A 72,089-nucleotide genomic window follows, 5' to 3' on the forward strand; every position below is an offset into this window, starting at 1 on the left:
TCCAAAAGCTAATGGACAAACGTCAACACTTTTAAAAAACAAATGAGCCTGCTGACAAAACTTTACCTAAATGTAGTTTTAGCTGCACCTGCCACTCCTCGTGTGTTGACCAGCATTAGCAGCGTAACATACCTCAAGAAACACAGGAAAAGTTCTGTGCTAGGGCAAATTAACCTCCTTAACCACACACTCAAACTTTTCTTCTGTGGAAGTGTCCCTGCTCAGAGCCGTGCTGCAAGAGAGCAGACACAAGCCACACTTTATGTTCTGCCATCTCAGGTCAGCCCATCATACATTCTGAGAGCAGTCACACTGTCAAGACAGGAACCCCCTCTAATGCCACCTGTGCCAGACTCCCTGCTGAGGGCAGTCACACTGTCGAGACCGGACCCCCTTCTAATGCCACCTCTGCTAGACTCCCTGCTGACAGCACAAATTATCTTGAGTTTAGGGGCGCAATATCATTTCTTTAAAATCAGCAGTAAAATACCAAAATCCAAATCATTTTTTTATTCTAGTACATATCTTAAAAACATGCCTTTCTTTTTAATATGTAAAGCTTAGTCATTATTGTGTACATTTTATAGCATCGTGATTGGTTCTACCTTTATATTATTTTTGTGCAATCAATCTTTTTTTTCATTTCTTTTGTGGAACCATCATGTCAATATTCGGCTCTATTAGCCATCAAAAAATCATCGTCCAAGAATGTAAAATGGTGATTTTGCTTAACTATCACACAACATTTGGCTCAGTGACTTTTATAAATGATTCCTCACTGTCCTGAAGAGAAGCCGCGTGCTTACCCTGTCCATCACACAGCATGCAGGTTGGAGACTTTCATTGATAATCCGTATCTGGTGAACAGACACTGTGTGCTCAGCCTGGCTATCTCACAGCTGCAGCTCTGAGACCTTCATTATAGATCCTGCACTCTTCTGAAGTGAAGCCTTGTGCTCACCCTGGCTATCTTACAGCTGCAGCTCTGCGACCTTCATTATTGATCCTGCACTCTTCTGAAGTGAAGTACTCGGCCTGGTTATCACACAGCTGCAGCTCTGCGACCTTCAGTGTTGATCCTGCACTCTTCTGGAGTGTGCTCGGCCTGACTATGACACAGCTGCGGCTCTGTGACCTTCAGTGTTGATCCTGCACTCTTCGGAAGTGTGCTCGGCCTGGCTGTCACACAGCTGCAGCTCTGTGACCTTCGTTACTGATCCTGCACTCTTCTGAAGTGTGCTTGGCATGGCAGTCACACAGTTGTAGCTCTGTGACCTTCATTATTGATCCTGCACTCTTCTGAAGAGAGGCTGACGTCTTTGAAGCTCTGAAAGTTGACAAAAGATCTTCACACATTTACTGCAATGACATGGCTTTTCCCGTGTGTGTTCGCTGATCAGTACTTAATATTGAATATTCATAAAACCTACTTCAACATTCACTGCACTTGAATGATTCCTGTGCATGTTTTCTGATGCCGTTTTAGACCAGATATATATATATATATATGTATATATATATGTATATATATCCATTGTCACATTCCTTGCACTTGAAAGGTTTTCCAGTGTGTATTCGCTGATATTTTCTTAATATTGATGATTCACTAAAACTACTTCTACATTCTCTGCAATGGTATGGTTTTTCCACTGTGTGTGTTCTCTGATGGTACTTTCGGTCTGATAATCGACTAAAGCTCTTCAGACATTCATTGCACTTGAATGTTTTTTCCCCGGTGTGCGTTTACTGATGAATCCTTAATGTTGAAGATTCACTAAAACTACTTCCAGATTCACTGAACTTGAATGATTTTCCCCTGTATGCGTTCTCTGATGCTGTTTTATGTCTGATAATCGAACAAACCTCTTCATACATTCACCGCACTGGTAGGGTTTTTCCCCGGTGTGTGTTTTCTGATGCTGTTTTAGGTATGATGATTGACAAAAGCTCTTCACACATTTACTGCACTTAAATGACTTTTCCCCTGTGTGTGTTCGCTGGGGAACACACAATCCTTAATGTTGAAGACTGACTAAAACTACTTTCACATTCACTGCATTTGAATGGTTTTTCCCCTGTGTGTGTTCGTTGATGAATCCTTAATGTTGATGATTCACTAAAACTACTTTCACATTAACTGCACTGGAATGGTTTTCCCCCTGTGTGTGTTCGCTGATGCCGTTTTAGGCTTGATAAATATATAAAGCTCTTCCCACATTCATTGCAATTGAATGGGTTTTCCCCTGTGTGTGTTCGCAGATGTTGCCTTAATGTTGATGAATCACTAAAACTTTTTCCACATTCACTGCACTGGAATGGTTTTTCTCCAGTGTGTGTTCTCTGATGACGTTTTAGGTTTGATAAATATATAAAGCTCTTCCCACATCCATTGCACTTGAATGGGTTTTCCCCAGTGTGTGATCTCTGATGCTCTTTTAGGTTTGATAATCGAATAAACCTCTTCTCACATTCACTGCACTGGTATGGTTTTTCCCCGGTGTGTGTTTTCTGATGCTGTTGTAGGTGTGATGATCGACAAAAACTCTTCCCACATTCACAGCACTTAAATGGTTTTTCCCCTGTGTGTGTTCGCTGATGATTCCTTAATGTTGCCGAATTCCTAAAACTACTTCCACATTCACTGCACTGGAATAGTTTTTCCCCTGTGTGTGTTCGCTGATGAATCCTTAATGTTGAAGATCGACTAAAGCTACTTTCACATTCACTGCACTTAAATGGTTTTTCCCCTGTGTGTGTTCGCTGATGAATCCTTAATGTTGAAGATGCACTAAAACTACTTTCACATTCACTGCACTGGAATGGTTTTCCCCCTGTGTGTGTTCTCTGATGCTGTTTTAGGCTTGATAAATATATAAATCTCTTCCCACATTCATTGCAATTGAATGGTTTTTCCCCTGTATGTGTTCGCAGATGTTTCCTTACTGTTGATGAATCACTAAACCTTCTTCCACATTCACCGCACTGGAATGGTTTTTCCCCAGTGTGAGTTCTCTGGTGACATTTTAGGCTTGATAAATATATAAAGCTCTTCCCACATCCATTGCACTTGAATGGTTTTTCCCCAGTGTGTGTTCTCTGATGCCTTTTTAGGTCTGATAATCGAATAAACCTCTTCTCACATTCACTGCACTGGTATGGTTTTTCCCCGGTGTGTGTTTTCTGATGCTGTTTTAGGTGTGATGATTGACAAAAGCTCTTCACACATTCACTGCACTTGAATGGTGTTTCCCCTGTGTGTGTTCGCTGATGATTTCTTAATGTTGACAAATCACTAAAACTACTTCCACATTCACTGCACTGGAATGGCTTTTCCCCTGTGTGTGTTCGCTGATGAATCCTTAAAGTTGAAGATTGACTAAAACTACTTCCACATTCACTGCACTGGAATGGCTTTTCCCCTGTGTGTGTTCGCTGATGATTCCTTAATGTTGAAGATTGACTAAAACTACTTTCACATTCACTGCACTGGAATGGTTTCCCCCCTGTGTGTGTTCTCTGATGCAGTTTTAGTCCTGATAAATATATAAAGCTCCTCCCACATTCATTGCAATTGAATGGTTTTTCCCCTGTGTGTGTTCGCAGATGTTTCCTTAATGTTGATGAATCACTGAAACTTCTTTCACATTCACTGCACTGGAATGGTTTTTCCCCAGTGTGTGTTCGCTGATGCTGTTTTAGGTGTGATAATCGATTAAACCTCTTCACACATTCAGTGCAATTATATGGTTTTTCTCCTGTGTGTGTTCTCCGATGGTATTTTAGGTCTGATAATCGACTAAAGCTCTTCAAACATTCACTGAACTTGAATGGTTTTTCTCCTGTGTGTGTTCTCTGATGATTCCGTAATGTTGACGAATCACTAAAACTACTTCCACATTCACTACAATGATATGGTTTTTCGCCAGTGTGTGTTCCCTGATGCCGTTTTAAGTTTTCTGGTTGACTAAAGCTCTTCCCACATTCATTGCACTTGAATGGTTTTTCCCCTGTGTGTGTTCGCTGATGATTCCTTAATGTTGAAGAGTAATTAAAACAACTTCCACATTCACTGCAATGGTATGGGTTTTCCCCTGTGTGTGTTTGCTGATGCTTCTGGAGACCTGATAGCTGGCTAAAGCTCTTCATACATTCAGTGCACTGATATGGGTTTTCCCCTGTGTGTGTTCGTTGATGTCGTTTTAGGCCTGATAACTGAATAAAGCTCTTTACACATCCAGTGCATTTGAATAGTTTTTTCCCTGTGTGTGTTTGCTGATGGGGTTTTAATATTGATGACAAACTAAAGCTCTCACTGCATGTGTCTGAGACTTCTCTCTTGGTTAGCGTCTCTGGCTCTGGTATATACTTGTTTACATCCATTGACTGTACTTCCTGAAGGGCCAACATGACTGATAAAGCACTTGTGTTATTCTTGCATTCCCTGTATGAGTCGTATTTTGCACGTTTGTTTTCCGATTAAAGATTACAGTGCAATGGTCACCAACTACTTCCCAATCTCATAACGTGTGTAAGGCTTCTTCGTGGGCGATTGTGTCTTTAGACTGGATAATGGTTCTGCAAGCTTGCGGGTAAAGATTCCTTGTCCTTCTGGTCGGTGCACACTGGGACAGTGCTCTGTATTTTAGACAGCAGAACCCCTATTTCTTTTAACCTTCAGTTGTCTGACTCCACTCCGTTGCGCTTTTCAATGGTTGCTGTGAATTGGTCTGAAACAGTTTGCAATACACCTCTAGCACTGAAAGGTGGCCTGGTATTATTTAAGAAAGCAGAGCACTGCTGTAACCACCTCATACCGACCTAATGATCAAAGCTGTTATTGGACATGTTTACACAAGAGGATGTTTATCAGTGTTGTCTTAATTTTCTAGAGGTTATTTCTTAGTTTTGAGGCATGGAGGTGCACAGCTGAGACTCGTGGAATCACTGAATTTCTCGTGTCCCTTCTCCCTTCTTTCAGGATGTCTCAGTTTATGTTCGGGTTTGGCTGGCTCTGACCGCACTTATATTTTCCTGAATACTGGAACTCAATATTTCGGACTTCGTCTTTGCAGATTTACAGTGTTATCTTCCTTATTTTGAAACATTTCGTACAATCAAAGATTTTTTTCTGTCAGATGTAAAAAGATTTCAAATTACTTAAAGGGAAACATAACGGAATGTGCACACACAATTTTTTATTGATTGTATAAATATCTCTTGATTACCATTTTTGAAACTTATGAAGGCATATTTAACCATACACAGAAATTTACATAAAAGTTGCTTTGAATATGTCACATCGTAATTATTCATGAGTAAGTTGGTAAAAAAAAAAGGGCCCTCGCATAGCACTCATACACTAGTTACAGCTTTAGGTAGTGGCAAATGGTCATGGTTTAGTAAAACAAGAACAGCTCATTGAGTAAGAGATGCGAGATGGATCAGGAAGACTCGAGACAGAAGAGTGGACATCAGGATGTTGCGCCATAAATCAAATATTGCTGCTCGCAGAGGTGCCTGGCTTCATCCACTACACCCACAATATGCAGTAGAGCAGCAGTTTAATGATTGTATTTACTTTGTGGTTTTACTTCTCTCACATATATTTTTAAGTTTGTCGGTATTATCCACTGGGGTGGGAGTTTCCCAGCTGGACAAGGAGATTGAGCTTGGCTGGTCTGTTGTTTAGTTGTCCCACCTCTAACTTTAGAGCTTGAGATAGCATGCCTGCTATGCCTTTGCCCTAAAGCAAAGGGGGGCAAACATTTACACTGCTTTCATAGACCTTGGATACGTACTTTACAAGTGACAAAAGCAATGTTTTGGAAAGTGGCCTCTGTGCCGGACACTAAGAGGTGGCTGCATACTCCCCTGCACTGTGCACGAGCAGAGACCAACACACTACACATGCTACTCTCTAGAGGAGTGGGGAGAATGGGTGGGGCGGTGGGAAGGTAGGATCTGCTTTCATGGTTTCCCCCACTCTTTACTAGTGTCATACTGTATTCCGACTAGTCAGCGTCAGATCCTGCTAATCAGGACCCCACTCACTGGGCTTCCTTCCTAAATTGGCTATGGTGAGTGCCTTGGTACATTCCTTATTGGCTGCTGATGTACTCTAGTAAGTCCCTAGTATATGGTACAAGGTACCTAGGGCCTAGGTACTCCAGGGGACCCTCCATGGGCTGCAGCATGTGTTATGCCACCCATGAGCTGCCACTCCATTAGCTGCCATCATTAGATCATATGGTTTTGAAACCGTGTCCTACACCGACGACACTCAGTTACTTGTCACCTGTGACTCCGATCTCGTCAGCACCCGGCTTCGCTTTAGGAGTTGTATGACCCGAATAAATGAATGGATGAGCGCCAGCAAGTTACAACTGAACAGCAACAAGTCCGAGATCATCTTGTTTGGAAGAGCTGAGGTGGTCTGGTCATCTGACTGGTGGCCTGCGGAATTAGGATTGGGCCCCCCTCCCAAACCATCTGTCAGAAACCTCAGCATTACCATAGACGCCCCCTTGCCCATGAAGCCCCACATAGATCAGGTTCTTGGGGTCTGCTACGGCATCATGTGCATTCTCCGTAAGATTTTTAAGTGGCTCCCTATTGAGGCTAGGAAACCACTGGTGCAGGGCCTTATCGTTAGCCTTTTGGACTACGGAAACGCCCTGTTCACTGCCCTAAATGCCAATCTGCTTTCCAAGCTTCAGATTCTTCAGAACCCGGCAGCTAGGCTTGTTCTCAATCGCCCCAGTAGATCCAGTAGATCCTCATCCATCTCGAACCTACCGACTCTTCCTTGTCTCCCAATCTGCCAGAGATGTCACTTTAAAATCCTAAGCCTGGTCCATAAGACAATGCATGACGCCGGCCCTAACTACCTAAAAAACAAGCTCCTTAGGTACATCCCTGGTAGATCTCTAAGGTCCAACTCCAAATTCCTCCTTGCTTAGCCCCGTTTTCGGACTCTGCACAACGGGGGCCGTTCCTTTTCCTATCTGGCCCCAATGTTGTGGAACAAACTACCGGTCCGTATCTCTTCCATAACCGATCATAAATGTTTCCGTAAAAATCTTAAAACCTGGCTTTTCCCCCCTCCCACCAACTAGCCGCAATGCACCGTCCCTGTCCTCCATTCTTTAGCTGCTAGCGCCTTGAGACCTTACGGTGAACTGTGCGCTATATAAGAATGTATGACTATGACTATGAGGGACCCTCCAAATTCTGACCACAGGCCTGCCATTGTAGCCTGTGTGAGTTGGTGCATGCATCTCTCACGAAAGATTTGTTTCCTTATATCTAGCATCCCTGCACTTGAAACCTATAAGTCACCCCTTTAGCAGGCCTTTCAGTCCCAAAGGCTGGGTGATTGGTTCCGAATGTGAGGGTGGCCCTGCATGAGCAGCCTACCCCTACAAACCCCGAAGTCCATTCTCCAGGCATTGTACGTAAATCAGCCATTATGAGACAGCAAGACTATCTCTAAACTGGCTGGAACGAACCTGGGCATATTTGGTATCAGACATGTTGGAATCATACCCCAACACTGTATCTGGTGTTGGAGGTATGATTCCATCCACGGTAGGGCTCCTCGGGGAAGCATACCAGGCTCCTGGGACCGATCCTACAGACCTTGAAAGCAACTTAGGCCTGCTGCCTACAACAGACACTATTTTGCCCTCCTGCTGCTGGGCCAAGCCCGAGAAGGGGAAGGTAGGACAATAGGCTTCCTGTCATAGGGAGGTGTGACCATCTCCCAGACAAGATTTAGTGTATTAGGCAGGGGTGGAGGCGCTTGCCAGCGCCACATGGTCTGCTGGGAGGGCAGATTTGGTGCCCTCCTTGCATACTCCACTTCAAACCAGCTCAGGGAGCTGTTGGCTACCGCTCTGAACCACAGCTGAACTCATCACTGATCCTGGGCTCCTACAGACTCCAACATGTTCAGTGACATACGAGACAGCTGACCTCATCGCTGATCCTACGCTCCTACAGACTCCAAATGGTTCAGTTATGTTATGTTGTAAGAATTCTAGAGCGCACAGCTGCCCCAGCAACGGGGCGTCCCGGTGCTGACAGAACTGAGACAAAAGTTTCCAGAGAAAACTGAGCGAGAGTCTAGGTCAGTTTCTATACAGATAAAAACAAAAAGGTTTTGATAGCTTTCCGGAAAGCATGCAAATCATCCAAGGCACGAATACATAATGGTAGAGAGTTCCACAGCCTAGCAGCTTGGAACCGGAATGAGGATCCTCCGGCCCTAGAGTGATTAAAACGTGGCACAAACGCCAGATGCTGTCCATAAGAGCGCAGCTGTCGATGAGGCACGTAGGGATTCAGAAGACCACCAAGGAGTGATGGACTATTTACCTTTAGGATTTTGAACGCCAAGCATAGCGCTTTAAACTGGATCCGCTTGTCGATCCGAAGCCAGTGTAATTCTTGAATGGTGACCCCCACAGAACAGTGGCGAGGGAGGCCCACCAGCGCTCTCGCAGCAGAGTTCTGGACTCGCTGAAGACGCCGTATCTCCGCTTTGTTGGCTCCAAGAAGCAATGAACTGGCATAATCCAAGCGGGATAATATTGTGGACTGCATGATTAGCTGACGCACTGCCGGGTCGAAATATTTCAGGAGAGGTTTTAAACCTCTTATGAGCCCCACGCTTGTAGCCGCTACTCTCTTGGTGTGGGTCTGGAAGCTAAGAGTGGAGTCCATCCAGACCCCAAGATTTTTTACCACTGTTTTAGGAGGTGGCCTAGGACCAAGGGATGCTGGCCACCAGTGTTCATTCCAAAGGGTAGCCTTCTTACCCACCAACAAAACCTCGGTCTTGCCTGCGTTGAGCTGAAGACAGTTATCTGTCATCCACTGCGCCACTGCTCTCAGCCCCTCTCTGAATCTGGTGGCTGCTACCGATGGTCCCTCCGCTAAGGTGATAACCAGCTGGGTATCATCTGCATAGGACACCATCGTGAGATCCCATCTTTTAGCAACCGCAGCCAAAGGCTGTACATACAGATTAAACAGAGAGGGGCTGAAGCTGAGCCCTGGGGTACCCCCTGTCCGATGGAATGGGATTTTGACAAAAACGGAGGAGCCGACACCCGAAAGGATCTATCAGTTAGAAAGGACCTGAACCACCTCAGCGCCGTCCCGGTCACCCCTGCTGCCTCCAGACGGTAAAGAAGGATGGAATGAGATACCGTATCAAAGGCAGCGCTGAGATCCAACAGGATCAGCGCTGCACTTTGACCAGCATCCAAAACCGTCCGCAGATGTTCTGTGGTGGCAAGCAGGGCGGTTTCTGTGCGGTGGCCAGGCCGAAAACCGTTCTGGGATGGGTCCAAGATGTTATGGGAGCTCAAGAATTGAGATAGAGTGTGATTAACATGGGCTTCGGCGATCTTAGCTACCCAAGGGATAAGGGGGATGGGTCTAAAATTCTCAGGTTTTAAAGGGTCTAGCGTGGCCTTCTTAATATTAGGAGACACCCAAGCCTCTTTCCATGCTACTGGGACCATAGCCCTTGTGAAGGATAGGTTCAGTATTTGGCAAATTGGCTGCTGAAACAGCGTCAGAGATTCAACAAAGTGAAGTGGCCTCATGGGGTCAGCTGGAGATCCAGATTTTATTTTACCACTCAATTCAGTGACATACAACACAGAATTGTGAGAAAAATTAAATTTTTTAGCTAAATTTGAGATTTGCAGGGGATTCTGGGTAAGATAACATTGGGGGACCCATGCAAACCACACCTCCCTGGTCTCCACCCGGTGTTTCCATAGATGGCTGCTGAGCCCGGGACCAAAAACTCCTTTGCAAAAATAGGTTGTTTTGTGATAGATCGGGAGCACCTGCGTTTTTGGTCCTGGCTCGCATGCCATCAATGGAAACCGACTAAAAATAGATATTTCTGAAAACTAGACACCTAGTGGAGTCCAGGGATGTGTGGCTTGCATGGATCTCCCAAAGTTTTCTTATCCAGAATCCGCCGCAAAGCTCAAATTTAGCTAAAAGGTCACATTTTCCTCACATTTCTGTGAGCCAAGTTTGTGAGATCACTGGGCCGGCACACCTTTCCCCCCATCCAGCGTTCCCCTCAGTCTCCTGATAAAAATGATACCTCACTTGTGTGGGTGCCCAAAGCAGAGTCAGCCTAATAACTTATTGTAGGAAGGTGGCTACCTGACTATGGTTACCCCAGATTTTTTGCCTGTGTTTAGCTGGTTTTTTGACTTAGTTGACCTGGTTCCCTGCTAATCAGGGCCCCAGGCCATCTGCTCTCTCTGTAAAATGGATTCCATGTACCCTAGGTACATACCAATTGGAAATGGACTCCTTGTCAGCCCCTGTAGAATGCACTATAGGTGCACAGGGCACAGGAGCCACTAAGGCCTACCAGGGGCTGCAGCATATCTTTTGCCACCCCTGGCTGGTTCTTAAATTGACACAACTGGCTGATCACTCAGCTGGGGTAAGGTGGTGTACACACCCCTTGCTTAGATATAGTATACCTATGTCTAAACCTATATCTGGACACATGTAAACCTGTGAGCCACTCCTATAGTCAGGCCTCACCAATCCTGGAGGCTGGGTGCATGGTTTTTATGTGAGATGGAGCTCTAGCATGAGCTGAGCCTGTCTGCAGCCGTCGGGAACAAATCCCTAAGCTGTTTCAGGATAATGCCATACCATATACTATTAAGTGCCTTATAATCCTCGCGGTTATTTAGCAACTCTGGTTTGGCTTTATCAAAACATGTCGTGTAAGGTGTCATACGCTTTGGAATACCATCCCCTCGCCAGTTCTGGCGACGGGGATGGCATTCCACCCCTCTAGAGGGGTAAGACATGTTACTTCACTTTAATGCGGTTGATTTCTCCAAAGGCCTTAAGATCCACAAAATGGATGCCTCTGCCACAGACAAATGTCTGGACCCCTGGAGCTGACCGAAACCCAGTCAAGGGGGTCCTGGACAAAGGGTTTCCTGTCACAGGAGGGTGTCACCGCCCTCCAGACAGGAGATAGTGTATTGTAGCAGGGAGGTTTGAAAGAAACCAGACACTGCCTGGGGCGCACAAGGCTGCCCCTTGCATAATCCGGCCAAACCGGTTCTGGGGCACTCCAGCCCTCGTGCCAGGGCGGCCTGGATCAAAGGAAGGGGGTGTATCCACCCACTTCCTGGGTCCCACCCCTAGGAGGGGACCTAGCAGGTAATCACGCCCACCAGATTCGAATAAGAGTGGGAGCAGTGCCAATGCACATCAGATTTCCTGGAAGAAACATTTGAAACGATATTCTGGACCCTTCGCCCTCCATCTCAACGTGGAAGCCCGAAGAATCTCCCTTGTGGTCAAGGAGTGACCACCCTGCAGCAGCAGGCACCATCCAGCCCTCGACGTCTACTTAGTTGCAGTTCCCGCCGGAACTCGAGCGACTGAGATCGACGAGATCAAGCCTGCCCAGCTTCTAACAGCCCGATCCACAGTCCATGCAAAGCTGAGACCCGTGGAGGCGACCGGAAGCGTGGGGCACGCCATCTTGAAGTGACCACGAGACGCTGACCGTGCAGCCCACGAGTGACCCTCGAAGCTGTACACCGGGGTTTGAGAAGCCCCCACCCTGAGCTACTCCTGAGCCGAAGTTCAGCCCTCCACACTCGACGAGTGCTGCGTGGGGCCCTTTGGCACGATTTGGCTCAACGCGTTGGCCCGGTCACTTGCCAGCTGGCTTGTGGTCCCTGTGCCGACGAACTACCAAAGAAGACTCGTGAATCTGGTTGCTCCAGATCCACACCAGCTCCCCTGAAAAGGAGCCCCGACTCTGACCTTCCTGGTCCGAGTGAGAAGCAATCTTCCGATCCTGCGTGGATTGCTCTTACCAAGGCTTGTTTGCTCCAAACCTGAAGCCGACTGCACCGACGGTGAGAGCCTGCGTGGGACAGATCGTGACCTGCTCCTGGACGTCGCAGATGCCCCAGAGCCCACGTGACAGCGGAGAGAAGCTCCTCGACGACCACCTGATTGCGCCCGACATTGCCTGGTTCCGTCCTGGTTCCACCCTGGTCACTGCTGAGTGACCCAGACTCTGTCCCCTCTGCTTTCAGGTACTCTACAACTTGAGTCCACCCTTGGACTCCACCGGACACTTCGTCTTCACCCTGCCTGCAGCCCTTTCAGCTTCAAGCACCAAGAGCCTGCGTGTCAAAACCCGACGCCACTTCGACCCTGTGCACCCACTTCCTGTGGGTGAGGTAACTTTGCTCCGCCGGTGTTCCCACACTGGTGCACACCTCTAGGGTCTGTGTGTTAAGTTTTGTTCCTCTAGGTTCAGCGGAAGTGTCCTTAAACTTTAACTATTTGACTTTTACGCACCATTGGTTAACATTGGTGCATGCGTGCGCTTTCCGCACATCTCCCGAATCCCGAGGGCCATTCCCGACTTCAGCATTGCTTGTCCTGACTGCTCCCAGCGATTCCCTAGGCCCTAGGCCTAACCACTGTTCGAGTGGCCTCTCTTATACCACTTGTTTAGTATATGGTTTGAGTGGCCCCCTGCCCTCATCCATAATTGTGCAACTTGTATGTTTAAACAGTGCTTTTGATTTAACGCTTGTGCCCCTTTATTCATAAAGAATACTGGGGATTGTTTTTAGTAATAAACACATATATTTTTATAATATATACTTGTGTGGTGTCCTTTCATTTGGTATTACAGGATTGTATGTGGTAAAACAGCTCGCTTAACACGACCTCTTAAGTTAAGCCTTTAGGCTGCTTAGTCCATGCTACCCCTAGGATAGCTTGTCTAATAAGGTTGACTTACAACCAGACACCATAAGGGATTGTTTGGTCAGGTAGTAGGTGGTTCCAGAATTGGAAACATCCCCTACCAGGCCAACTTCTCACATTGGTGAGCAGCGGTGCGGATTTGAGCTTGCTGTTGTTTTACCATTGCAATCTTTATATCAAATTGAAAGATCACATCAAGTACCTCTAGGTACATATAAAATCAAAAGCTTAGCATATTAAGTTCTACTGAACTTAGTAGTTGTAGGTTGAAGGGAGTAGCACACCCCTGACTACAACTCACTAGCAAGGTCCAGTAGGAAAACACTTAGTGTAGGTAAGTGCACCACTTACACCTCACTAGTAACCATGTCTGACACAGGAAAGGCCTCAGGGTCTAGTCCTGTGACAGTTGACCCTACCCAGGCAACTTTTGGATATGACAAACTAACCCGCAGAGACTTGATTGCCTTGTGCAAAGCAAGAGGGTTAAAAAGGGGCAGAAGCCCCACCTGCCTAACCCTGGTAGAAATCCTAGAACAGGATGACTTAGAGAAGGCTAAAGCAGCTTCCCTAGACACAGGAAATGGAGAGAACCCCCCTGCAGTTGATCCCCTTGAAGAGGAGGATGATGATGACTTGGATGAGGACTCAGATGTTGAGGACTTAGGAGTACAGGATCAGGGTAGCCAGGTTCCAGTTGGTAGGCTTAGCCAGGCCAACTTGGACCTACTGGGGAATGGAGAGGGCCAGCACCTCCCCAGAACCCAACATATGATTCTCCCAGGCAACAGAAGAGTGAGATCTCCCTCAGGGGACTCTCATCTTTCTAGTGCCTCCAGAGAATCAGAGAGAGGCATGAGTGCTTCTCAGAAAGCTGAGCATAGGGCTAGAATGAGGGCTGTCAAACTCCAAATAGAGAGAGAGGAGGTAGCCCTGAGTCAAGCTAAACTTACCTTAGCTCAAGCTAGACTTGCCTTGGCAAGAGAGCAGAAATTGTGTGGCTTAGATGCCACTGGTGGCAGCAATATTCCTAAAGAGAAACCCAGGTCCTATGATAGCAGAAACCTGACAAAGATTGTGCCCCCCTACAAGGAAGGGGATGATATCCACAAGTGGATAACTGCTCTTGAGAGAGCCTGCATGGTACAGCAGGTTCCTGAGGAACAGTGGGCAGCAATCTTATGGTACTCCTTTTCAGAGAAAGGGAGAGATAAGCTCCTCACTGTTAGACATGAGGATGCAAACAATTACAAAGTCCTGAAGAGTGTTCTGATAGATGGGTTTGGCTTAACCACTGAACAGTACAGGTTGAAGTTCAGAGACACCCAGAAGACACAGACTCAGGACTGGACTGATTTTGTTGATTGTGCAACTAAGGCTCTGGAGGGTTGGCTACATGGCAGCAAAGTACATGACTTTACAGGATTGTATAATTTGATTATGAGGGAGCAGATCCTAAGTAATTGTCAGAACCAGCTCTTACACCAGCACCTGGTGGACTCTGATCTGACCTCTCCCCAAGAATTGGGAAAGAAGGCAGACAAGTGGGTCAGAACCAGGATTAGGCCTAAGAATCAGGACAGTAACCAGAAGAAGGAGTCTACCAAGCCTCAAGATAAGGGTGGGGATAAAAATAAAGAAAAGACTTCCCCAGGGCCCCAAAACTCCAAGAATGGGGGTGGGTCCCAAGACACTTCTTCAACTGAGAAAAAACCTTATTGTTATGCCTGTAAACAGGTTGGGCATTACAAAACAGACAACTGTTGTCCCAAGAATAACAATAAAGAAAATATACCTCCAAAGCCAGCTTCAACACCTCCTGTTACTGTCAGCAGTAATCCCCCAGGAAGTGGAAGCACACCCAGGAATCTGGGTGGGTTTACTTTTGGAAATCAGGTGGACCCTGGCCTATCCAGGTCCCCATCACCCAATGATCTTGTTTATGAGGCTGGCATGGGGTTTGCCAACTTCTCTGCTTGCCCAAATACTTTGAGCAAGTATAGACAAGAACCCATCATCAATGGTTTAAGAGTTGAAGCTTTTAGAGACACAGGGGCTAGCATCACCATGGTGGCTGATGGCATAGTCCCCTCTAAGCAACTTTTACCTGGTGCCACATACCAGGTAATAAACATTGATGGCATCCAAACAAATCATCCCATGGCAGTAGTAAGTCTCAGCTGGGGAGGTGTCACTGGCCCAAAGAGAGTGGCAGTGTCACCAAACTTGCCTGTGGACTGTCTACTGGGTAATGATTTAGAAATCTCAGCCTGGGCTGAGGTTGAACAGGAAACCCATTCTAGAATGGTGAATTCCCATGGAAAGGTTAGTGAGGCTGTACTGGCTACAGCCCCAATCCAAGATGTCCTTCCTGAAAAGGTTGGTAGGGCTGAGAAACTCTCTGCCCCATCTTTAGTAAAAGCTCTTCCTGAACAGAATAGCAAAGCTGTTATGATAACAGCAGAAACCCAAACTGAGTCTCCTCCTGAAAAGGTTGGTGGGGCTGTGATGGCCACAGCCCAAACTCAAACTGACATGTGTGTTGTGAAACCTGAAATGATGGATAACTCCACACAAACTGAGAGCATGGAGGAGGAAGAGAAATCTCCCCCTCACCAGACTTTAGGACAGGATCAGCCTCCTCAGGGAACTGATCTTACCCCTGATGAAGGAGCTGCCCCAGAGGTGGTTGGGCCTAGCCTGACAGAACCTCTGATGGCGGTGGACCCTTCTCAGGTGGGACCCAGTCTGGAGCAGGTAACCTGCCCCTCTCTACCTTGCCTTAGCCAGCCCAGGGCTGCAGAGGACAAGAAGGACAGTGAGACCCAGAGGGCCCCCTGTCAAATAAAGCACCCCCATCAAAAGATTAGGTGCACCAAAACTAGTAGCCCTAGTGAGGTGAAAACTTTAAAAACTCCTGAGGGAGCCCCCTTAAAAACAGTTAGGGACCTCCCACAGATGGATTCTGTTGGGCACAGCCAAACCTGGGACCCAAGGGGCCCAGACCTGAACTGTCCCTCCAGCAAGCCAAACAGAGGGACCCAGCCTCCAGCTTTAGGTAGCCAGAGGTTGACCCTGAGAGCACAGTGCAACTCAGTTAAAGAAAGAAAGGCACACATGGTGGAAGATAATTGGAGGAAGCCAAGCCCTAACTTAGTAGAGCCTCACTTCAAAACTCCATATCCAAACCAGCCTTTAACTTTGCATAAACACACCCAAGGTAGTGATTCCCTATGGTGGGGACCCTCTAATACCCAAAGGGTGAGGGACTGCTTAGTGGACCATGAGACAGGGGGTACCCATGCTAGTGCAGGTACTTCCTTATATGGCCACTCAGGCAATATAGGCTTACCTGGCCAAGGATAGCCTTATCTCCTTTCGTTTGGGGGGGGGTTATGTAGGAAGGTGGCTACCTGACTATGGTTACCCCAGATTTTTTGCCTGTGTTTAGCTGGTTTTTTGACTTAGTTGACCTGGTTCCCTGCTAATCAGGGCCCCAGGCCATCTGCTCTCTCTGTAAAATGGATTCCATGTACCCTAGGTACATACCAATTGGAAATGGACTCCTTGTCAGCCCCTGTAGAATGCACTATAGGTGCACAGGGCACAGGAGCCACTAAGGCCTACCAGGGGCTGCAGCATATCTTTTGCCACCCCTGGCTGGTTCTTAAATTGACACAACTGGCTGATCACTCAGCTGGGGTAAGGTGGTGTACACACCCCTTGCTTAGATATAGTATACCTATGTCTAAACCTATATCTGGACACATGTAAACCTGTGAGCCACTCCTATAGTCAGGCCTCACCAATCCTGGAGGCTGGGTGCATGGTTTTTATGTGAGATGGAGCTCTAGCATGAGCTGAGCCTGTCTGCAGCCGTCGGGAACAAATCCCTAAGCTGTTTCAGGATAATGCCATACCATATACTATTAAGTGCCTTATAATCCTCGCGGTTATTTAGCAACTCTGGTTTGGCTTTATCAAAACATGTCGTGTAAGGTGTCATACGCTTTGGAATACCATCCCCTCGCCAGTTCTGGCGACGGGGATGGCATTCCACCCCTCTAGAGGGGTAAGACATGTTACTTCACTTTAATGCGGTTGATTTCTCCAAAGGCCTTAAGATCCACAAAATGGATGCCTCTGCCACAGACAAATGTCTGGACCCCTGGAGCTGACCGAAACCCAGTCAAGGGGGTCCTGGACAAAGGGTTTCCTGTCACAGGAGGGTGTCACCGCCCTCCAGACAGGAGATAGTGTATTGTAGCAGGGAGGTTTGAAAGAAACCAGACACTGCCTGGGGCGCACAAGGCTGCCCCTTGCATAATCCGGCCAAACCGGTTCTGGGGCACTCCAGCCCTCGTGCCAGGGCGGCCTGGATCAAAGGAAGGGGGTGTATCCACCCACTTCCTGGGTCCCACCCCTAGGAGGGGACCTAGCAGGTAATCACGCCCACCAGATTCGAATAAGAGTGGGAGCAGTGCCAATGCACATCAGATTTCCTGGAAGAAACATTTGAAACGATATTCTGGACCCTTCGCCCTCCATCTCAACGTGGAAGCCCGAAGAATCTCCCTTGTGGTCAAGGAGTGACCACCCTGCAGCAGCAGGCACCATCCAGCCCTCGACGTCTACTTAGTTGCAGTTCCCGCCGGAACTCGAGCGACTGAGATCGACGAGATCAAGCCTGCCCAGCTTCTAACAGCCCGATCCACAGTCCATGCAAAGCTGAGACCCGTGGAGGCGACCGGAAGCGTGGGGCACGCCATCTTGAAGTGACCACGAGACGCTGACCGTGCAGCCCACGAGTGACCCTCGAAGCTGTACACCGGGGTTTGAGAAGCCCCCACCCTGAGCTACTCCTGAGCCGAAGTTCAGCCCTCCACACTCGACGAGTGCTGCGTGGGGCCCTTTGGCACGATTTGGCTCAACGCGTTGGCCCGGTCACTTGCCAGCTGGCTTGTGGTCCCTGTGCCGACGAACTACCGAAGAAGACTCGTGAATCTGGTTGCTCCAGATCCACACCAGCTCCCCTGAAAAGGAGCCCCGACTCTGACCTTCCTGGTCCGAGTGAGAAGCAATCTTCCGATCCTGTGTGGATTGCTCTTACCAAGGCTTGTTTGCTCCAAACCTGAAGCCGACTGCACCGACGGTGAGAGCCTGCGTGGGACAGATCGTGACCTGCTCCTGGACGTCGCAGATGCCCCAGAGCCCACGTGACAGCGAAGAGAAGCGCCTCGACGACCACCTGATTGCGCCCGACATTGCCTGGTTCCGTCCTGGTTCCACCCTGGTCACTGCTGAGTGACCCAGACTCTGTCCCCTCTGCTTTCAGGTACTCTACAACTTGAGTCCACCCTTGGACTCCACCGGACACTTCGTCTTCACCCTGCCTGCAGCCCTTTCAGCTTCAAGCACCAAGAGCCTGCGTGTCAAAACCCGACGCCACTTCGACCCTGTGCACCCACTTCCTGTGGGTGAGGTAACTTTGCTCCGCCGGTGTTCCCACACTGGTGCACACCTCTAGGGTCTGTGTGTTAAGTTTTGTTCCTCTAGGTTCAGCGGAAGTGTCCTTAAACTTTAACTATTTGACTTTTACGCACCATTGGTTAACATTGGTGCATGCGTGCGCTTTCCGCACATCTCCCGAATCCCGAGGGCCATTCCCGACTTCAGCATTGCTTGTCCTGACTGCTCCCAGCGATTCCCTAGGCCCTAGGCCTAACCACTGTTCGAGTGGCCTCTCTTATACCACTTGTTTAGTATATGGTTTGAGTGGCCCCCTGCCCTCATCCATAATTGTGCAACTTGTATGTTTAAACAGTGCTTTTGATTTAACGCTTGTGCCCCTTTATTCATAAAGAATACTGGGGATTGTTTTTAGTAATAAACACATATATTTTTATAATATATACTTGTGTGGTGTCCTTTCATTTGGTATTACAGGATTGTATGTGGTAAAACAGCTCGCTTAACACGACCTCTTAAGTTAAGCCTTTAGGCTGCTTAGTCCATGCTACCCCTAGGATAGCTTGTCTAATAAGGTTGACTTACAACCAGACACCATAAGGGATTGTTTGGTCAGGTAGTAGGTGGTTCCAGAATTGGAAACATCCCCTACCAGGCCAACTTCTCACACTTATATTAAAATAACTGCCCTTTTGGACCCTCTTTGGTCCCCCTCAGTTGATCCTTAGATACGTTTTTAGGTTCTCTGTTTTGGGCACCAACACAATTGAGGTATATTTTTTTTTATCAGGAAACCGAGGAGTACGCTCGTTGGTGGGAAATTTGTGCCGGCACGATGAGGCCACAACTTTTCCACTCAGAAATGTGAGGAAACTGTGACTTTTTAGCTAAATTGAAAGTTTGCAGGAGCTTCTGGGTAGTAAAACGCTGGAGGTTTCACACAAACCACACCACCACCCAAGCGCCATCTATGCACACCACCAGCCAAGCGCCATCTATGCACACCACCAGCCAAGCGTCATCCATGCACACCACCAGCCAAGCACCATCCATGCACACCACCAGCAAAGGACCATCCATGCACACCACCAACCAAGGACCATCCATGCACACTACCAACCAAGCACCATCTATGCACACCACCAGCCAAGCGCCATCTATGCACACCACCAGCCAAGCGTCATCCATGCACACCACCAGCCAAGCACCATCCATGCACACCACCAGCGAAGGACCATCCATGCACACCACCAGCCAAGCGTCATCCATGCACACCACCAGCCAAGCACCATCCATGCACACCACCAGCCAAGAACCATCCATGCACACCACCAACCAAGCACCATCCATGCACACCACCAGCCAAGCACCATCCATGCACACCACCAGCCAAGGACCATCCATGCACTCCACCAACCAAGCACCATCCATGCACACCACCAGCCAAGCACCATCCGTGCACACCACCAGCCAAGCGCCATCCATGCACACCACCAGCCAAGCGCCATCCATGCACACCACCAGCCAAGCACCATCCGTGCACACCACCAGCCAAGCACCATCTGTGCACACCACCAGCCAAGCACTATCCGTGCACACCACCAGCCAAGCGCCATCCATGCACACCACCAGCCAAGCACCATCCATGCACACCACCACCCAAACTCCATCCATGCACACCACCAGCCAAGCACCATCCATGCACACAACCAGCCAAGCACCATCCATGCAGACCATCAGCCAAGGACCATCCATGCACACCACCAACCAAGCGCCATCCATGCATACCACCAGCCAAGTACCATCCATGCAGACCACCAGCCAAGGACCATCCATGCACACCACCAACCAAGCACCATCCATGCATACCACAAGCCAAGCACCTTCCATGCACCCCAACAGCCAAGCGCCATCCATTCACACCACCAGCCAAGCACCATCCATGCACACCACCAGCCAAGCACCATCCATGCACACCACCAACCAAGAACCATCCACGCACACCACCAGTCAAGCACCATCCATGCACACCACCAGCCAAGCACTATCCATTAACACCACCAGCCAAGCACCATCCATGCACACCACCAGCCAAGCACCATTCATGCACACCACCAGCCAAGCGCCATCCATGCACACCACCAGCCAAGCGCCATCCATGCACACCACCAGCCAAGCGCCATCCATGCACACCACCAGCCAAGCGCCATCCATGCACACCACCAGCCAAGAACCATCCATGCACACCACCAGCCAAGCGCCATCCATGCACACCACCAGCCAAGCGCCATCTATGCACACCACAAGCCAAGCACAATCCATGCACACCACCAGCCACGAACCATCCATGCACACCACCAGCCAAGAACCATCCATGCACACCACCAGCCAAGCACCATCCATGCACACCACAAGCCAAGCACCATCCGTGCACACCACCAGCCAAGCACCATCTGTGCACACCACCAGCCAAGCACTATCCGTGCACACCACCAGCCAAGCGCCATCCATGCACACCACCAGCCAAGAGCCATCCATGCACACCACCAGCCAAGAACCATCCATGCACACCACCAGCCAAGCGCCATCCATGCACACCACCAGCCAAGCGCAATCCATGCACACCACAAGCCAAGCACCATCCATGCACACCACCAGCCACGAACCATCCATGCACACCACCAGCCAAGAACCATCCATGCACACCACCAGCCAAGCACCATCCATGCACACCACCAGCCAAGCACCATCCATGCACACCACCAGCCAAGCACCATCCATGCACACCACAAGCCAAGCACCATCCATGCACACCACCAGCCAAGCGCCATCCATGCACACCACCAGCCAAGCACCATCCGTGCACACCACCAGCGAAGCACCATCTGTGCACACCACCAGCCAAGCACTATCCGTGCACACCACCAGCCAAGCGCCATCCATGCACACCACCAGCCAAGCACCATCCATGCACACCACCAGCCAAGCACCATTCATGCACACCACCAGCCAAGCGCCATCCATGCACACCACCAGCCAAGCACCATCCATGCACACAACCAGCCAAGCACCATCCATGCACACAACCAGCCAAGCATTATCCGTGCACACCACCAGCCAAGAACCATCCATGCACACCACCAGCCAAGCACCATCCATGCACACCACCAGCCTAGCACCATCCATGCACACCACCAGCCAAGCACCATCCATGCACACCACCAGCCAAGCGCCATCCATGCACACCACCAGCCAAGCACCATCCATGCACACCACCAGCCAAGCACCATCCATGCACACCACCAGCCAAGCACCATCCGTGCACACCACCAGCCAAGCGCCATCCATGCACACCACCAGCCAAGCACCATCCATGCACACCACCAGCCAAGCACCATCCATGCACACCACCAGCCAAGCACCATCCATGCACACCACCAGCCAAGCGCCATCCATGCACACCACCAGCCAAGCACCATCCATGCACACCACCAGCCAAGCGCCATCCATGCACACCACCAGCCAAGCACCATCCATGTACACCACCAGCCAAGCGCCATCTATGCACGCCACCAGCCAAGCGCCATCCATGCACACCACCAGCCAAGAACCATCCATGCACACCACCAGCCAAGCGCCATCCATGCACACCACCAGCCAAGCGCCATCCATGCACACCACAAGCCAAGCACAATCCATGCACACCACCAGCCACAAACCATCCATGCACACCACCAGCCAAGAACCATCCATGCACACCACCAGCCAAGCACCATCCATGCACACCACTAGCCAAGCACCATCCGTGCACACCACCAGCCAAGCACCATCTGTGCACACCACCAGCCAAGCACTATCCGTGCACACCACCAGCCAAGCGCCATCCATGCACACCACCAGCCAAGAGCCATCCATGCACACCACCAGCCAAGAACCATCCATGCACACCACCAGCCAAGCGCCATCCATGCACACCACCAGCCAAGCGCAATCCATGCACACCACAAGCCAAGCACCATCCATGCACACCACCAGCCACGAACCATCCATGCACACCACCAGCCAAGAACCATCCATGCACACCACCAGCCAAGCACCATCTATGCACACCACCAGCCAAGCACCATCCATGCACACCACCAGCCAAGCACCATCCATGCACACCACAAGCCAAGCACCATCCATGCACACCACCAGCCAAGCGCCATCCATGCACACCACCAGCCAAGCACCATCCGTGCACACCACCAGCGAAGCACCATCTGTGCACACCACAAGCCAAGCACTATCCGTGCACACCACCAGCCAAGCGCCATCCATGCACACCACCAGCCAAGCACCATCCATGCACACCACCAGCCAAGCACCATTCATGCACACCACCAGCCAAGCGCCATCCATGCACACCACCAGCCAAGCACCATCCATGCACACAACCAGCCAAGCACCATCCATGCACACAACCAGCCAAGCATTATCCGTGCACACCACCAGCCAAGAACCATCCATGCACACCACCAGCCAAGCACCATCCATGCACACCACCAGCCTAGCACCATCCATGCACACCACCAGCCAAGCACCATCCATGCACACCACCAGCCAAGCGCCATCCATGCACACCACCAGCCAAGCACCATCCATGCACACCACCAGCCAAGCACCATCCATGCACACCACCAGCCAAGCACCATCCGTGCACACCACCAGCCAAGCGCCATCCATGCACACCACCAGCCAAGCACCATCCATGCACACCACCAGCCAAGCACCATCCATGCACACCACCAGCCAAGCACCATCCATGCACACCACCAGCCAAGCGCCATCCATGCACACCACCAGCCAAGCACCATCCATGTACACCACCAGCCCAGCGCCATCTATGCACGCCACCAGCCAAGCGCCATCCATGCACACCACCAGCCAAGCACCATCCATGCACACCACCAGCCAAGCACCATCCATGCACACCACCAGCCAAGCACCATCCATGCACACCACCAGCCAAGCGCCATCCATGAACACCACCAGCCAAGCACCATCCATGCACACCACCAGCCAAGCGCCATCTATGCACGCCACCAGCCAAGCGCCATCCATGCACACCACCAGCCAAGCACCATCTGTGCACACCACCAGCCAAGCACTATCCGTGCACACCACCAGCCAAGCACCATCCATGCACACCACCAGCCAAGCACCATCCATGCACACCACCAGCCAAGCACCATTCATGCACACCACCAGCCAAGCGCCATCCATGCACACCACCAGCCAAGCACAATCCATGCACACAACAGGCCAAGCACCATCCATGCACACCACCAGCCAAGGACCATCCATGCACACCACCAACCAAGCGCCATCCATGCACACCACCAGCCAAGGACCATCCATACACACCACCAGACATGCACCATCCATGCACACCACCAGCCAAGCATGATCTATGCACACCACCAGCCAAGCACCATTCATGCACACCACCAGCCAAGCGCCATCCATGCACACCACCTGCCAAGCACCATCCATGCACACAACCAGCCAAGCACCATCCATGCACACCACCAGCCAAGGACCATTGTTGGACCCGGCCTCATGGCGTGGTCCTACCCCTCCCGCATGGCGGGCCCAGGACGACATCGGCCCTCCATCGAGCCACGGTCACCCCCCGGGCATGAACCTACACGAACTACCGACGAGAGCAACCACCCTGGCAAACCACAGCTCTCCCCCCCGGAACATGGCATACCCTGCATGCCCCACCACTGCCGGTCCGGCCACCACTCCGGAACACCCCTACTGGCCCGACTCCAGCTTGGGCCCAGCGCGTCCCAAGCACGCGGCCTCGCCCGACTCCATCTTGGGCCCATCACGTCCCGAGCACGTGGCCTCGGCACCGGCCAAGGCCCCAGCGAAGCCCCAACATCGAGGCACCAAGATCCCCCTGGGTGGTAGAGTGGCCCCTCGACGGATCTAAGAGGAGGGGAGTTTCGATGGCCCTCCAGCCGTCCCCGGACGCCTGGTATCAATCGCCCTCCGGCCTCCCTGGGCGCTGGCTCCACCCAAACGGCTGGGTGTCTGGACACCACCATCCCGGCCCCTCTGGCCCCCAGGCGCGAGGGTCTGGACATCAAAGGACCCCAGTCGTATATCTGGGCCAGCCCTGGAGTGGGACGCCAGTTGTATCCTGGAGTCAAGAGCCCTGCTGACGCTGTCGCGGCTGACCCCGAGAAGAACTCATTTCCCTGAAGCCTGAACCCATCTTTGGAGCCTGCTGGCGCTGCCGCGGTCCATCTTAGCTGAACCACCCATGGAGCCTGCTGGCGCTGCCGCGGTCCATCTTAACTGAACCATCTTTGGAGCCTGCTGGCGCTGCCGCGGCCCATCTTCACTGAACCATCTTTAGAGCCTGCTGGCGCTGCCGCGGCCCATCTTCGCCGAAACCACCTCGAGGCCTGCTGGCACTGGCGCGGCCCCCTCTCCGTTAAAGACCACCTGTCGAGTCCTGCTGGCGCTGCCGCGGCTCGACCTCTCGGAACCCCCCGGTGCGAGGATTGAGAGCTGTGCGCAGGGTATCCCTTCCTTCACCAGTACTGAGACTGTCCCGCTACCCTATCCCTTATTTACGAGACTTTTCAGATCCCTCGATCTGCCTGTACATATCGTTGAGAACAAGCAACCTTTATTCTTGATAAAGCCTAAGAACTTATCCTCTTGTGTGGTGTCCATTTGTAGTGGGTGGTTACTCTGCTGTACGATCCTAGGAGAGAACCCTCACCCAGGAGGCCTCTCGATAACGCTCGGCTACTTCTCGACAGAGGGGTGGATCTAGGGGGGGTCAGTCAGACATCTTCTGCCTCCCCCCGGGTTCGCCTTTCTAACATTGGTGGCAGCGGTGGGATCCGAGCCAACGCAGATCGTACAGAGAGTGATTTACCCGCTATCGATAAAAACACACTGCGATCATGACTACTCAAGAAACCAGACCGACTGCAGAATTCCAGGAAGAGAAAATAGAAGAGTACAGTCATAAGGAATTGAAACAATTCTGCAAAGACCTGGGCATCGCTACAACGGGCCTAAGCACCAAGGAAGACTTTAAATCGGCCCTGCAAACATGGGTGGAAGCCGGAGACACGCCACCCCAAAATGAAGATGACCCGGACCAGAACGGACGCCCGGAGACCGACGCGTCCCCAACAGGGGAAAGACCCGCAAACCTAGACATGGGCCTCTCCCACGAAGACGCCCGAGAACGAGTGAGGAACCGGCTCCTCGAACTGGAGCTAGCCCGACTCCGGCTAGACGGTGAAATACAGATGGCGGAAAGAAAAATAGCCCTCGAGCAACTACGGCTGGAAGGAGACCTGGAGGAGAAACGAAGACAAAGAGACCTCGAAGAAAAGAGACTCACGTTCGAGCATGAGCGTGGCTTAAAAGAACTAGAAATAAAGGCCAAAACGAGTGAGGCCAGCGCCTCCAGGGTCAAGACCTCGCCCCCTCCTGTGGACACGAAGGTGCACATACCCAAGGATGTCGTCAAAGAGTACTATAAGAACGACGACATCCAACAGTGGTTCAAAGCCTATGAAGTAGCCATGACCGCCCATCGAGTACCCCTCAAGGACTGGGGCGCCGGCCTGTGGGGGAAGTTCGTCAACGAAGGGAAGGATGCCCTGCTAGAGCTCCGCGATGCCGAGATGACCTCGTACGAACACATGAAAACCGCCCTCCTCACTCGCTACGGACTCACCCCCGAAATGTAACGGCAGCGATTCCGAGACTGTAAAAAAATCCCTGGTACCACATGGGTGAAATACGTGAACTTTTATAGCAGAGCCTTCGAGGGGTGAATAAAAGGCAGTCATGTCACCACCTACCAGCAGTTGGTCGACCTCATTATCTGGGAACATCTTTCCAACAACTGCTTCATCAAACTCGCTGTCGAGGCTGATAGATGGGTGAGCACCCGAGTCCCCCGGAGCCCGATGGGAGACTACGGCCGGGGATCCCCGGGGAACCACCGACCACGAGGCGGCGGAGGAGGCCAGAGCCGGGGCCGAGACGCCCCCACGGGGTCCTCCCCTACCTCCACTTCGCCGGCCCTGGGCCGAAGGGGGGGCCCCTCCAGCACGACCGGGGCCCCGCCCGAACGTTACTTGCCACAGATGCCAGCGGCCGGGTCACTATGCTAATGATCCCCTCTGCCCGATGAACCAGCGACCCGGCACCACCGGTCCTCCCAACCGCCAGATCGCGGCCGCCGCCCTGGGGGAAGAAAGAGGCGAGGAAGAAGACGACGACCCCGAGCCGGTCGAGTGGGAGCCCGCCGCTATGTCCTTGGTGTGCCTGGGCGAAAGAGACATGATCCCCCGAGCCCCGATTCCAGGCAACACACAAAAGTACCGCCAATGGGTCACCATCAATGGACGCCGGGCCGAAGCCCTCCGTGACACTGGAGCCAGCGTGACGGCGGTCCGCTGCCATTTGGTGACCCCTGAACAAATTTTGCCCAACGTCCTGTGCCCAGTACGGTCGGCGGACAACTCCGAGAGCTTGTGCCAGATGGCCCGTATCCCCTTCGAATGGGGAAGAGTGTCGGGCATGCTGAAGGTGACCGTCCGGGACGATGCGCCCGTGGACTGCCTCCTCGGGAACGACCTGGAAAGTTCCCCCTGGGCCCACATCAAGCGGAGAGAGCATCTGGGCATGCTAGGCCTTCCTGAGTGGGCCTGTGCGACCACTCGATCCATGACCGCCCGGGCCTCCACCCCGAACGAGGACACCCCGCCTGAAGAACCGGAGTGGCCCGCACCTCCGCCGCCCGCCATCCCCGAGATCGCCGGCCCTGAACCCAGGCCCCCGGGGCCCAACCACAAAGACCTCACCGAGCTCGGCCACCTTCCCGAACTAGCCCAATGGCGCCAAGAAAGTGGCCCCACCCACGAGCAGTTCCGACAGGAACAGAAAACGTGTCCCTCCCTCGAGGGAATTCGACAACAAGCCGCCACGCAAGCCGCCGGAGAACCATCGGGGTCCCACTGGGTCTATTGGGACCATTATCTCCTATACAGCGAGCAGAAGATTGCCGAACTAGGGGCCAGCCGAGTACTGGTGGTCCCCCTACGATTCAGAGACTTCCTCTTGAACCTGGCACACGACGTGCCCCTCGCCGGGCACCTGGGGCAGGACAAAACCTAAAGCCGCCTGGTGACCCATTTTTACTGGCCGAAAATGCGCAACGATGTAAGCAACCACTGCAGGACCTGTCCGACCTGTCAAGCCAGCGGGAAGAGCGGGGGGAAAGTCAAGGCCCCACTCCAGCCTTTTCCTGTGGTAACCACCCCCTTCGAGCGAGTGGGGATAGACATAGTGGGGCCCCTGGATCCCCACACCTCTCAGGGACACCGCTTCATCCTCGTTCTGGTGGACCATGCCACCCGCTATCCGGAAGCCATCCCCCTCCGAACCATCACGGCACCCGTGGTGGGCCGAGCGCTAATGGGGATCTTCTCCAGAGTCGGCTTCCCCCGAGAGGTCGTGAGCGATCGGGCACAAACTTTATATCTAAATATATGCGGTCCCTGTGGCAACAGTGCGGGGTCACATATAAATTCACCACCCCGTATCACCCCCAAGGAAATAGACTTGTAGAACGGTTTAACCGAACACTGAAGGGGATGATTAAGGGCTTGGAAGAGCCGTTACGACGCAGATGGGATGTCCTGCTGTCCTGCCTCCTGTTTGCCTATCGAGAGGTGCCCCAGAAGTCCCTGGGGTTCAGCCCCTTCCAACTGTTGTATGGGCATCCTGTCCGAGGTCCCCTCAGCCTGGTCAAAGAAGGCTGGGAAACGACTGTCCGAGAGGCTCCACCGGATGTCTACCGGTACCTCCTGACCCTCCGCAACCAGACTCGGAAGTTCCGGGAGCTTGCCGAGGCCAACCTGGAGGCCAGTCAGGAGGAGATGAAACGCTGGTATGACCAGAACGCCTCGTCCATCGAGCTCGAACCGGGACAGCAGGTCTGGGTCATGTCCCCAGTCGAACCTTGTGCCCTCCAGGACAAATGGACGGGGCCCTTCAAAGTGGTGGAGCGCAAGAGCCCCGTCACTTACTTGGTGGACATGGAGTCCCCCCAGAACCCCCTCCGCGTCCTGCACGCCAACCGGCTCAAGCCTCACTTTGCCCGCACTGAACTGAGCCTGCTGCTAGCTACAGATGAGGGAGCTGAAGACGACTCCGAGCCCCTCCCAGATCTCCTGAGCACCACCGAGAAGGACGGCTACGTCGAAGGGGTCACACTCTCCTCTACCCTGACCCCAGAACAGCACCAAGACTGCCGGAAACTGCTGGGGGAATTCGCAGACCTATTTTCCCTCACTCCCGGAGTCACCCGGTGGTGTGTCCACGATGTAGACACCGGGGATAGCCCGCCCGTACGACACCGGGCTTTTCAAGTTCCCGACCGAGTTCGGGCCTGCATTCAGTCCGAAGTTGCCAAGATGCTAGCTCTGGGGGTAGTCGAACCCTCAAACAGTCCCTAGGCCAGTCCCGTTGTCCTGGTCCCTAAAGCCGCCGCCCCCGGCGCACCCCTGGAGCTCCGGTTCTGTGTCGATTACCGGGACCGACGCCCATCCCATCCCCCGGGCAGATGAACTGATCGATCGCCTGGGGGCCGCCAAGTATCTCAGCACCTTCGACCTCACGGCCGGTTATTGGCAGATCGGCCTCACCCCTGGTGCCCAAGAGCGATCTGCCTTCTCGACCCCCGACGGCCACTTCCACTTCAAAGTAATGCCCTTTGGCATGAAAAATGCTCCGGCCACCTTCCAGAGACTAGTGAATCAAGTGCTACCGGGGCTAGAAGAGTTCAGTGCCGCATATCTGGACGATATTGCGGTATACAGCCTCCACTGGGACGAGCACCTGACACACTTCTGGGAGGTCCTGACGGCCCTCCGGCGGGCCGGACTGACAATAAAAGCCAGCAAGTGCCAGATAGGCCAGGGATCCGTGACCTATCTGGGGCACCAAGTAGTGGTCCTACCCCTCCCGCATGGCGGGCCCAGGACGACATCGGCCCTCCATCGAGCCACGGTCACCCTCGGGCACGACCCTACACGAACTACAGACGAGAGCAACCACCCTGGCAAACCACAGCTCTCCCCCCGGGAACATGGCGTACCCTGCACGCCCCACCACTGCCGGTCCGGCCACCACTCCGGAACACCCTTACTGGCCGACTCCAGCTTGGGCCCATCACGTCCCGAGCACGTGGCCTCGGCCCCGGCCAGCCCCGACATCGAGGCACCAAGATCCCCCCGGGTGGTAGAGTGGCCACTCGACGGATCTAAGAGGAGGGGAGTTTCGATGGCCCTCCAGCCGTCCCCAGACGCCTGGTATCAATCGCCCTCCGGCCTCCCTGGGCGCTGGCTCCACCCCCCTGCTGGGTGTCTGGACACCACCATCCCGGCCCCTCTGGCCCCCAGGCGCGAGGGTCCGGACATCAAAGGACCCCATTCCTATTTCTGGGCCAGCCCTGGAGTCGGACGCCAGTTTTATCCTGGAGTCAAGAGCCCTGCTGACGCTGTCGCGGCTGACCCCGAGAAGAACTCATTTCCCTGAAGCCTGAACCCATCTTTGGAGCCTGCTGCCGCTGCCGCGGTCCATCTTAGCTGAACCACCCTTGGAGCCTGCTGGCGCTGCCGCGGTCCATCTTAACTGAACCATCTTTGGAGCCTGCTGGCGCTGCCGCGGCCCATCCTCGCTGAACCATCTTTGGAGCCTGCTGGCGCTGCCGCGGCCCATCTTCGCCGAAACCACCTCGAGGCCTGCTGGCTCTGCCACGGCCCCCTCTCCGTTAAAGACCACCTGTCGAGTCCTGCTGGCGCTGCCGCGGCTCGACCTCTCGGAACCCCCCGGCTCGAGGATTGAGAGCTGTGCGCAGGGTATCCCTTCCTTCACCAGTACTGAGACTGTCCCGCTACCCTATCCCTTATTTACGAGACTTTTCAGATCCCTCGATCTGCCTGTACATATCGCTGAGAACAAGCAACCTTTATTCTTGATAAAGCCTAAGAACTTATCCTCTTGTGTGGTGTCCATTTGTAGTGGGTGGTTACTCTGCTGTACGATCCTAGGAGAGGACCCTCACCCAGGAGGCCTCTTGATAACGCTCGGCTACTTCTCGACGGAGGGGTGGATCTAGGGGGGGTCAGTCAGACATCTTCTGCCTCCCCCGGGTTCGCCTTTCTAACAACCATTTATGCACACCAGCAGCCAAGCACCATCAATGTACACCGCCAGTAACACAACATCCACACACATCACCAGCCAAGCACCATCCATGCACACCACCAGCCAAGCACCATCCATGCACACCACCAACCAAGTGCCATCCATGCACACCCCAGCCAAGCACCATCCATGCACACCACCAACCAAGGACCATCCATGCACACCACTAGCCAAGAACCATCCATGCACACCACCAGCCAAGGACCATCCATGCACACCACCAGCCAAGGACCATCCATGCACACCACCAGCCAAGCACCATCCATGCACACCACCAGCCAAGCACCATCCATGCACACCACCAGCCAAGCACCATCCATGCACACCACCAGCCAAGCACCATCCATGCACACCACCAGCCAAGCACCATTCATGCACACCACCAGCCAAGCGCCATCCATGCACACCACCAGCCAAGCACAATCCATGCACACAACAGGCCAAGCACCATCCATGCACACCACCAGCCAAGGACCATCCATGCACACCACCAACCAAGCGCCATCCATGCACACCACCAGCCAAGGACCATCCATACACACCACCAGACATGCACCATCCATGCACACCACCAGCCAAGCATGATCTATGCACACCACCAGCCAAGCACCATTCATGCACACCACCAGCCAAGCGCCATCCATGCACACCACCTGCCAAGCACCATCCATGCACACAACCAGCCAAGCACCATCCATGCACACCACCAGCCAAGGACCATTGTTGGACCCGGCCTCATGGCGTGGTCCTACCCCTCCCGCATGGCGGGCCCAGGACGACATCGGCCCTCCATCGAGCCACGGTCACCCCCCGGGCATGAACCTACACGAACTACCGACGAGAGCAACCACCCTGGCAAACCACAGCTCTCCCCCCCGGAACATGGCATACCCTGCATGCCCCACCACTGCCGGTCCGGCCACCACTCCGGAACACCCCTACTGGCCCGACTCCAGCTTGGGCCCAGCGCGTCCCAAGCACGCGGCCTCGCCCGACTCCATCTTGGGCCCATCACGTCCCGAGCACGTGGCCTCGGCACCGGCCAAGGCCCCAGCGAAGCCCCAACATCGAGGCACCAAGATCCCCCTGGGTGGTAGAGTGGCCCCTCGACGGATCTAAGAGGAGGGGAGTTTCGATGGCCCTCCAGCCGTCCCCGGACGCCTGGTATCAATCGCCCTCCGGCCTCCCTGGGCGCTGGCTCCACCCAAACGGCTGGGTGTCTGGACACCACCATCCCGGCCCCTCTGGCCCCCAGGCGCGAGGGTCTGGACATCAAAGGACCCCAGTCCTATATCTGGGCCAGCCCTGGAGTGGGACGCCAGTTGTATCCTGGAGTCAAGAGCCCTGCTGACGCTGTCGCGGCTGACCCCGAGAAGAACTCATTTCCCTGAAGCCTGAACCCATCTTTGGAGCCTGCTGGCGCTGCCGCGGTCCATCTTAGCTGAACCACCCATGGAGCCTGCTGGCGCTGCCGCGGTCCATCTTAACTGAACCATCTTTGGAGCCTGCTGGCACTGCCGTGGCCCATCTTCGCTGAACCATCTTTAGAGCCTGCTGGCGCTGCCGCGGCCCATCTTCGCCGAAACCACCTCGAGGCCTGCTGGCACTGGCGCGGCCCCCTCTCCGTTCAAGACCACCTGTCGAGTCCTGCTGGCGCTGCCGCGGCTCGACCTCTCGGAACCCCCCGGCTCGAGGATTGAGAGCTGTGCGCAGGGTATCCCTTCCTTCACCAGTACTGAGACTGTCCCGCTACCCTATCCCTTATTTACGAGACTTTTCAGATCCCTCGATCTGCCTGTACATATCGTTGAGAACAAGCAACCTTTATTCTTGATAAAGCCTAAGAACTTATCCTCTTGTGTGGTGTCCATTTGTAGTGGGTGGTTACTCTGCTGTACGATCCTAGGAGAGAACCCTCACCCAGGAGGCCTCTCGATAACGCTCGGCTACTTCTCGACAGAGGGGTGGATCTAGGGGGGGTCAGTCAGACATCTTCTGCCTCCCCCCGGGTTCGCCTTTCTAACATTGGTGGCAGCGGTGGGATCCGAGCCAACGCAGATCGTACAGAGAGTGATTTACCCGCTATCGATAAAAACACACTGCGATCATGACTACTCAAGAAACCAGACCGACTGCAGAATTCCAGGAAGAGAAAATAGAAGAGTACAGTCATAAGGAATTGAAACAATTCTGCAAAGACCTGGGCATCGCTACCACGGGCCTAAGCACCAAGGAAGACTTTAAATCGGCCCTGCAAACATGGGTGGAAGCCGGAGACACGCCACCCCAAAATGAAGATGACCCGGACCAGAACGGACGCCCGGAGACCGACGCGTCCCCAACAGGGGAAAGACCCGCAAACCTAGACATGGGCCTCTCCCACGAAGACGCCCTAGAACGAGAGAGGAACCGGCTCCACGAACTGGAGCTAGCCCGACTCCGGCTAGACGGAGAAATACAGATGGCGGAAAGAAAAATAGCCCTCGAGCAACTACGGCTGGAAGGAGACCTGGAGGAGAAACGAAGACAAAGAGACCTCGAAGAAAAGAGACTCACGTTCGAGCATGAGCGTGGCTTAAAAGAACTAGAAATAAAGGCCAAAACGAGTGAGGCCAGCGCCTCCGGGGGCAAGACCTCGCCCCCTCCTGTGGACACGAAGGTGCACATACCCAAGGATGTCGTCAAAGAGTACTATAAGAACGACGACATCCAACAGTGGTTCAAAGCCTATGAAGTAGCCATGACCGCCCATCGAGTACCCCTCAAGGACTGGGGCGCCGGCCTGTGGGGGAAGTTCGTCAACGAAGGGAAGGATGCCCTGCTAGAGCTCCGCGATGCCGAGATGACCTCGTACGAACACATGAAAACCGCCCTCCTCACTCGCTACGGACTCACCCCCGAAATGTAACGGCAGCGATTCCGAGACTGTAAAAAAATCCCTGGTACCACATGGGTGAAATACGTGAACTTTTATAGCAGAGCCTTCGAGGGGTGAATAAAAGGCAGTCATGTCACCACCTACCAGCAGTTGGTCGACCTCATTATCTGGGAACATCTTTCCAACAACTGCTTCATCAAACTCGCTGTCGAGGCTGATAGATGGGTGAGCACCCGAGTCCCCCGGAGCCCGATGGGAGCCTACGGCCGGGGATCCCCGGGGAACCACCGACCACGAGGCGGCGGAGGAGGCCAGAGCCGGGGCCGAGACGCCCCCACGGGGTCCTCCCCTACCTCCACTTCGCCGGCCCTGGGCCGAAGGGGGGCCCCTCCAGCACGACCGGGGCCCCGCCCGAACGTTACTTGCCACAGATGCCAGCGGCCGGGTCACTATGCTAATGATCCCCTCTGCCCGATGAACCAGCGACCCGGCACCACCGGTCCTCCCAACCGCCAGATCGCGGCCGCCGCCCTGGGGGAAGAAAGAGGCGAGGAAGAAGACGACGACCCCGAGCCGGTCGAGTGGGAGCCCGCCGCTATGTCCTTGGTGTGCCTGGGCGAAAGAGACATGATCCCCCGAGCCCCGATTCCAGGCAACACACAAAAGTACCGCCAATGGGTCACCATCAATGGACGCCGGGCCGAAGCCCTCCGTGACACTGGAGCCAGCGTGACGGCGGTCCGCTGCCATTTGGTGACCCCTGAACAAATTTTGCCCAACGTCCTGTGCCCAGTACGGTCGGCGGACAACTCCGAGAGCTTGTGCCAGATGGCCCGTATCCCCTTCGAATGGGGAAGAGTGTCGGGCATGCTGAAGGTGACCGTCCGGGACGATGCGCCCGTGGACTGCCTCCTCGGGAACGACCTGGAAAGTTCCCCCTGGGCCCACATCAAGCGGAGAGAGCATCTGGGCATGCTAGGCCTTCCTGAGTGGGCCTGTGCGACCACTCAATCCATGACCGCCCGGGCCTCCACCCCGAACGAGGACACCCCGCCTGAAGAACCGGAGTGGCCCGCACCTCCGCCGCCCGCCATCCCCGAGATCGCCGGCCCTGAACCCAGGCCCCCGGGGCCCAACCACGAAGACCTCACCGAGCTCGGCCACCTTCCCGAACTAGCCCAATGGCGCCAAGAAAGTGGCCCCACCCGCGAGCAGTTCCGACAGGAACAGAAAACGTGTCCCTCCCTCGAGGGAATTCGACAACAAGCCGCCACGCAAGCCGCCGGAGAACCATCGGGGTCCCACTGGGTCTATTGGGACCATTATCTCCTATACAGCGAGCAGAAGATTGCCGAACTAGGGGCCAGCCGAGTACTGGTGGTCCCCCTACGATTCAGAGACTTCCTCTTGAACCTGGCACACGACGTGCCCCTCGCCGGGCACCTGGGGCAGGACAAAACCTAAAGCCGCCTGGTGACCCATTTTTACTGGCCGAAAATGCGCAACGATGTAAGCAACCACTGCAGGACCTGTCCGACCTGTCAAGCCAGCGGGAAGAGCGGGGGGAAAGTCAAGGCCCCACTCCAGCCTTTTCCTGTGGTAACCACCCCCTTCGAGCGAGTGAGGATAGACATAGTGGGGCCCCTGGACCCCCACACCTCTCAGGGACACCGCTTCATCCTCGTTCTGGTGGACCATGCCACCCGCTATCCGGAAGCCATCCCCCTCCGAACCATCACGGCACCCGTGGTGGGCCGAGCGCTAATGGGGATCTTCTCCAGAGTCGGCTTCCCCCGAGAGGTCGTGAGCGATCGGGCACAAACTTTATATCTAAATATATGCGGTCCCTGTGGCAACAGTGCGGGGTCACATATAAATTCACCACCCCGTATCACCCCCAAGGAAATAGACTTGTAGAACGGTTTAACCGAACACTGAAGGGGATGATTAAGGGCTTGGAAGAGCCGTTACGACGCAGATGGGATGTCCTGCTGTCCTGCCTCCTGTTTGCCTATCGAGAGGTGCCCCAGAAGTCCCTGGGGTTCAGCCCCTTCCAACTGTTGTATGGGCATCCTGTCCGAGGTCCCCTCAGCCTGGTCAAAGAAGGCTGGGAAACGACTGTCCGAGAGGCTCCACCGGATGTCTACCGGTACCTCCTGACCCTCCGCAACCAGACTCGGAAGTTCCGGGAGCTTGCCGAGGCCAACCTGGAGGCCAGTCAGGAGGAGATGAAACGCTGGTATGACCAGAACGCCTCGTCCATCGAGCTCGAACCGGGACAGCAGGTCTGGGTCATGTCCCCGGTCGAACCTTGTGCCCTCCAGGACAAATGGACGGGGCCCTTCAAAGTGGTGGAGCGCAAGAGCCCCGTCACTTACTTGGTGGACATGGAGTCCCCCCAGAACCCCCTCCGCGTCCTGCACGCCAACCGGCTCAAGCCTCACTTTGCCCGCACTGAACTGAGCCTGCTGCTAGCTACAGATGAGGGAGCTGAAGACGACTCCGAGCCCCTCCCAGATCTCCTGAGCACCACCGAGAAGGACGGCTACGTCGAAGGGGTCACACTCTCCTCTACCCTGACCCCAGAACAGCACCAAGACTGCCGGAAACTGCTGGGGGAATTCGCAGACCTATTTTCCCTCACTCCCGGAGTCACCCGGTGGTGTGTCCACGATGTAGACACCGGGGATAGCCTGCCCGTACGACACCGGGCTTTTCAAGTTCCCGACCGAGTTCGGGCCTGCATTCAGTCCGAAGTTGCCAAGATGCTAGCTCTGGGGGTAGTCGAACCCTCAAACAGTCCCTAGGCCAGTCCCGTTGTCCTGGTCCCTAAAACCGCCGCCCCCGGCGCACCCCTGGAGCTCCGGTTCTGTGTCGATTACCGGGACCGACGCCCATCCCATCCCCCGGGCAGATGAACTGATCGATCGCCTGTGGGCCGCCAAGTATCTCAGCACCTTCGACCTCACGGCCGGTTATTGGCAGATCGGCCTCACCCCTGGTGCCCAAGAGCGATCTGCCTTCTCGACCCCCGACGGCCACTTCCACTTCAAAGTAATGCCCTTTGGCATGAAAAATGCTCCGGCCACCTTCCAGAGACTAGTGAATCAAGTGCTACCGGGGCTAGAAGAGTTCAGTGCCGCATATCTGGACGATATTGCGGTATACAGCCTCCACTGGGACGAGCACCTGACACACTTCTGGGAGGTCCTGACGGCCCTCCGGCGGGCCGGACTGACAATAAAAGCCAGCAAGTGCCAGATAGGCCAGGGATCCGTGACCTATCTGGGGCACCAAGTAGTGGTCCTACCCCTCCCGCATGGCGGGCCCAGGACGACATCGGCCCTCCATCGAGCCACGGTCACCCTCGGGCACGACCCTACACGAACTACAGACGAGAGCAACCACCCTGGCAAACCACAGCTCTCCCCCCGGGAACATGGCGTACCCTGCACGCCCCACCACTGCCGGTCCGGCCACCACTCCGGAACACCCTTACTGGCCGACTCCAGCTTGGGCCCAGCGCGTCCCAAGCACGCGGCCTCGCCCGACTCCATCTTGGGCCCATCACGTCCCGAGCACGTGGCCTCGGCCCCGGCCAGCCCCGACATCGAGGCACCAAGATCCCCCCGGGTGGTAGAGTGGCCACTCGACGGATCTAAGAGGAGGGGAGTTTCGATGGCCCTCCAGCCGTCCCCAGACGCCTGGTATCAATCGCCCTCCGGCCTCCCTGGGCGCTGGCTCCACCCCCCTGCTGGGTGTCTGGACACCACCATCCCGGCCCCTCTGGCCCCCAGGCGCGAGGGTCCGGACATCAAAGGACCCCAGTCCTATTTCTGGGCCAGCCCTGGAGTCGGACGCCAGTTTTATCCTGGAGTCAAGAGCCCTGCTGACGCTGTCGCGGCTGACCCCGAGAAGAACTCATTTCCCTGAAGCCTGAACCCATCTTTGGAGCCTGCTGCCGCTGCCGCGGTCCATCTTAGCTGAACCACCCTTGGAGCCTGCTGGCGCTGCCGCGGTCCATCTTAACTGAACCATCTTTGGAGCCTGCTGGCGCTGCCGCGGCCCATCCTCGCTGAACCATCTTTGGAGCCTGCTGGCGCTGCCGCGGCCCATCTTTGCCGAAACCACCTCGAGGCCTGCTGGCGCTGCCATGGCCCCCTCTCCGTTAAAGACCACCTGTCGAGTCCTGCTGGCGCTGCCGCGGCTCGACCTCTCGGAACCCCCCGGCTCGAGGATTGAGAGCTGTGCGCAGGGTATCCCTTCCTTCACCGGTACTGAGACTGTCCCGCTACCCTATCCCTTATTTACGAGACTTTTCAGATCCCTCGATCTGCCTGTACATATCGCTGAGAACAAGCAACCTTTATTCTTGATAAAGCCTAAGAACTTATCCTCTTGTGTGGTGTCCATTTGTAGTGGGTGGTTACTCTGCTGTACGATCCTAGGAGAGGACCCTCACCCAGGAGGCCTCTTGATAACGCTCGGCTACTTCTCGACGGAGGGGTGGATCTAGGGGGGGTCAGTCAGACATCTTCTGCCTCCCCCGGGTTCGCCTTTCTAACAACCATTTATGCACACCAGCAGCCAAGCACCATCAATGTACACCGCCAGTAACACAACATCCACACACATCACCAGCCAAGCACCATCCATGCACACCACCAGCCAAGCACCATCCATGCACACCACCAACCAAGTGCCATCCATGCACACCCCAGCCAAGCACCATCCATGCACACCACCAACCAAGGACCATCAATGCACACCACTAGCCAAGAACCATCCATGCACACCACCAGCCAAGGACCATCCATGCACACCACCAGCCAAGCACCATCCATGCACACCACCAACCAAGGACCATCCATGCACACCACCAGCCAAGGACCATCCATGCACACCACCAGCCAAGCACCATCCATGCACACCACCAGCCAAGCACCATCCATGCACACCACCAGCCAAGCACCATCCATGCACACCACCAGCCAAGCGACAGCCCACACCTACCACTAGCAAAGCGAATGTCCACACACAAATCGCAAGACATGGTCCAGCCATGCTGACCGATAGCCAAGCACTAATCCACACACACCACCAGCAAAATGCAGGTTCACACACAGTCAGCCAAATGCCAGCAAAAACGGACCATCAGCCGCACTCCAGTTCACACACACTGAAGATAAGGTCTCGAGGTTTTCTGCAGATTAGCCTAAAAATATCGCTGATCTGCCCCCAAGAGGGTGGTGGGGGCGGTGGGGGGGGGTGCAGGAATAGCACAAATGTGTTCACAAAAAAGATGATAAACCCTGCCTAAGCCCATAAACATTTCTCTGGTTCATAGTGGGCTTTCTGCCCTCCAGTGAGCAGATATGGGGCTATTGCCTCTTTAGTAGAGGGGGCATTTGCATAGCAGCCATCTTTAATAAAAAAAATCCTGGTGTCTAATAGGAATACTGCCTCCAGGGAGAAATCAAAGGCAATTACCCCCATCTGCCCCTTCAAGGCGGGCAGAAAGACTGTCCCATTTTTTTGTTCGGAGGTGGGGTCATTGGCACACATATTGAAAACAAGAAATCCCTGGGGCCTAGTGGGCTTTCTGCCACCCTGGGGTCAGATCGTGGGCTAGTACCCTCAATTGAACCTGAGGAGCGGCAGAAAGACTTCTATGTTTACAATTGTGAATGGGGCATGGCTTTGCCCATTGTGGGTAGCTACAATCCCTTTTTTTCAACAAAAATGAAATCCCTGGTGTCTGTTGGACTCACCCCCCCCACCCCCCGGGGGCAGATCAGTGGTAATAAAGACAGAAAGACTGTTTTGGGGTGTAGAGATATTAGCATGCCTATTCTGGGAAGCCCCGACTTCTCTTTCAGAGAGGAAAAAAAATCCCTGGCGTCTAGTGGCCTTTCTGCCCCCCAGGGTGAGGGGAGTAGAAAGACTGATTATTTTTAGACAGCTGGGGGCAGTATAATGCCCATTTAGGGCAGCCCCTACCACTATGTTTAAAAATAAAATCCCTGTTGTACACTGTACTTTTGAACCCCCCCCCACCTTCCTGTGGGGGGGGGGAGGGGCTGAAGGACTGAATATGGACAAATTCTTATGAGGGAACAAAGGCCCTTGTCCAAGGGGCCGCTCCCCCTCCCTGGTGTCTATTGGTAGATCCCTGCTTAGGGATCGCCCTCCTGGGGCGATCCCCAAGCAGAGATCCACTAGATTCTCCCCTTTCCAATGAAACTGCTCCTGCCTGCCTACGTGCTCGGTGGACTGAGATAGCCCCAGGGGTATGTAGGCAGTGAAAGTGAAATGAAGCTTTCAGCTTATTTCACTTTCACTGTAGTGACGTCAGCAAGCCATGCACGCTGCTCGTCAGTACACTGAAATAAAAGTGCCTCGGGCAGCTGGGAAAGCTCTTCACCAGTTCCCAAGGCTGGAAAAAAAATAAGGAAATTCCTCTGCTGTTTCCAGCTGAGGGATTTCGAAATAGTGGGCCTTGGACGCAACAGTTACATCCTTAGCACCGGAGCGCCACAACCTTGGACGCTACCAGTACGTCCAAAGAGTGAAAGAAGTTAGTAGATCTTGCTCTGCCAGTGATGTAACTGGCAATGCTTCCCAACCAGGATGTGTTCTACATATGTCGCATATATTATGTCATTGATGTTCCCTGCAACCTGTATCGCTCAAAGCGTTTCCTCTTTGTTGATGTTTTACAAGAATAAAAAAACGCAATCAAATATTTATGAGATAATGAGATGCAAACATACCTCCACCCTGCACATCCTGGGACTAGACTGCCGGAAAGAGATCGATGGGAAGGTGAGAAAAACACTGAAACAGGGCCTGAAAGAGCAAATTCATAAAAATAGTTAGGAGAAGATAGATGGAAATTAGAAATGACAAAAGGGGCAAGCAAGAGAAGGAAATAAACTCACTAGCCCTGTGATTTTTACAGAGCAAAAAATTAAAAAAAATGTTTTAAAAGTTTGGATAACAATGAAAAAAACCACAATTTACAACCCATAGAAACTGAAAACAGAAAAGCCAATGATTCTTATTTTCAATGCGCATTTTTAGAGAAGACTTGTTGCATGCATGGGAGGATTAAAAATGAGATCTAGTGTGTCATGACGGTGCACCAGGTGTGGTTTTCCGTAGTCAGGCATCCCAATGGGGTCTGGATAATGCAGTCTTTTTATAACTGTGTTTAACGTGGATGCTGATAAAGCTAGGAATGAAATGCATAATAGTTGAGACTTTCTGAATCTTTAAACTTAGGAACATCTAAATTCTGAGCATGCATACAACACATAATGTGAAGTGTGCATTTGGATGAGAACAAACAGATAGCAGGCAAGAAAAGAAGTGGAGAAGAGCTAAAGGGAAAGGGAGGGAAAGAAACTCAATGGTTGTGGCACTCTTTCTGTTAACCTTAGAACCCTCACATTCAGCATATGCTGCTCGGAAGACATTTGGGAAACTGAAATCATAGCCGGAGACCTAAAAATTAAGCTGTATGCGGACAACATACTCTCCAGAACGTTCGCTGCCAGCACCGACGTTCACTATATCAGACTGTACAGCACTTTTTCAGGTACATAATGAACTGGACCATAAGTGAAGTCTTACCCTTGTTAATGTTAATGTTAATGTTATGGGTGTCTTATATAGCGCTCGGCTACTCCAAGGAGTGTCCCGGCGCTTTCTAACCCACAGCAAAACTACAAGGAAACAGAAAAGAGGGCGAAGAAAAAAAAGATCAATCATTGTCCATAGAGCCACGTTTTCAGACCTTTCCTAAAGGCCAACAGGTTGCAAGTACAGCGGAGCAACGGGGGAGGGTATTCCATAGCTGAGGAGCCAGATGTTTGAAAGAACGTCCCCCAACCCTTGCTTTCCTAACAGCAGGGACAATAGCCAAACCAAGAGATTCCGATCTTAGGGATCTTGTGGGTTTGTAGAAGGCAAGGCGTTTCTGGATATATTCAGCTCCGACCGCATGAAGTGCCTTATGCGCAAGTGTGAGTGCCTTAAAAACAATCCGCTTGCTAACAGGGAGCCAATGTAGGGAAAGAAGCAGGTCAGAGGCTTTCGCACAACGAGGTAGGCCAGAAATCGCCTGTGCCGCCGAGTTTTGGACTACCTGAAGCTTTTGTAATAGATAGTCCGGAAGACCCAAATATAAAACATTTGAGTAATCAAGCCTGGAGCAGATGAGAGCCTGGACCGTCGTCTTCCTATGCGCCAAAGGGAGCAAGGGAAGAAACTTGCGCAACATTTTAAGAAGACCATAACAGTTGCCGGTCAGGCCTAGAATCTGGGGCTTAAGATATAGGCTGTTATCAATTTTGACCCCAAGATTCTTGGCAACCAGGGAGGAGGACGAGGGTGGGAACATGTTCACAGGCCACCAATCCTGCCAGCTGGGGTCAGCCTGACACCCAAAGAAGAGCTCCTCAGATTTATCAGGGTTGCACTTGAGGCTGTTCAGCTGAAATCAGTCAAAAACAGCCCCAAGGCACCCGCGGATGCTCTCTCCGTTGAACTCCGCCCCCCTTCCACAAGTGAAAAGGAGCTGGGTGTCATCGGCGTATGACATGATCTGAGCCCCAAAAGACTCCGCCAGCACCGCCAGAGGGGTCATGAAGATATTAAACAGAGTCGGGCTAAGCACCGACCCCTGTGGGACTCCGACCTCCAAAGGCGGCACTTCGGCAGAGTGAGGGGGGGCCCAGACCATCTGCCGGCGACCAGCTAAATAAGATCTAAACCAGCTCAACACCGTCCCTCTAAGACCGATCTCATGAAGTCTGCTGAGGAGAGCCTCATGAGGGACGGTGTCGAAAGGCGCCAACAGATGTAACATTACTAGCATGGCTCTTCCACCTGAATCCAGCACTTCCTTAATGGCTTCATTAACCTCCAGAAGTGCAGTCTCGGTGCTTAGATTGGATCGAAAGCCCGACTGGGTGGAGTGCAACAAGCCATGGGTTTCAAGAAAAGGTGAGAGCACAGAGTGAACATGCTTTTCCACTATCTTTGCAAGAGCAGGCAGAAGGGAAATTGGCCTGTAATTGGCATGATTTTCAGGGTCAAGACCAGGTTTTTTAAGGAGTGCAACAACCATGGCTCGTTTCCAGACCATAGGGACAACACCACTCGTCAATGACAGATTAAGGATCGGATTGATCAGAGGGTTCAAAACCTCCGCAGCCCTAGCCAAGAAGGAAGCAGGGCAGGGGTCCAAGGGGGAAGCTGACTTAAGTTTAGAGAGGAGGTCCTGAGAGATGGATTCAGAGATCGCTGGGAACTCCGATAGAAAAGGACCAGTTTCGTCTGTCAAGATCAGCTGATCCCTTGGGATGGCATCAGCGCAAGGGTTCAAGGAGGAGAAGGAATCTTGAATTCGCTTTATTTTAGTAGTAAAAAAATTCGCTAATGAAACCACCCATGGTTCAGAAAAGTCATGCTGCGATACACTAGCCTTAGGGGTGACAAACTCCTTAACAATGGTAAAAATTTCTCTACAGGAACTTGACGCCGTCTCAACTCTAACTTAGAAATAGTTCTTTTTTTTGGCCAGGATGTCCGCATGATAAGCCTTTAAGGTGGCCCTATAGGCGGCCTTGGCCTCCGGATCATACTGCTGGCGCCAAAGCCTCTCAGCAGCCTTGAAATTTCGCCGGGACAAAGCAAGAGACTCCGTAAACCAAGGCGCTGAAATCCGTCTTGTAGATGTCCGGTGCGCAAAAGGCGGGGCAAGTTCGTCTAACCGCTCTACTAGCCACTTCTGTAACACATCAAGATCACTCTCTAAGTCACCTGATAGGGAACAGGGATGCTCCAGACAAGCCTGAGCGACAATCTCAGGGGTAACCAGATGATGGGCCCGCCTGGGGTGCCTAAGATGATTAGATTTTCCGCCAGGTAATTTGCTAGTTCCCTGAATCTGAGAGCAAATCAGATAATGGTCCGACCAGAGGACTGGGGCGGGACTAGCCATAACAAGAGGAAAGGTGGAAAATACCTGATCAAGAGTGTGGCCCTTGTTATGGGTCGGAACAGACAGATAGGGAATAAGGCCCAGGGGGGGCGGTGATGTCATTGACTTTAATTGCATCGCCGTCCGACCGGACGTCCATGTGTATGTTAAAATCCACAAGCACAATACAATGTTCAGTTTTTAAGCAGAGTGCCGCGGTTGACTCCTGCAGCTCCTCGTAAAAAGATCCACGCAGACCAGGTGGTCTGTAAACCAGGAGCCCAGAGAAGGATTGATGGGCAGATAGGGCAATAGAAAAAGCCAAGGATTCATAGCCAGAGATGGACGCCATAGGGACAACCACACATGGGGTAGATCTTAAAACCACAATCGCGACCCCTCCACCCCTCCCGATAGGTCTATCATGTCTGTGAATAACATAATCAGGAGGAATAGCAGTTGCAATGTCAGGGTTAGAGGACACCCCTAGCCATGTTTCAGTGAGCATAAGGCATACCGGTTTTTCGACCGTTAGCAGTTCATAAATATCAAGAGCATGTCTGCTCAGGGAGCGAGTATTGAGTAAAAGGTATTTATAATTGACAGAGGTCCTAGGGCTAGAGGTCCCGTGCACCGGAAGGGTGCAAGGAAACCATCCACAACCAGGACACTGGCATTTACCTCTATACCTCGCCGGAAAGACCATCTGACATGTGGTCGTATATTTCCTAAATGTCAAGAGCTCAGCCGCTGAATATGTAATCCTACAACCCGCAACACATCCCACCCCGTCCGCCTCCGTGACGCGGACGGGCGCAGACGGGCAGGACTCTGGCATGACTCCGGTGTGAGTCCGGCGCGTCCGCAAGACGCGTCCGCTACGCGGAGAGTGGACGTCAGTTTATATAGTAAACTAGAGCGCGTCACAGCGCTTACCACCCCCAAGATGGCCGCCGCGTTTCCCTTCGTCTACTCGGGACCAATCTCCCAGCGTCTATGCTCAGCTGAGAGTGGCCCGAGTAGCGGAGGAGGGGGGAGAAGCTTCGAAGTAAGTTTAAAAGTGCCCCAGAGTCCAAGGTAAAATACACTGCCTTTTCGATCAAGCAGGGTACAGGGTACAATCAGTACGCTAAAATGAAGCAAGATAAGGGATAGTGCAAGAACCTCCCGGCTTCCGCCTCAGGAGGGAGAAAAATGCTCAGGCTAGAACAGGCGCCGAGGCATGAGAAACCCTTATATAGTAAACTAGAGCGCGTCACAGCGCTTACCACCCCCAAGATGGCCGCCGCGTTTCCCTTCGTCTACTCGGGACCAATCTCCCAGCGTCTATGCTCAGCTGAGAGTGGCCCGAGTAGCGGAGGAGGGGGGAGAAGCTTCGAAGAAAGTTTAAAAGTGCCCCAGAGTCCAAGGTAAAATACACTGCCTTTTCGAACAAGCAGGGTACAGGGTACAATCAGTACGCTAAAATGAAGCAAGATAAGGGATAGTGCAAGAACCTCCCGGCTTCCGCCTCAGGAGGGAGAAAAATGCTCAGGCTAGAACAGGCGCCGAGGCATGAGAAACCCTTATATAGTAAACTAGAGCGCGTCACAGCGCTTACCACCCCCAAGATGGCCGCCGCGTTTCCCTTCGTCTACTCGGGACCAATCTCCCAGCGTCTATGCTCAGCTGAGAGTGGCCCGAGTAGTGGAGGAGGGGGGAGAAGCTTCGAAGTAAGTTTAAAAGTGCCCCAGAGTCCAAGGTAAAATACACTGCCTTTTCGATCAAGCAGGGTACAGGGTACAATCGGTACGCTAAAATGAAGCAAGATAAGGGATAGTGCAAGAACCTCCCGGCTTCCGCCTCAGGAGGGAGAAAAATGCTCAGGCTAGAACCCTTGATGGTCTATACCACGAGGGAAGCCTTCCGTGCACATCCATTTTGGTAAATCGCCACCAAGATGAAATATTACGAGTATTGATTATTGAGTATTGATTCCTACCGATTTTCCAATGATGATCAAAGACAATATGACTGCACTGACTTATCAAATGCACAGGGGTTTTACTAAATGGATAAAACAGCATTTGTCGCTGTGGGGACGAGTCCAAACTATGAACATAGTATAGCCCAAGGTTTAACTACATTTTCAGCATGCTGCCTATACTGGTCCTGGCATCAGAACTATGCCTAATAGACGCAGCCATTAAAACATAATTCTGGCAAGGTGAGACATGCGGACTGGCCATGTCCAAACTCCAAGCCGCTACTTCAGGCGGACTGAGACTTCCAAAGATGGAAATATATCATATGGCCCATCAGCTCTCACAGGAAGCATATCATTCTGCCACAGATCCGGAACGCACCAATTGGGTACGACTGAAACAACAACTGTGGGTGGGCACGGGGACCGCAGATGATATATCTGCATCATCCCTCACAGATACCTCAAACAGAACTGCTTTGTGGGCCCAGTGCTGCAGAAGCGATGAAGGGGGGAAATCTTTGCCACCATGTACTCCGCCTTTGGTGGGGGTGCTGGTTTGTATCCTTCCTTCCCTGTTTCTCTCACAGATGAAGATCATTGAACCAGAAGGTCACTATGTGATATTAGCAGTTAAACTGGATGGTAAAGACATAGCCTTAGTGAACAGTTATGTCCCCAATGTGGGCCAAACTATCATTCCTATTCTCCCCAACCTTTCTTGTCACAAAAATACATTATTACTCTATGTTACTTGGAGGAGATTTTAACTGCATGGCTGATGTCACTTTAGATAGATCAAACCCCCACTGCCCACATCCCCACTACATAAAACTGCCCACGCATTTCGATGTTGGATAAACAATTGAGGATTTGTTGATACCTTGAGACCTTAACTCCGGAGGGCAGCTTCGATTTTTATTACTTGGGTATGCACAAGCTAGCAGTACACTTAAATACTTTCTTATGCTCGGCTAGCGTACATACGAGAGCTAGAAGGGTCGAATGTCTGCCGAAAAATACTGTGACCACCACCCGTTATTACGGATTCTGGTCTGAGCGTTGTCCAGACCCCGCACTGCGACATGGAAGCTCAATACTGCGAAGCTGATGACCTAGTCTTCAGATCTACCCTAGGGAAAGTGAACAGTAATTACTTATGGAGAATACAGGTAAGACTTCCACACTAGCGGAGTGGGAGGCATTCAAACTAGTGGTACGTGGTCACAGCATCTCAGCAGTAGTAGGTACTCGGTCCCAGCTTCATACTGAGATCAAACACTTGGAGCACCTCTTAATAAAACTGTATCTACCGACGGAGGGAGCACAGGTGCTGCATGACACACTGAGAGCAGAAAGGGAAAAACTCCTCAAACTAAAGACCGATACCACACAGGGTTGCCCACTGTCCCCAGTGCCATTTGCCTTGACTGTTGAAACTCTGGCCCTCATACTCTACACCACCCATCATTATCGAGGAACAGTGATTGACGAACACCCCATCTATATATCCCTATACGGGGATGATCTATAAGTGTCCCAGCGTGAGGAACACGCAAATGTGGATCACGCATTTAGCGCTTTGGATGATTTTAGCCAGACGTCGAGAGTCCAGGTGAATTGGAATAAGTCAAATGCATTCCCGATACATGCTCTGACACCAGCCACTATTCTGCAGGAAATGGCGCAGGATCTCTACTCGGAACCAGTCACATTATGCTTCCCGGGCATTCATATTTACTACAACTTGGCCGATCTTGAGCAATCTTCAACAGTCAATGATTTTTGCAGACATCCATAAATTTCTGGCTAATGCTTCCTCTATCCGTCGCAGGCAGGGTCATACTGCACAGATGGTTTTCCTTCTCAGTTTCTTGCTTTACTTTGTAGCTCGCTTTATTTGGCTCACAAAATCCATCTTTTGGGAGATTAACTGCCTATTGATATACCTCATATAAGGCACAGGACGTCGTAGACTGGCATTAACCAAACTATGGCTCCCCACTGATGGAGGTGGGTTAGCGGTCCCTGACTTGGAGCTTTATTGCCTGGCGGCGCACCCGAAATGGCCAGCTTACTGAAGACATTGTTGATGGGGGAGGGGGCATGATAGTGACTGGCGTATACTTTCTCTCCACCAGTACCATGCCATAGGCCAGCTTAATTAGCCCTAATGCTCAAACAGGCGTTAAATATTCTGGTCTCTTGCTGGATACCCTGCAATTTCAATGGGCCTGGGTCTTGCACCGAACACAAATGATGGTTCTGTATGCGAAGTACCTCACACGGTCGCATTACTACAAGTCTTGGATGAGGGATATTGGGCTGGGTTGCGGGAGAGAAAGGGTAGGAATGTGCTATGGAGCTGGTAAAAGGAGGAAAACAAAGGAACTTTGTGGAACTCGTAAACAAATATAAGTAAAGTATAAGTAAACAAATATACTCTCCCCTCCCACCACTATTTACTGTATGGGTCAGTGGCGGCAAACATGCGGAGGCCATGGGGGAGGACAGGCAAGAACCCCCAGAACAGAGCGGTAGAAACAATGTGGAAGTAACTCCAATCCCCAAGGTGGGGGTGGGGGGTGGGGTAGAGTTCTGAGAAGTTCCAGAAGTGCCAGTTACAGATATGTAGAAGGCCCAGCGAATCCTTGCATCTGTAACACTATTCAAACCATCACATAATAAATTCCATAACAGAACACAACATGACCAATGTCTGTACACTGCCATATTACATCATATAACAATAAACAGTAAAGGCATCCTATCTGCAGAGGCTACACATCTTCTCCCCTTTTTAACACCACACACAGACACACACACACACACACACACTGCACCACAGAGACAAAACCACACACAAATCAGGACAATAATTCAACCCAGAGAACCACAGAAAAGCAATACCCAAAGTAAATATGAAAAACTAACCAGACGCCACACAACATGTAAGAGGAGAGTGTCTTTTAGGTACTTTTATAACACGAGAACTCCTTCTTAACCAAGAACTCTGCAGCATTCCCTGCAACAGACACTTGTTTGTCACTTACATGTTTTTTCACTTTCATTATCACATTTTCCATTTCTAGCAACTCTTGCCATATTGCACCATTGCCCATTCGAAACACGAACAGCGATGCCTCTAACCTTGATGACTCTAACAGGATCTCAAAATTTCGAAGATGCCTTTCTTAACAAAATGGTGTCTTCCTGATACGTGCCAAATCACCCATTTCGAATTTGACCTCCTGGACATATTTTTCCTTACACCTTACGTCCCTCTGACACCGAGCACAACTGTTTGTCTCTCAATTTCCCGGCATCATCACTTGCTGTGGACATTCATCACAGCCTTGACCCATCATCTTCAAAAAGGACACAACGAGGTCACCTCTTTCCTCCCCCTCATGAGTTTAAAAGGTGCTTTACCAGAGATCGAATGAGGTGTAGATCTATAATCCCACCCAAAATCTCTGGTAGTTACTTCACAGTCAACACTGGATGTCACCACGCTCTGGATACACTCCACTATAAACCTGTTGAATCTCTCCACTTTTAGTTTGCCTGAGGGCAGTACAATGGCGTGCATACATTTTTCACTCTACATTTGCCTAAAAACTCTGTCATGGTGGAAGAAGTAAATTGAACTCCATTGTCAGTGAGCAGCTCCTCGGGAGTCCCTTCTCTTGTAAACACTTCACAACCAAAAGGAATCACAGAGTTTGTGTTGGGTTCGGCTATACCACGTACTTCCACCCGCCTGTAAAGATGATCCATCATGACAATAAAGTGTCTCATATTAGAAGGTAATATATGAAAAGGGTCGGGGGAAAAAATCAACCTCAACTCTCTGCCACACCTTACCAGGACATGAAACAGGCCCATCAGAAGGCACAGAGGTCACCAAATGGTTAGCAGTCAAACAGCATGGTGCACAACTTCTCACTAATCCTTCTACCTCCACATCCACTCCAGGGCACCAGAAATCATTTCTTATCCTACGCTTAGAGGCACTCATACCCAGATGGCCTACATGAGCTGTCTCCAAAATCTTTTGGTGGAAACATCCTTGTGGAATTAACTTATCACCTCTCACCAACAATCCTCCTTCCAAAGATAACTCATCCGCCACCTTGCAATAAGATAGCAAAGAAGTCTCCAAAGTATTTCCCTCTGCCCCCCAAATTTCCCAAAATTCATGATCTTGTTCAATACAGTATCCTCCCTCAACCGATCACACAATACCATTATATCGGAACAAATTACCAAATCTTTAACTTAGGCAATGATACATGCCTCAATTTCTTCCTGTACATCCACTTAACACACATCTAATGGTAACCAAGACAGAAAGTCCATTCTAATGTTCTTTCCTCCTGCAATTTGAAGCACACTAAAACTCCAATAATTTGATAGATAATCTGGCTGAGGATCTTAATTTGGATTCTAGACAAAATACCAACGAGTGGTCCTTGATTGGTCCTCAAGCTACATTTTATCCCAAAGAGATAAGGCTTAAACTTGCCGACACTCCAAACGCATTCCAACATTTCACTTTCTATTACAGAATATTGTGTTTCCAAATCTTTCATGCTTCTGGAAGCAAACCCTACAGAGACTTCCGTCCCATCCATCACTTGTAGCAAAAACACTCAATGCCAAAATGTAGGAAACTGGCTCTATATATACTACACCAGAATGAGGTATAGTGTGTATAGAGACTAAGTGAACCCAGAGGTAGGCAGAGGTTAAAGTTAGATAGCACCTTACTCTCTAATTGTGGTAGAGTGGTCGAGCAGTAAGGCAGTATCATAGGACAGTGTTAAGCATTTGATGTACACACTCAGTCAGCAACTGAACTCTAGGCCAATTGTATTTGTATAAAAATATATACTGTTGTTTTATTTTTAGAACCAAGTAAGCCTGGCACAGGTATGCATTAAATACTTTTCAGTAATAAGTTACTGGATATAGAACAGTTTTGAAAATGCAATAGATATTGTACTTTGTTTGATTTACAGGGTATATAGAAGGATGAAACAGTTAGCAAATACAGTACATTGAAATGAATATGCTTTTTCAGTAAATTACAGGTAAGTTACTTTCTACGTTACTCTTCTTACTCAAAGCTGGATACCTAGATTCAACACTGGGAAATTTCCTGGAAACAGGTACGTAAATACGTTTTGGTTATTCACATGATTTTTAAAGAATATTTTTATGTTTCAAAAATTCATACTTAGAATCTTTTTGGAGAAAAAGTCTCAATGTTATCCTATGGAGAGAAAACAGGTTAACAGTCCATAGGTAAGTAATCGACTGTGGGAGTTATTTATTTATTTATTTATTGTTGACATTTTTAGAGCGCGCTGTTACCCGAAGGTGTCCTGGCGCTAGCTGATCGCTTGTGGGGGTGGGCAGGGACATTAGCGAGAGAAAAGCCAGGTTTTGAGAGCCTTCCTGAACTTGAGTAGGTTGGGGGTCAGTCTTAGACTGGCCGGCAGCGCGTTCCAAGCCTTGGCGGTGCCTAGGGATAGACTTCTGCCTCCCCAGCGAGTTTTCCTAATTTTCGGGACGACAACCAGCCCCTGCTCGGCTGATCGTAACGCTCGGGCTGGCTTGTACCACTGGAAGAGAGGGGTCAGGCAGTGGGGGCCCAGGCCATGCAATGCTTTAAAGATCACACAAAGTGACTTAAACAAAAGGTTAAGGTTCTGGGGTTAGACTCAGGGGTCCCCCAGGGTCAGTGTTGCACTGTTGTTACACACTCAGCGGCACTGGGGCGGTGGGGTGCAGAGTGTTGAGGCCCACTGTTATCCAAAGGGGGACACGTGGTCTCCGGATGGCAAGCAGGTCACTGGGTTGTGAGAGCAAAGCTCCTAGGGTTAAGGTCAGGGCAAATGGGGGAACAAAGTAGCACAAAAGGTGCACCCTCAGCGGCACTGGGGCGGCCGGGTGCAGAGTGCTGATTCGACGTTAGGCGCCCTGTTTTTTTCTATGGAGAACCTCAGGCAGGGAGACGAAGGACTTCTGGTTGCGGCCACCACTGGGAGAGGTAAGTTGGGAAAATAAGGATTGGTTAGGCACCGTCGGTTTGGGCACACAAGGTCGCGGGGCGTCGGGTGCAGGGGTGACTTCTGGGATCGGATCTTCTTACCAGCTCCTGGTCGCGTTTAAGAGGGCCTTCTGGATTTAGGCTGCATTCGTCAGCTGGAGGCTTGAGGCAGGTCAGGGGTCGCCGGATCTCGGGTCAGGATCGCCGGGGTGACCTCCTTGTGGTATTTTTCCACTCGAGTTCGGGCCTGGTTCGGCGGGTGCAGAGTGGGCTGTATTTACGGTCCCTGACTGCTGCCAGGGGTTGCTGTTTGAACAAGTCCAGTGTTCACGGGAGATTCAGTCTTTGAAGTGTAGGCAGGCAGGTCCTCTGTGGTTTTGAGGTTGCTGGGATTTTTCAGGAGCAGGTTCGATGGGAGGCAGGCCTGTAGGACTGGGGCAAGTTAGTGGGCGCTGTCCTCTTGTTAGCTCTGCACAGCTCTTCGGTCCTACTTCTTATCTTCTTTTCTTGTCGTTTCTGGATCTGAGGAAGCGAGGTTCAGGGTGCCCCCTTAATACTAGATTTAGGGATATTACAGGTCGGTAAAGGGAATGGACCATTGGGACCATTCCCTGGGGTGGGTACACCCCCTATTCTGCCCCTCTCCAGTGGGAGGGCGGCTGGAGCCTGTCCCTGGTTGGCTGGGTTCCCCATCCTCAAGATGTCGGGGGCTCGAGGCTGTGCTTCAACCCACTTCCCCCACCTGAGGGGTGGAGTTGGCAACACCCCTCTTCCTCACTTGTTTTTCCCGCCCAAAGTGGGAGGTAGAACCACTAGGGACCAGTTGCTGAAAGCAGCAAATTGTCTGGAGAGGCTCACAAAGGCGGTATGCCGTTGAATCTTCTCCTTTGTGAACCCTGCCTATCCTGGGGGAGGAGGCTTGGTACCTCGTCCCAGGATGTGCATTGTTTCAGGTCCACGAGAGCAGCGAGCTCGCGACCCAGGGGTCACGAAACATGTCAATTGGTGGCAGCCTAAGCAGCCACTCAGTCAGGTCACTAGGAGTTGGTCGAGTTTCAGGGGCATCTCTAGGATTCCCTCTTTGGTGCATTTTACATTAAATCCCACACTGGCATCAGTGTGGGTTTTATGTGCTGAGAAGTTTGGTAACAAACCTCTCAGTCTTTAGTGTAGCCATTATGGTGGTGTGGATTTTGTGATGACAAACTCCCAGCACCATATACTCTTAATGGCAGCACTGCACTTACAGAGCCTTGGAATGGCCCTGGGTACTGTAGGGGCACAGGGCTCATGCACTTGTACCCTCACCACTGGCATAGGGCAGCCAGCTAGAGGGGTCACTGATCTATGCCAGGGCAGTGGTTTGTGGGCGTGGCACACAGGGATGTGTGCCATATCGACTCTTCACTTTGTTCTGCACCAAGACACGCAGCCTGCAAGGGCAGTGTATGGGTGTCAGGGTACAGGGCCTCTAAGGGTGGCACAATAAGTGCTGCAGCCCTTAGGGGTCTTTTCTGGTCACAGTGCCCTTGGTACCTGTGGTACCATTTATTAGGGCTGCATGTGGCCAGAGATGCCAATTGGGGTTAGGCTTCAAAACAGTTTTAGGGAAGAAACATAGGCCCCGGGTACCTGATTAGCAGGAGCCCAGGGCACACTCAGTCAAAGAACATCAGCAATTCAGCAAAACTTGGGGGCGTACCATGCAAGAAAGAGAGCACGTTCTCACACAACTCCCCCAAACGAAAGAAGATTAGACTAACCTTTCCCTAGAGAGTCTTCATTGTCTAAGTAGAAGAACCTGACAAGTCCATCTGCATTAGCATTGGCAGTCACAGGTCTGTGTTCCACTTCAAAGTCCATTCCCTGTAGAGAGATGAACCACCTCAACATTTTAGGATGTTCTCCTTTTATTTGCATTAGCCATCTGAGAGGTCTGTGATCAGTTTGAACTAGGAGGTGAGTACCAACCAAGAATGGTCTCAGGGACCAAACCACAGCAAAGGCCTCCCTCTCAAAGGCACTCCAACGCTGCTCCGTGGGGAGACGCCTTCTACTTATAAAAGCAACAGGCTGGTCTTGGCCTTCATCATTGGTCTGGGATAGGACCGCTCCTTTCCCTAGCTCAGAGGCATCAGTCTGCACTATGAACTGCTTGGCATAATCTGGAGCCTTCAGAATTGGTGCTGAGCACATTGCTTCTTTCAGGGTATCAAAAGCCTTTTGGCAACTAACTGTCCAGTTTACCTTTATGGGCATTTTCTTGGAGGCGAGTTCTGTGAGGGGAGTCACAATGGACCCATATCCCTTCACAACCCTCCTGGAGTACCCAGTCAAGCAAAGGAATGCCCTGACTTGGGCCTGGGTTGTTGGAGATGCCTAGTCCAGGATAACCTTGCTCATGAGCTGTAAGGGTTGTACCTGGCCTCCACCAACAAGGTGGCGCAACTACACCACAGAGCCCTGCCCTAGCTGGCATTCGGATGCCTTGATGGTTAGGCCTGTAGTTTGTAGGGCTTTTAAAACCTTCCCAAGGTGGATCAGGTGATCCTGCCAGGTGGAACTAAAGACAGCAATATCATCAAGATAAGCTGCGCTAAAAGACTCCAACCCAGTCAGGACTTGATTCACCAACCTCTGGAAGGTGACAGGGGCATTTTTCAAACCAAAGGGCATAACAGATTTTTCCTAGTGCTAATAGTGCTCCAACAGTTTAGCAGAAAAGCAGTGAGGTACGCACACATTACTAATTGATCAGAACAAATCTCAGTAGTGTTAAAAGAGTTTTCAAAGTGTATTAAACAACAGTTCAGAATGAACAATCTATTGTGCACATATTTTTCATACAGCAGCGGTGTGTGTACAGATTCCAGAGTACAGTAAACATCACTGAAGTGTACACAGATTTCTCCTCGAGTAGTAAAAGGCTTTGCAGCCTCCCATTATTTCTCAAGGTGTAGCAAACAGTAGTGCAGTGTGCGCATATTTCTCATAGTGCAGTAAACAGCAGCATGCAATGCTTTATCATAGTCAATTACAAGTAATGAAGTGTGTACACAGAGCATAGTAAAAAGCAGTGCAGTGTGCACAGATTCATCAGTACAACAAAAAACAGTGCAGCCCATATATTGCCGTCACACAGAAAAAACAGTGTGGTGTGAACAGATTACTCAGTGTAGTAAATGCAGTACAGTGTGCACAGATCCCTCATATTGTAGTATGATGCAGTGCAGCATGCACATATTTCTTAAAGTGTAGTAAGATGCAGTGCAGCATGCACAGATTTCTTAAAGTGCAGTAAGATGCAGAACAGTGTACACAGATCCCTCATATTGCAGTATGATGCAGTGCAGCGTGCACAGATTTCTTAAAGTGTAGTAAGATGCAGTGCAGCGTGCACAGATTTCTTAAAGTGCAGTAAGATGCAGAACAGTGTACACAGATCCCTCATATTGCAGTATGATGCAGTGCATCGTGCACAGATTTCTTAAAGTGTAGTAAGATGCAGTACGGTGTGCACAGATCCCTCATATTGCAGTATGATGCACCGCAGCGTGCTCAGATTTTGTAAAGTGTAGTAAAAGCAGTGTGCACAGATTCCTCAATGCAGTAAAAAGCAGTGCAGCATGCACAGGTGTCTCACAGTGCAGTGGGATGCGGTGTAGAATGCATGGATAGTCCAGTACAGATCAGTGCAGCGGGCAGTGATTCCTCACAGTGCGTCAGTATGTAGAGCAGCATGCACGGATTCCTCACAGGGCAGGAAGATGCAGTGGAACATATTTGTCATAGTGCAGTAATATACAGTCCAGTATGCCGAGATTCCGTAGAGTGCATTAAGAGGCAGTGCACAGTTTAATCATAGTGCGGTACGATGCAGTGCAGCAGTACACAGATCCCCTCTTTAACACACATGATGCCCATAAACACCCCCAGGGCCGGAAGGAAAGCCCCCAGGGTCCCCAGATAGAAGAGCCAAGCTCAGCTCCAGGGGCCCCCAGATAGAAGAGCCCAGCTCAGCCCCAGGACCCCGGATTGAAGAGCCCAGCTCAGACCCAGGGGCCCCCGGTTAGAAGAGCTCAGCTCAGCCCCAGGGGCCCCGGATAGAAGAGCCCAGCTCAGCCCCAGGGGCCCCGGATAGAAGGGCCCAGCTCAGCCCCAGGGCCCTCGGATAGAAGAGCCCAGCTCAGCCCCAGGGGCCCCGGATAGAAGGGCCCAGCTCAGCCCCAGGGGCCCCTGGATAGAAGAGTCCAGCTCAGCCCGGCTCCTGCAGAGATTCCCTCCAGGATTATTCAGTCTATTTCTACAAACACAGCAGAAGGTGCTGACAATCTCCTACCTGAGCAGAGACCTGTGCAGACGTGTCCAGGCTCTCTCCTCCGCCTGGGACTTGGGGGAGGGGGGCAGGGGCAGATCTGGGATCTGAGGGGGGCAGATCTGGGGTCTGTGAGGGTCTGCAGATGAAGGTCACGGCCCCCACAGACAGGGCTCCTTCCTCCTCGGCAGCAGGCTGCACACACCATGAGAGACAGGAAGTGATATCACCGCCGCTGCGGGTGCTGTCTCTGCCTCCGCTGACCCGGAAGAGGAAACCCTTTTCCTTTCATCCAATGTGCAGTTCAGTGGATTCATCAACAGGTGAGGAGCGCCCTCTGGTGGCCGCTGATGGAACAGCCGCCTCCAGGCTCCAGCATTGAATATTTCACATAAGCAAGCATTTATACCTGTAAAGACTTGGGGTTTTAGATTTTTAGATGTTACAGACAGGGTTGACACCTAAAACCATCTGAGATGGCAACACTAGTCACAGACATGGATGGTCTTAAGACACACAATACAAACTCAGCATTTACAATCCAGCACGCCACACAGATGCAGCATTACTAGGCTGTCAGTGCGATGGATATGCAGTTTGTTTTAATTTTAGGAATTATTCATTTTAGGGAATCTCGGTTGTGTTAATGTATTTTCCTAATTGCATTGGCTGGTCTCTTTTAAAGCGGGTTTGAGTGGTAGCCTGACTCGTGCACAATCTAACATTTAAACACAGAGTTACATAATATTTGTTTTGGGAGAGTGTCCCAGATGGTATTTATGTATTATGTATATACAGTTTGATTATGAGAATGCTTACATTAATCCAGGATGGGAGTTTTAAGTGTGATTGTATATTTCATGGTGTAAAACAGTTGTTTTAAAGGATTGAACATTTCTTTATGAAATACAGATTGTGAGGATTGATTTTGGATAGAACTGACCAGAATTCAACCACTTGGATGTTTCATAGGTGGGGACTTTTCCACAGGTACACTGGACATCTTGTGGTGTTCTTCATGCCCAGGGGCTCCAGGTGTTGTACACTTTTTGGGGTGTGTTTTTAGGTCTCGCCTACGCAGCGCACATGCCCTGCATAGGAGACCTTTAGCCGTCGTTCAGCTCTTTTTTAAGCACTGCACTCGTGCTTGTGGCGGCATACACCTTGCGGGAGCGCGCAGGGGCACGCCACTAGCAGGAGTGTGTCCTTCGAAAAAGAGCAGACTACTCTCCGAAGCGCGCGCCTCGCTCTGCCTCTCCATCTTGCTCGCGCTTCTTGTTTCACTTTCCCTTCCTTTACACTTTGAGGTTTATTCTTTGCGGATGCATTTTTCATATGCTTAAATTATTCTTTGATGTTTGCAGATTGAGACTCACTCACCATTCACAAGCTCATACAACTTTATTCAGGCTTTGAGCCAGCGCACTGGTAGAAATGAGCACTGCACTTTTAAGGTCGACCAAGATTATGACGTTCGCGTCATGTTTTTACATCCGGTTTCTACATAAACACACTATGTTTTCTTGCGTTCATTGACTACTTTGTTGGTTTCGGGTTATATATGGATGGCGGTCACAGATGCCTTTTTTCTGATACTTTTTCACTACTATGACTTGGTCTTGTTTTCACATTTGTTGCCATGTGGGATTAGATTCGGGTTAAGCCAATCTCCATTCATAATAGCTTTCACAGGTAGCAGTCACGCATTTGTTGTTAAATTATAGAAGTATTCCTAGGCTCTCGTATTCACTACTCTGGTCTGCATTTTTACAGGGTAGCATATTCCAACTGTATTGTTTTCTGTCTTTTGATCAGGTTACTGCGCATCCCTGTGTCCCCTTACCGGTTTCTGATTTTTGCTTAAGAATTTGGGGACTCTGTGTCCTTTGCTGGTGAGTTTTTTCTTCCTACGGATCATTTCACCATTGGGTTCATTCCAATTCTCTAGTAACGTTTTATGGCCTATTTGTTTTCAGTTGGAATGGGACATATGATGTCCCATTCTGCCTTTCATCCACGTCGGGTTCCTTAGGTATTGTAGTACAGCGATTGGCATGGCCAATAGGTCTAGCTTTTTGGACCTAATAAGTATTTAGTTATGCAGCACAATATCCTTGGTGCAACAACATCAACTGTTGCATGGCTAAACACTTATAAGGTCCCAAAGGCAAGACCTATTGGCTATGCCAATGCTCGTTTGTTCTTGATGCAACAGAGTTCTTGATGAGAAAGAACCTGTTTGTTGTGGCACATTTCTGGTCTTTTTTTCCTACTTATGTTTCTGTTACCCGACTAGTGAACACATTGGTACCCCTTGTAGTTGCTTTTGAACTAAATAACCGAACATGAACTGATAAATACTCTTGGAGATGGTCTTTTGGCGTAAAGTGATATAGCATTAAATAGAGTGCTGTGTAGTGGCTTTACATTGCTGTACAGTGGAGTATGGTGTGGTATGCACTGCAATTGCGTATAGTAGAGTGGCATACACTTGAGTGCCTTAGAGAGGAGTGGGGTAGAGTGGTTCTAGGTTTAAAAACAAGTTTATTTAGACAATTGTCCATAAAACATTATAAAGAAAATACACATTAATTAAAACCCTTAAAATAAACCCCCCTCCTCACCACCCCATCTCCATTACATTTCATTTTTTTTAATTCTTTTTAACAAATCGTAAGAGCCGAGCAATCCCAACTGCCACATCTAAATATCGCATCTCAGAAAGTAACTCCACCGCTTTTTTCCTATGAAGAGTATCATATTTAAAAAACAAAGGTCTTAAAAGCTTGATAAGATTTGCAAGATAAAAAACGCAGTCCATAAGAATATGCGTAATAGTGCATTTGGCTTTCAAAGGGCAGAGACAAAGACCACTATTATTTTGCACCCCTGTCCTATATGGGTTGGATGAATAGATTGGATTACATTCCCCCCGAGCCCATTAGGATTTCTTTTCTCAAACCTGGATCTGGTGACTGTGATAAATAAGGGAACACAAAATTCTGGCAAGTGAAGCTAACAAGAAGCTAATAGATGATTTCTTCTTTAAATTTAATACATCACATTGTTGTGACACCATAGCAGCAGAATCTCTCAATATTCGTGTGCCTGGGAATGTGAACCAGGATGTGACTGTACCACTATTTAAATGGAGATTCTTCATTGCAGTCATTCTGGTTCTAACAGCCTTTGCCCACATCCTTTCTCCTCTTTGGCTCTCTTCCCAACACAGTCTGGATACTTTAACCACCTCATCATTCTCCAGAAGGGTGTTGAAGTATCTTAGAGCCTGGGTGGCGGCTGCCTTGTTCCAAGATACCAGACTGAACTCTCTCCTTATAGCCTGGATCATGGTGTCTTGTGGGAGTGAAAGAAGTCTTTTAAGCACTACCTCTTCCAGTCTGTCCCATTCATAGGTTGGATCAAGAGAAAATATCTCTCCTCCATACAGGTCAATTGGTGGGATCTTCCCTTCATAGGCTTTAATAATGGGATATGGGATAGGCCCCCAAATCTGCCATTGAATCCAGATAAACAGCTTGCCGGCAAGAGGGCCTTATGCCTAGTGGCATCCCAATGCGCGTCCTAATTCAGATTTTTCCTAAAAGTTAAACCCAGGTATTTATACTGAGCAACTTGTTCCACCAACTGAGAATCAAGATACCAGGAAAAACTCTGCACTTTTTTCCCAAAAATCATAATTTTCGTCTTTTCCAGATTAATGCGAAGCTTGTTCTGCTTAAGAGGCCAATGTGTTAAGTTTCCTCTGCAAACCAATTGGCGTGTAGTCCAATAAAAAAACAACAATTGATGGACGGAAAGTTGCACAATGGCAAAACATTCACCCTCAGTCACAGATCTGGGTTTAATCCATCGTTATTTTGCTCACCAAGCCACCCCGGTTCAGACATTAGTGTAGTCCAATAAAACCAAATCATCTGCATAAAGCAGACAAGCAATATGCCAGTCCCTAATTTTAGGCGAGAAAGACTTTATTTGGGATATAACTGTTGGGGGGGTCGTCCAAAAATAGACTAAAAAGTAGGGGTGCTGAAACGCACCCCTGACGCAGGCCATTGTCGAGAGAGATTCTTTGGGACAACCGTCCTGCCTTATCTAACTGCACCAGGGCCCAATTGCCAGAGTGCAGGGATTGAAGAGCCCCAAGAAGGTATTGTTGTACGTTCCAAGCAGCAGGTTTTCCCCATAATATCCCTGTCAACAGAATCGAAGGCTGTCCGGAAATCTACAAAGCAACTGCACAATCTATGATTTTCCTCCAGAGCCTATTGAGTAATAGCCCACAAAGCAAAGCAGTGGTCTGTGGTGGAATGACCCTCCCAAAAGCCCCCTTGTTCTAAAGGAATTCTCTTGGTTTCAGTGGCCCATTCTTCAAGTTTGGCTAAAATAATCTTGGAGAATATCTTTAGTGAAATATCCAATAGGCTTATAAGCCTGTAATGTATCGAGTCTATACCGCTCCCTTTTTTTAATCGGTTTCACACCCTCCAAGTGTTGGTCTAGCTGTACAGGGAATAAACGACCATTTAAATCCCCCGCCATTATAACTGCTTCTGGGTATTTTGCCTCAAAATGCTGGAAAGAGGATTAAAATAATTCCAGCCATTGATTCATTTGGCGATGATCTTCTTTGTGAATATAAACATTTATAAGCAAAAAAATAACAGAGGACATTTTTACCCACAACTATTTCGACAACAGATAACTGCAGACCACTTGAAACGTTTATGACCTCTAACGGTCTCTTAATCACCTTAGTCGATATTAATGTTAGTAGACCTGCAGATGCTCTCCCCGTACCCCGGGAATGACCTTTGCTATTCAAGGCCATAAAGCCTTCAACTGACTGGTTCTCTCTTAGCCAAGACTCCTGAAGGAATACCGGATGAAAGGGTTTCAAACTTTCTTCCAGTTCACCGCTGTTCTTCAAGCATTCAAATCCATGGATATTCCAACTTAGGATTCTTAGATTTTGAGAGGACTCCTCATTCTAGAGTAAGGTGGGCCTAATATTCCAGTTAACTTCCGCCGGCAAGTGTCGCAGAGGGGCAAACCTATTACTTTGAGCACATACTAATTGTCTAGATTGTGAGATTGGCCTATCATTTACTGTAACCACTCTCAGGTCGGTGGGTAGATGGCTACTTTGTTGTGTAGCTTCGGGCCTTTGGGACGGGATGTATAAGGATCATTCCCATTGAGTTGCGGATAACCCACTGTGCATGTTTAAAATAGCGGAAGGAAATGAACCTGGCTGAGGTATTATTAATTGAGGGCTCTTTTCTACGGATATTAAGGCCTGTAGAGCTACTTTGGTCAGGTCTTCGTCCGCCTTAAGTACTAGGTCAGCACTACAAGGAGATATGAAAAAACTCTGGAAACTTCTCTACCTTGATCGCCCAATTGAAAACCCACAGACTCTAAGTCTAACGAGGTTATCCCTGAAAGAGGGGGGATTTGTTGGAATAACTGAAGGATTTTGGAGCGATTCAGGGGTCGAAGTTTCTTTGCTTTTTTTCCTCAACGAATAATATCGAGCAGAAGTTCTGTACTTCCTAATTGCGACCTGATAAAGGATTCCTTAGCTGAGGGGTGTTCTAGGGGCAATTTATTTAAGGGCCGAGGCTCAACCATCTTATTACGGGCTACCATATGTTCCTTATTAGGGATGGTAGAGCGGACTATTGGGGAAATAGAAGAAGAATCAGGACTGGTTTTAGGACGGGGTTTCACACTAAGTTTTACGCAGTTATGTGCCTTTTTATGTATCTTTTTGAATTGAGGCACTTTTACAGTACTACCACCTTGAGGTCTGGGATGTTGGCCTTGGGCTTGGGAACAAATACTACTACTATATTCCCCTTTTTTATGCTTGCATTTCTTTTTGCATACACGTGGGGCACATCACCCAGGCAATCCAGTGCAGGACCCAACCCCCATTGTACGGTATGACCTTTCGGTAAATTTTGAGGGCATAAAACCGTGCTGCCTTTTCCTGACAAGCATAGGGTATTTAGAAACATAAAACGAACTCTTCATACCTAACTGGCATTCACCTTTCTCTGATGTTACACTATGCAACCCAAACGCTGTAGCCATTACTACAGGAGGTAATTGAGTTTTCACAGAGCCACCCAGATTGTCTTTAAAAGATTTTAAGGGTTTCAGTTCATGTCGAATGTTATTCAAATAATTTAATTGGTCGACTTGGCTTGTCCTTATTGATACCAGAGCTTCTAGAATCCCAGGCAAGGTGATCTGCATAAGTAACATAACGTCCAACAAAGATGACGAGGAGGAGGGCTGGAATGATAAAGACCTCCGCAGCAATACAAGTGTAGAGTTTGGCTCCCCAACCATGGAGGTATTATATACTAACGTTGAGCTTCCTTGATGGTCTTCTCGTGAAGGTGACTGGGATGAGCTGGAGTCATCGGGACTAAATGATGGTAACGAAAAGTTCAAGCAGGGAGAAGAGGACAATCTTGGACCCCCTCTCACAGATGCCGTTTCATTCTTAGATGGATCCACTGAAGGATAAACTGGCTGCACTTCATCCAGAGCTAAGAGTGAGGCATCTATAACTGAAGCCGGAGGACAGAGGTGCCTGTGGGCGGTCTTTGCCACCCCCTTTGAGAACCGCTGAGCTCCATTATGGTAATGCGTAAATACAAAGTTCCTTATAGAGGTTGCTAGGGGTGAGCGTGGGACCTCGCTTGACGACACACTTTGAACATGCTGGATGGACCCCTTCTTCCCTCCACTCTTCCTCTTTTTAGTAGCTCTCCCCTGTGTTTTTCCTTTTGAGGCAGCAAGAAGAGGTCTCTTACTGCGGAGCACAGGGGGAGATGGACATGAGGACATACTCTTTCCTTAAAAGGATAAGCAACAAGAAAGAAAAAGAAACCAGCTCACGGGGCACACAGGATACGCAGAGACACTACTGCCACAGTCTCTACTTCTGCTGCTTGCAATATGCCACTAGCCGTCTGCCTTTTCAAAGCTCACCTGTGCTCCCCCATCATTGCTGTTTCTGGTGTTCTGGATGAGGTCAGCAATACACCACCGGCAGCCGCAGCCACAGCCACACTCACGATTAGCACCCGGCTACTCGCGGCTCCAGAAGTTGTACAAAAACCCCCACTAATTGGAGGGCAGAGAAACGGTGCAGATCAGCCAAAGAAACCGGGAGCCGGTGTTCAGCCAGGGGCCAGGGGGCCGCGGTTCAGCTGCATTGGCGCCTTCCTCCACGAAGACAAGAGCCGCAAATTGGCGATAACCAGGGGCCGCAATGCAGTGATGCAGCGAGCCGCGGTTCAGGTGAAAACCGGGAGCCGCAATGGCGTCTTCCTCCTCACCGCCGGCTGTGCGACTGTCTGCTGACTGGCAGGCGGAGTCCCGTCAAGTCCGGCCTGGAGATAGGGAGATAATGAGAGAGGGGGAGAGCAGGGCTCACTGGAAGCACCACAAGCCTCACCTGACCTATGTGGGCATGCCTGGGCTCTTCACTCTGTGACCTCCACTAGAGGTAGTCACGCTCTCCTCCTCACTCCCTCATGGCCCTCTGTGAGCTCTACACCCTGTTCGCTGCTGCCAGCTCCTCACCGGTGCCCCGCTGCGCTGCACCATACCTCTCAGAGCCTCTCAGCTCTCAGATCCGCTCAGTGCACAATGCTGTCCATGGCAGGCTGCGGTAGTCTGTGGTTATTGCTGTGGTTTCAAGGCACAGAGGGCTCGAGCCGACTCATGCTGGTGCAACACCAACACCAACTCGGCCCCACCGCGCACCTCACAACCCTGCTCCTCTTTGCATTATCTGCCTCACTCAGCTCAGCCTGCCCCAGTGCCACAGCAGGGTTGGGAAACTGGGACCTGGAAACCACGGAAACGCGAGGCAACAATTTCGGAGTATCGGCGTCTCTGAGTCCTTCCTCATGTCTCCTTGAAGCCTGAAGCACACCGCAATCGGCAGTCGGCGGTCAGAGTGGGGCCAAGGAGAGGTCAGAGTGGAGTTACCTACAGTGGAATAGCATAGAGTAAAGGGGAGTGGTATAGAGTAGAGTGGTGTAGAGTGGGGTAGAAGGAAATGAGGTACATTGGAATAGTATTGAGTAGGGTGGGGTAGAGTGGAGTTACCTACAGTGGAATAGTGTTGAGTAGAGTTGTGTGGAGGGGAGTGACTTCCAGTGAAAAAGCCTACAGTATAGAATCACACACTAAAATAGGGAACAGTGGAGTAAATTAGAGTGAAGTGGCATACACTGAAATGCCTTAGAGTGGAGTGGCATAGTGTGGAGTGACGTACAATGAAGTGGCTTAGAGTGGAGAGGCATACACTGAAGTGGCTTAGAGTGGAGTGGTGTACACTGAAGTGCCTTAGAGTGGTGTGGCATAGTGTGGAGTGACGTACACTGAAGTGGCTTATAGTGTTGAGTCGGCATAGTGTGGAAGTGGCATACAGTGGAATAGTAAACACCGGGGTGGAATAAAGGGGAGTGGCATAGGGTGGAGTCGGCGAAAGTGGAATAGCATAGAGTAGTGCACAGTGTAGTGGAGTGCTGTACAGTGGAGTGGGGTAGACTATAGTGCCGTACAGAGTAATAGCGTACTGTGGAGTGGCAAACAGTAGAATAGCGTACAGTGGAGTGGTCAAGAGGAAAGTGGCATAGAGTGGAGTGTCACACAGTGAAATAGCGTACCGTCCAGTGTTGTACATTGAAGTGAAATAGAATGGCACAGAGTTGATAAGTGTAGAAATTATGGTCATAGAGTGGAGTTGCCAAAGTAGGGCGAAGGAGTGCGAGTCACTCCTGAGTCCAAAGAACAAGTCCCTCGTGAGAAAAACCAAAACGGTGCTCTGGAACAAACACTTGCCCATCGTTGAGCCCTCTAGGCTCTAAAAGAAAACATGTCTCACTGTTGGAGCGCAATGGCTCTGGGTGGGCATGGGCCCCCGGGACCACAGGGCCCTCGAAACAAAAGAGAGGCAGCGGTGGAGCGGCCCGCAACCGCGGGCCCGCTCAAACAATCAGGAAGGACTTTGCGCCACTCTGGGGCGACCCGCTCTCCTGGCGGGACCACTCCCTCTCTGCCTCTCCCCACCCGGACTCCCTGGCTGACTCACCGGCTGGGGCGGGTGGAGGCAGATGTACTCAATCAGCGGCAGTAGCGGGGCTCTCCCAATCCCTGGGAGCCCCGCCCAACAGCGCCCTTGTTCACCCATCCCCCATATTGGGACCGGGACTCAGAGATGAGCCTGAGAGGCTCGGCGGCTTCTCTTCTCCTGCTGGCGGCCCCGGGGCTCTTCACAGCTCATGTGAGCCCCGGGCCGCGGGGGGACTTCTCTCCTTCCCTCTGGAGCTCAAGGAGGCGGGGTGGGCTCCCGACCTCCTCTTCCGGCCGCACTTCCTGGTTGCGGCGTCCGGCGCCTTGCCCACAGTCAGGCGGGCCGCAGGTGGCGGCGGCATCTTGTGTCGGGGGCAATAATGAGGGGTAGGCTCCCTTGGTGCACAAAATAAACGTAGAAAAGGGGTGGGCACCCGTTAAGCTACCCAAATAAGCGGGGTGGGCACCCGCTCTAGAATTAAGCAACTGACCAGGCATAACGCAGGGTGGGCACCTGCGAGGGGTGCAAAAGGGCAGGAGAGCTTCCCTTGGGGAAAATGCCAGCACTCTCCCCAAAAATAGAAATAAAGCACTCACGAGGCGCTGGGGGCCAAGAAACCACCAAAGGCCCCAGAAGGGGGGACCCCCCTAAAGCAAAAAGGGGTCCCAGCGGTCCTGGGCATCAGGAGGGGAATGCAGGGCCCAGAGGCCAGCACACAGGGCAGGAGACAGCCCCCAAGACGGTCCCTCCTGGGCCCCACCAGCAGCAACCCCCTCCTATTAGGACCCAAGCAGGAACTCCAGGAATCCAGGCATCCAGGGGCTGGGCAGGGCCCAGGAAGGCAAGCCTTCCCCTGGGCCCCAGCAGCAGCACGCCCCTGGTGGATTCAAGTTGAGCACAAAACCTTTTATAGGAGGTCACAGCCTCCTTTTATACACAAAATCCCTTTGTCTCTAGGGTGCAGTGTGGGGCGAAAACCAGACGCAGCTGGTTTTGGAGCACTCTGTTGCTCAGCCCCTCTTCCCATTCACTGGCCAGGCTAGGGTCATCAGTCGCATCACAGGGGGTGAAGCCAGCATTGTGTAGGGAAAGCCCAGCCCTATTCAGGTCCCATGTGCACTCCTCCCCAGCCATCAACATGCAGATCTCCCATTCACCACCGGGGCAGACCCATCCTGACTCCTGGAGCCAGGCACACCAGCCAGCTCCAGCCAATCATAAGCCCGACAGCCAATTCACATAAATTACACATACATGCCAGCTTCTAGTAGTGGCACTACCACACTAGACAAATTTATGCCGCACACATCATCGCGCAGCATTTAATCACACGAGTCCGCACATACCAAACTCGCACCTGCACTCCCCAGGCATCAGGAACTACCAGGGACACACATATCCCCCATGCATTCCTATGGGAGGGCAGGCCACTCTCAAACACGCACTCAGAGAGCGCACACACTTTATACTGCGCCACGGTGCTAAAGTGCGCTAAGACCAGAAATCACTATAATGAGGTAACCTTAAAAGGCAAAAAGTTCAGGGGTGAACCTGCCAGAAGGGCCAAGTCCAACACTCGGCCTGGCTATCACAGAGCTGCAGCTTTGTTTGCTCAGAGGGCAGCGCACACCAGCAGGGTTTATGTAAAATGAGGGTTCCGTTTTGCTCATAAACACAAACCCAAAATATTATTTGTGTCAGGAATAAATATCATTCCTGCTCCTTCTCTTTTGAATCCAGATTTCTGTTCTAGGCCAAGGGACCAGAACTGTAAAGCAGAGAGTCAGTAGGTCTGTATTCTAGCTTCTAAGCCCTGGAATTTTTTACTGTTCAAGATTCAATTTTTACCGAGCCGTCAAGATTTCAGAAACCTGTTAATAACTAAAATGTTTAAACTTCTTTGTCTCCTCAGATTTGATTGAATGATGATGGAAATGAGCATCATTTCTTCCACATCAGGGCTTCAGGGGTAAATTGTTAGACCTGGCATCATTGGCGTGAGTCTCCCATCCATTTTTTACAGATTGCCACCTCTGTTTTGATTTTTTTTTGCTGGATTTATGCTTTGGGCACTGTGCCACTGCTAATCAGTGCCACAGTGCAAGTGCTCCCTATGTTACATTGATGTACTAATTGGTTATTCCATGATTGGGGAATTTGATTTACTGTCAGTCCCTAGTACTAGTACAGTGCACCATGTGTGCCCGGGGCTTGTAAATCAATTGCGGCTGGTGGGCTTGCAGCACTGGTTGTGCCACCCACAGAAGCAGCTTGTAAAGTGTGTCTCACACCTGCCATTGCAAGGCCTGTGTGCAGATTAGCACTGCCATATTGACTTGGCCAAGTGCACCCACTTCCCAGTCTCTAAACCTTCCCTTTGCTTCATATTAGACACCCCTATGGTAGGCCCAAGGGCCGGGTGCATTATAAGTATAAGGTAGGACATGCTCTGATGGGTGTAGTATGTTCTAATAGTGAATTACAGCCATTTTTGTTTTTCACTATTGAATGCCAGCTGTTCTCTATAGGCCAGAATGGGCAGTTAAAATTAATACATTCTTATAATCCTAACTGACTGGTAAAAATTCGAATTTAGTATGCCTGAACTCAGAAATAATAAAATACATCTTTTAGTAAAGTTTATTTTAATATTCTGTGTTTGCAAATACCACTTTTAGAAAGTAGGTATTTGCTTGCCTAACCATTTGAGCCTGCCTCTGCTGAGTTGTGTATTCCTTGTCTGGATTTGGCAGTGACAGGGCTAGGGGATTCCAAGAGACAGGCTGGGGCAGCCCCGTGGTGAATAGAGAGATCTGCATCTAGATGGGAGGGAGTAGTTGCACCTGGGACCTGAATAGGGCTAGGCCTTCCCTCTACAATGCTGGCTCCACCCCTTGTGGCTTGTCTGATGTCTCTACCCTGCACTGTGAAAGGAGAGGAGGAATCATGTCAACAGAGTGCTCCAGAGCTGTATCTTCCCTCCCCTGTGGTGGCTCCACCTCCTGTGGGGCGGCTGATGTCTCTGCCCTGCACAGTGAAAGGAAGAGGAGAGTCATGTAAACAAAGTGCTCAAGAACTGTTTTGAACTAGGCAGAGGCCTCTCTGCCTTCAGAGAACAAAGGATTTTGGGGTATAACTATTGGGACCCTGATCCCAAGAAATTAGATCACTTCTGGACAAGAAACCTTTCTGCCAAGGAGAAGAACCAAGGAAGCTGCAGGAGTTTGGACTACCCCTCTGCCAGTGTGCTGTTTGCTGGGTTGGCCTGCAGTGGTTGCTTCATTGCGAAAGGGAAAGGAGAGGAACTTTGTAAGGACTTCCATCTACAGAATATTCTCTAAGGGCTTGAACTGTGCTTGCCTCCTGCTGAAGTCTCAGGGACAAAAGACTTCACCTCCCGCTCCCTCCTGAATTTCCTTGCTGGGAATTCTGACTCCAGTCACTTGCGTGCCGCTGGGAGCTGGAAGCGCGATGCAGCGATAAGAAGCGTGTCGCCGCAGCAGCTGAAATCATCGTAACGCCGGAGAAGCGAGCCTTCGCTGCATCTCCCTGGAAGCGTGTGTTCATCGAAGCTGCCTGCTGTCGCAAAACCGGAGAAGCATGACGCCATCATGAGAGTCGCCATTGCATCATCGGAGAAGCGTGTCGCAGGGCCTGTCGCAGCTCCAAAGTACAAAGTCGTCTCAAGGCTGCCAGGGCGTCATCACATCATCATCGCATCACCACATCAAGGGCGCCATCTTCTCGCAGCGCAACCGGATCATCGCATCGCATCAAGGCGACATCTTGCGCATGGCAACAGGCCCACAGGCCGAGAATCTACGCATCCCCTCCACACCGGTAAGAAGCACGACGCATCCTCTACTCTGCGCAAGCATTGAGGCACGACGCATCATCTCCCCCGGATCACGCCACCGACGCATCTCCCCTTTTGCGAGCCTTTTGTTTACCTTGCGTTACGCATCCAGGTACTTTGTTGAGAACTTTGTAGCATTTAACAGCAACTTTATCTGCTCATTATTCCCTGTCTCTGCCGAGCCAAAAGGAGTGTTTTATCGTTCCCCTGGAGGGGTTAGAACGCTGTTTACTTGCCCTGAGAGGTCCGACCACTGGTGGGAGATCGTCCACAATCGGCGGATTGATAGCACGCTCCCAGTGGTTGTAAAGACCCAGGTTCATAAGGCGCCCTACCGGGGGACTGCGAGGCCCAGCATCCATCACTGAACGCAGCTGGTGCCTCTTCCCCCGGCGGACACGCCCCCACGCTCGCCTGCTGAATACCTTTCGCGACACCCGCTCCGCGGGTGCCGCTCATTATTCCCTGCCTCTGCCGAGCCAAAAGGAGTGTTTTATCGTTCCCCTGGAGGGGTTAGAACGCTGTTTACTTGCCCTGAGAGGTCCGACCGCTGGTGGGAGATCGTCCGCAATCGGCGGATTGATAGCACGCTCCCAGTGGTTGTAAAGACCCAGGTTCATAAGGCGCCCTACCGGGGGACTGCGAGGCCCAGCATCCATCACTGAACGCAGCTGGTGCCTCTTCCCCCGGCGGACACGCCCCCACGCTCGCCTGCTGAATACCTTTCGCGACACCCGCTCCGCGGGTGCCGCTCATTATTCCCTGCCTCTGCCGAGCCAAAAGGAGTGTTTTATCGTTGCCCTGGAGGGGTTAGAACGCTGTTTACTTGCCCTGAGAGGTCCAACCGCTGGTGGGAGATCATCCGAAATCGGCGGATTGATAGCACGCTCCCAGTGGTTGTAAAGACCCAGGTTCATAAGGCGCCCTACCGGGGGACTGCGAGGCCCAGCATCCATCACTGAACGCAGCTGGTGCCTCTTCCCCCGGCGGACACGCCCCCACGCTCGCCTGCTGAATACCTTTCGCGACACCCGCTCCGCGGGTGCCGCTCATTATTCCCTGCCTCTGCCGAGCCAACAGGAGTGTTTTATCGTTCCCCTGGAGGGGTTAGAACGCTGTTTACTTGCCCTGAGAGGTCCGACCGCTGGTGGGAGATCGTCCGCAATCGGCGGATTGATAGCACGCTCCCAGTGGTTGTAAAGACCCAGGTTCATAAGGTGCCCTACCGGGGGACTGCGAGGCCCAGCATCCATCACTGAACCCAGCTGGTGCCTCTTCCCCCGGCGGACACGCCCCCACGTTCGCCTGCTGAATACCTTTCGCGACACCCGCTCCGCGGGTGCCGCTCATTATTCCCTGCCTCTGCCGAGCCAAAAGGAGTGTTTTATCGTTCCCCTGGAGGGGTCAGAACGCTGTTTACTTGCCCTGAGAGGTCCGACCGCTGGTGGGAGATCGTCCGCAATCGGTGGATTGATAGCACGCTCCCAGTGGTTGTAAAGACCCAGGTTCATAAGGCGCCCTACCGGGGGACTGCGAGGCCCAGCATCCATCACTGAACGCTGCTGGTGCCTCTTCCCCCGGCGGACACACCCCCACGCCCGTGAGTACTTAACAGACCTTGCTCAAACCGCGAAGAGGGACGCACGCGGGACAAAGCACGGGGCGAAGACCGGGCAAAGAGCGGGCCGTTTGAGGCCGTTCGAGGACCTGAGAGACTGGACTGGGCCACTCCCTTTGTAAAGTATTTTAACACTCTTATAAATTTATTAACTAGATAAGATTTTACGTGCTGCTATCCTCTGTGCTTTTCTTCCTTTACTTTTTTATTATGGTAGTTACCAGAGGAAAGAAGATAGCGGCTCCAGGGAGTGTAGGTAAACTGCTAGGTCCCATGGAAGACTTCATCACTAAAGCGAACTCGTTCATTGATCAAAGCATCTCACTAATGGAGAAAAGGGTTTCACTAGATTTAGATTTTGCTAATAGATCTTCCCTGGGAAATCTCGCAGAAGCTAGAACACCTATCCCGAGTAGTAATAAAGAAAGGTCAAGGTTAGCTGGAGAGGGAAGACGTAGCTTACCCAACAACGTAGACATGTCTGTATCTGAGCTCGCAGATTCACCCCTAAGCTCAGATATAGAAAAAACCCCTGAGTTACCCCCTCAATCCCCTTCACAAACGTCAACTATAGAGAGAATTCAAGCTAGGGGAAGGAGGGAAGGAGCAGTAAGCAAAAGAAAGATTAATCAAACAAACTCCAACAGAATTATGACGGAACCCCTCCCTAGCACTCCACATATCCCACTCCCAAGATTAGACCAACATGCCGTTACAGCATTAATACATCAGGACGACCAGGAAGGTGCCACTCATGTAATAACAGACTCACCAATCTTAGTATCTACTGACAAGGGTCCGATAGACCCTGATAATGCAATCATCCTAAACAAAATTGCCGACCTCCTTAAACTATCCTTACAACCAGTAGAACAAAAACTAGCAAAATTGGAGAGTCAGATTTCAAAGCTTATTACACTTTCACAACACAATCAGGTGCCCGCTCCACAGAAAAGAGGGAGAACCAATCCCGTCCAGCATCCCCTTCTGAACCCTTTGGGTGTCATCCCAAAACCTGTTACTCCCCAAATGAATTCACCACAGACTGTAAGATCCACAGCACCGACTCCCATTCCAACGTCTTTAGTAACGTCTACCTCGAGCACACCAAACCCAACCACTAACGTAGTAACTACAGCGAAACAGGGCAATACCGTACCATCAATAACAACCCTGTCGCAGCCAGGGGCAAGAAAGAACCTAGCCCCCAAAACTTCGGCGCAAAATTTCTTTCCACAACCAACCAATAGAAACGCGTTAGGAGGTCCCGGAGAGGTCAGAGCCCCTGTAGAGTTACCTCCAGAGGCTGCACCGTATGTAGCGGTCATGACTGGTGTACCTGAGTTAGCTCCCAATAATGCAGAACCTCCTTGGTCACAAAAAAATAAGGTACAACACTGGCTACAGACAAACCGTCCCATGCCACCAAATTGGCATGGAAGGATCTCCTCACTGCGCAGGACCCCATGGGTGGGAAAAGGCAGAAAACTGCTTCCAGGAGATTGCATAGTTATCACCTTCGAAGATCCCTGGGTAGCTGATTACATTAGCTCCTGGGATCAATCTAATGTAAACGGGGGTATTAGAATTAAACCGCTGTCTTTCTTCTATCCCATAACCCTACCTAACAACAATAATTTCTTCGAGGATCCTGTTTTTCCCTGGGGTGAACCAACCTCCCGTCAAGTCACACTCTACGACAATAGACAAAAC

The 72,089-nt window shown here is 51.3% G+C and overlaps 1 protein-coding gene across 1 annotated transcript; it reads right to left on the reverse strand.

Annotated features, from left to right (window-relative positions):
- Positions 1-501: 501 nt before the first annotated feature.
- LOC144806400 (uncharacterized) lies at positions 502-55,821 on the reverse strand. The gene is made up of 3 exons (XM_078672760.1): positions 55,800-55,821; positions 40,225-40,300; positions 502-5,128 (listed from the first exon to the last, which is right to left on the reverse strand). Exon 3 carries the CDS (start codon positions 4,405-4,407, stop codon positions 2,134-2,136), a length of 2,274 nt encoding a protein of 757 aa, XP_078528886.1. The 5' UTR covers positions 4,408-5,128; positions 40,225-40,300; positions 55,800-55,821; the 3' UTR covers positions 502-2,133.
- Between the last annotated feature and the right edge of the window lie 16,268 nt (positions 55,822-72,089).

The sequence above is a fragment of the Lissotriton helveticus genome (assembly GCF_964261635.1).
Source record: "Lissotriton helveticus chromosome 1_1 unlocalized genomic scaffold, aLisHel1.1 SUPER_1_unloc_7, whole genome shotgun sequence".
Classification (NCBI taxonomy): domain Eukaryota; kingdom Metazoa; phylum Chordata; class Amphibia; order Caudata; family Salamandridae; genus Lissotriton; species Lissotriton helveticus.

Bases quoted from the DNA above. Each gene is read 5' to 3' on its own strand.
- LOC144806400 (XM_078672760.1), bottom strand. From the start codon at position 4,407: ATGTTGGCCCTTCAGGAAGTACAGTCAATGGATGTAAACAAGTATATA.